Source organism: Phascolarctos cinereus, unplaced genomic scaffold, assembly GCF_003287225.1.
Source record: "Phascolarctos cinereus isolate Bilbo 61053 unplaced genomic scaffold, phaCin_HiC Scaffold_726;HRSCAF=1367, whole genome shotgun sequence".
NCBI classification, from domain to species: domain Eukaryota; kingdom Metazoa; phylum Chordata; class Mammalia; order Diprotodontia; family Phascolarctidae; genus Phascolarctos; species Phascolarctos cinereus.
Genome location: NW_027556098.1, coordinates 164047090 through 164119178, shown reverse-complemented (window position 1 = coordinate 164119178; position 72089 = coordinate 164047090).

The window sequence follows — 72089 nt, the reverse complement described above, 5'->3', positions numbered from 1 at the left end:
GATATTACTAGGGAGCATCAAGTCAAGAAGGAAGTCTGTGGTAGTTTGTCTTGTGATGGCAAATTATTTGTCTAAAGCATAATATGCATATAGAAGGGATGTGTGAGATAGGGCTGGAAAGGTATGGCAATGTCAAATTGAAGAAATTTAAATGACAGGCCAGAGAAATAAAATTTTATTTGGTAGACAACTCTGAGATACTAGAGAAGTTGGAGAAAAGAAGTGGATCAATAATATCTCTGCATAAGGATAACTAAACTGTTATGAAGGATGGTTTGAAACAGGATTTGGAAGAGAGTGTAAGTCAGATGTTCAACTGCGAACGATGAAGATATTAAGATACTAAAAGAGGAAAGCCACATTATTCCACATGAATTCCAGATGCCTTCCTTGACCACTCCAGCTTTAGCTGAGATTTCTCTTCTCTGAACTCTTATAACACATTCAATCTTTATCATGAAATCTAGTAATTAATTCTAGTCATATTCTGTTGTCTTTTATTTTTCTGTTTGTTCTCATATCTGGTTTTCAAACCTCTCTTATCAGACCATAGTCTTGATGGCAGAAACTATGGCTATCCTTTGAAAGTGTATCTTTGGGATAGATCTTATAACTTCCCATCACTAAAGGCATAGTAAATAATAAATCCAGATAGGTCAATTAGTTGGTTAACTGAATTCAGAATTGGAGAATGAATACTAAGGATTGATAGAAATTGAGCTCAGCTATCCAACCAGAGTGTTCAGAATCCAAATTATAAATATGACTATAAATTTAGAGCAAGAAAGAATTTTCAAATGTTATCTAGCCCAGCCCTCTCATTTTGTGTACAAAAACTGAAGCTTAGTGAGGTTAAGTTACTTTCTAAAGGCCACACTGGTAACAGAGTCGTAATCTGAATACAAGTCATTTGATGCCAAGCCAGTACTCTTTCCTCCATACCACTGCTGGTCATACCTTTGCCTGTACTGCTGTAAATAATGCATCTATAGTCCCATAAGCCTTCTCTGAAGTATGCTGGCTGCTATGTCAGGGTGCTTTTTATGTACGTGGTCATCATTCAGCAAGCATGTCTTAATCAGATGCTGTGTTTCAGTGTTGTAAATCTCCTTGAATGCTGAATGCCATAATTACATTTATAGCATCTAGTTTGCACTTTTTCTTTTTGTTAGGATATATTTCCTTCTGAGACTTTAGCAACTGTGTGCCATCCTCCTTTTGAGGAAGGTAAGTGAATTTTCCTTACTAATGGACATATATACATTCATACATACATAGACACAATTAATAATTGACTCCCCTTTCTCCCACTTTAAATTTTCTTTCTCAAAGTTTATCCTTCCTTTACTGAGCCATAGATAGCATTTAAATGAAGCATTCTAAAGGGAAAAAAAATGCTAATAAAAGCCCCTCCATCAGAGAAGTCCTTTGATGCTTATTGGAGAGAACAACCCTAGGTTATCCTGATGGCCAAGATTCTGCAATTTAGAGGAAAGACTCCTGGGGAACACTAGCACCCATGCTAATTGGCTATTACCCAATTAATGTTAAATATTGTGATTGATATCAGCTATTTTAATTGGCTTTTAACCTACTTAGTTACCTTTACTTCCTTTTCTCTTCTCACTTAAAATCAAATGAAAAATAATTTCACCAACAGTTCCCAAGTATATGTTTATTTTGACTCAAATGACCCCAAATTACTTGGAATTGAAGATACGATTATCCATATATTCCTTGTAGCCTTGCCTCAAACACATAGGAAACATTGGAATTCTGTAATACTCATCTCCTTGACAAAATACCGAGTTCAAAGATCCCAAAAAATAGATCTACAAGTAGAGATGAGATAAAGTAACTAGCTTCCCACTAATTACCATTCTGAACTCCTGAAAGATGAGAACATCCCTAACACAAATCAGAAATAGGAATTTTACTGTCTAAAAACAGAAAGCTGCAAAATATTTTTAGAGATGTGACACCACCACTCCAAGATGAATGCAGATTTGGAGGAAAAGCATACTTCTTTCACTCTTTACCTTCCTTGCTGAAGCCTTAGTTAACTTTACAAAATGTCCTTTAAAAAATTACATTTAGACATGCTTGGGTTTTTACATTTTCCCTTCCCTAAGACCACAGTGAGTTACCACACAATCACTGATCTGGAGAGGTCTTTGTCACCAAATAAGGAATTGAAGTGGGTGGAAGAAACTGAACATGTTTCCTCATTTTAATAATACTGTCACTCATACAAAGAACATTCATTCAGATTACATCAGTGAGTGGCCCTTATTCAGGTAGCCACTATGCTAGGCCCATACAAAGACAAAGCTAGTCTCTGCCCTAAAGGAAGTTACAATTTATTGGGGTAAAGGCTGCAGATTAATGGACCAAATAGTTGACACATAGCTAGGTGTTACAATAGTGTTAGACTTGGAGGAAGAAAAGCATGATTTCAAATGCTGCCTCAGATAAAGGGTAAATCACTTAACCTCTCTCAACTTCAGTTTGTTCACCTATAAAATGGGGAAAATTATAGTAACAGCAGTCCCGACTTCATAGGGCTATTTACAAGGATCAAAGAAGATAATGCATATAAAGTGTTATGTCATCCTTAGAGCTTCATACAGGTTAGCTATTATTACTAATCATTGGTAGTAGCAGTAGTTGTAGCAGCAGCAGCAGCAGCAGCAATAGCAATAATGGTAGTAGTACTTAGAATTGAAAGAGACTTTTAAGATGCTATCTTATCCATCTCTTTCATTTTGTAGATAAGGAAATAAAGGCTAAGAAGTTTTATGACTTGCCAAAGATCACAGAGATAGTAAATGAATAATTGGAATTTGAACCAACATCCTTGGATTCTAAATCTAGTAGCCACAAAAATCATTTTAGCACTCCTAAAATAATGACTCAAGATGTGAAGACTTTTTTTCAGTTGCGTGAAGCTTTTTTTTCCTCCTGTCTCTACTTATGTATATACAGCCATTAAATTGATATTTGGCAAAAGCTTATTTGGAAAAAGTTCTGAGTGGTGTGGTTGGAGAGAAACCATATTGTGAAGCTATTCAAGCTGATTGTAGTTGTTGTTGAATGGTTTCAGTTGTGTCTAACTCTTTGGATCCCATTTGGGATTTTCCTGGCAAAGATACTGGAGCAGTCTGCACTTTACTTCTCCAGCTCAGTTTTACAGATGAGGAAACTGAGGTAAACAGGGTTAAGTGGCTTGCCTAGTATCACACAGCTAATGAGTGTCTGAAGTCAGATTTGACCTCAGCTTCCTGATTCTCAGCCCAGTTTTCTATTCACTGCATCACCTAGCTGCCCCAGATAGTAGTACAGATTTATAATATGGAGCATATAATACATTTCTGGTCTAAAGGAAACAGTCACAATGCCTGTACATGGCTGGAGATCACTTTGTGAAGTAACATTTTATTATCTCTAGGCCTTTCCCTCAGGATCTTTCATGCCTTCTGGTGATATTGCTATTCCGCTGGACCTGCTCCCCCACTGGTCTCTTGTAGTGTACTGTCTTTGCCAGATATGTAGTCTCTGCTGGGTGTATGGGTATAAGATAGTGCTCCCTGATGGCTTAGTGTAGCCATTGTTTGACAGTGATCTGCTGGTCTTCTGCTTACTGCCCCAGTATGACTCCTTTAAGAAGACTTGTGCCTGTAGGCGGTGGTATAAATGCTTAATAATCAGTCCCGTACCCCCCACAAACACACACATACTGGCATATACACAAAAAAGAGGTTCCCAAAATATACTTTTAAGTTTAATATTCATTGTTAACATATTCTCCATAAATCTCTTAAGACCGGACAATCAACAAAACAAATCAATCCTTGATTTGTAGCATTTACTGATTTCTGAGGGATAAAGCTCACACTAAATATTTTAACAGTAGGGTCTCTCAAGTGGGAGCCTGATCTAACCTGTTCCAGCACATCACTGCCTCTGGGCATGGGATGGTAGTGCTAAACTCTGCTTCCAACTTCTGGCTTCCACTGGAGTCCTCAGCTGACTGAACTACTTAATCTCTCTCTCTCTCTCTCTCTCTCTCTCTCTCTCTCTCTCTCTCTCTCTCTCTCTCTCTGTCTCTCTCTCTCTCTCTCTCTCTCTCTGTCTCTCTCTCTCTCTCTCTCTCTCTCTCTCTCTCTCTCTCTCTCTTTCTCCCTCCCTCTCTCTCTCTCTCTCTCTCCCTCTCTCTCTCTCTCTCTCTCTCTCTCTCTCTCTCTCTCTCTCTCTCTCTCTCTCTATAAGAAACACAGTAGACTTTGCCATCTCTCTTTTAAAGTCCAGAAGCTTAAGTTATATAGACCTTTCCACCTCTCTTTTAAAGTCCAGAAGCTTAAATTATATTTCTTATAGAAAGGTAAGTTTCCCACAACACACTTGTAATTTTTGTCTGAATTGGTAACATATTCATCTTAATTCCCTTAAGTCTAGACAATCAACAAAATAATGAATCAATCCATAATTTGCACTATTTGTTGTTTTCTGAGGGGTAGAACTTAATACAGTCAGTGATTAGACCAGGGGAAAATATTTAGAATTATTTTTCTCCCCCAAAGAGGGTTTCTTGGTCCTTATAGCTTTAGGTTTGATAGGTGCCTCCTTGGCTAGCCCACAGGAGCCAAGGTCTTTAAAATATAGAATCATCCAATCAGCGACTACAGGCATTATTTGTTTTCACAACTATTTGCTCACTAAAGGAAGAAAGATTGTCCACAATCTCTATCCAATTTAAGATGAATGAATGAATGAAATGAATGAATGGATAGATGAATGAAATATTATTAAAGGCTTACTTTGTCCTAAGCACTGTTCTGGGGATACAAATACAAAATTTGTAATTGAGGAATAAAACACATGGGTAAGTAGTAGTCAGGGAAGAGTGTTTTGATATGGAAAATTATGGGGATGATAAGTCAAACAATAGGACTTCCTATTGGTGTGCACTTGTTCTTGGACCTCTCACTTAACATCTGAATCCAGGACTGTACTCATTCAGCATTATTGTATGGGCTACTTTTCCAACAAAAGGGTTCTCCAGGTTTAAGGATACCAGTTTTCTAAGCACCAAGATACTTTGGTGTCCCCTGCCAGGGCATTGGAGAAGGGAAACTAGTAGGAAGTACCAGTTGGAGGTGTTGCTCTTCCACTCAATCCCTGGTTTCAAATCCTGCCTTTATTTTGTATGTATGGTCAGCATCATTTCAACCAGTGGTGGATTCAGTCAAAGAGCCATGCTTGAGGACATGTGGCCTTGAGGCTGCAGGTTCCCCATCCTTGAACCATGTCTTTTACTCAGAATAAGGCTCTTGCCTTCTTTCATGTAATAGAGCTACTGTCCTGGTATCTCAGCTCAAGTAAATGGATTTTGTATGTAGTACACAACTTCCTTGATGATCCAACAACACTGGTCTTCCTATTGTTCCTCAAACAAGACAGTCAATCTCCTTATTTCATGCATTTTAACTGGCTCCCCTCTCATGCATGGAATATCTCTGTCCTTTTCTCCAGGCTTCTCAGGCTTCCTCTAATTCTAAGCTAAAATTCTGTTTTCTACTGGAAGACTTTCACAATAACCTCTTGATGTTAAGGCATTCCCAGTGTTGGTTATCTCCAATTTATCCTATGTATTATTTTTACATATTGCTCCCCCCATTATATTATAAATTCCTTGAGAGCAAGAACTGTTTTTTGTTTGTTTGTTTGCTTCATTGTTTTGTTTTGTTTGCCTTTCTTTATATCCCTAACACTTAGCGCAATGCCTGGAATATTTTAGGAGCTTAAGAAATCTTTGTTAACTTATTATTGATTTGACTCTTGGCCTGGCTTCTCTTATCCCACCAAACATTCCAGTTGCTAGAGTTCAGCTTTTCAACCCCATTGGCCTCATGTTTTGGCCCCCACTATTTGCTGCTGTATCTCCCTGACACTGCCTGATTATTGCCTGTCTAAACCTTCATCTATTGGTTTATTGTCGGACTCTTTGTAGCTATCTTTACCTCTCCCCATTCTTTTTCCTACTTCCTTTCCTGGAATCAGTTCTGTTCCCTTGTCTTGCAACTCAGTATTTGTCTGGTTTCTGTGTCCTGGCCATCCCAGATCTTTTCTGTTCTGATTCGGTTTATGATCATGCCTATTACACTTATTTTCAGTGTTGTGACACTCAGTCATTAGTTGCTTTGGAAAGTGATCTAATTATTTTCTGCACAATTAGTCCAGGTCCCCAGATAGATCATTGGATCCTTGAGGGTAAGTAAGAACCATGTGCATGCCCTTAGAATGTCTTATTTTCTTAAATCAAAAATTATAGAGGGGCAGCTAGGTGGCACAGTGGATAGAGCACTGGCCCTTTATTCAGGAGGACCTGAGTTCAAATTCAGCCTCAGACCAAACGCTTGACACTTACTAGCTGTGTGACCCTGGGCAAGTCACCTAACCCCATTGCTTAGCTAAAAACAAAACAAAACAAAAATTATAGCTATCACTGGGTTCAGCACATAAACACTTTTAACCTGGGGTCTGTGAAAGTGCTTTTTTTTAAAAAAAACATAATTTGATGATTGTATTTCCTTAGTTTTCTTTGTAACCTTACATATTTTATTTTATGCATTTAAAAACATTCTGATGAAGGTCCTGTGGACTTCAACAAACTGCCAAAAACTTCCATCACACACACACACACACACACACACACACACACACACACACACACACACACAGAGTTTAATGATTGGTACCTAGCAATTGAATAATTTTGTCCAAAGACAAAATGAATACATTTAAAATGCCTATAAACATAGTTCAGAATATTGTATTCAACATGATTGGAAGAAGGAGTGAATAACTGTGGAAAATGATAGCAAACTATAATTTAACAGGTGTATATATTACTTTCTTTTCTGAATCTTCCTTTCTTTTCACTGAGTGTGTGGAAGAGAAGCATTTAGGCATAGAATAAACACTTGGGGAATTTGTTAAACTGAAACCAAATTTGATAATCCCACAGAATGAGTGTGTGTGTGTGTGTGTGTGTGTGTGTGTGTGTGTGTGTTTAAACAACCCAGAGCCAATCTCAGTGATAACAATGTTTAGATGCAAATGCAAAACTGACTAAGCCTTTTAATCTCAATCCCATTTCTAGGAGGAACAATCATATATAAGAATGTAGAACACATTCCTCCTAAATAACCAAACATTACAAATGTGTGACCCAACTCAGCTCACACAATTAACTTTCAGCAACTTATGCTATGACCCTTATGTTAAGGCTATGTTTTGCACTAATTGATACTTGAATCATAGACAAGTTACCAGATATTGTTAAATGAGGGACCGAAGCCAAGAAAAGGCTGAATAACTTACCTGTATTCACACAACTACTGAGCAAGAAGTACACTTCACATCTCATTATCCTCCATCTGAGAGTACATCCTGAAGAACTATGGAATTTCCTTTTGTCTTTAAAAGTAATACCAAAACACTGCTTTCTGAAAATTTCTAGTAGATACCTAGGAATGGGAGTAAACACATTCATTTGACATGTAAACAATAAAAATATCCCCATTTATTTGCATATCTCCCCCATAAACATTTTCCTTGTTTTAAGGAGTAAATATACATTTTGGGGGTATGATTTTCCTTCTGGCAGGCTGACAACGTTAGCTGAACCTTTGAAGCCTTGATGAGAGTAGATAAAGAGGTGTGAATTATGTTTAATTAAGTCCTGGTTAAATGGAATGCAATTAATTTAATTTTAATTAATTTTCACTCATTAAATTTTAATTTATTTTAATTAAATAAATCCTGTGTAAATGGAAAAGAGATTAACTACTGTTCACATGCCTTTGAAGTACTTTTATCAAGAGGCTCAGTTCTGAAGGGAATGGTTGCTTCCAGAATAACCACCAGGGGGCAGTTCTGTTCATTGGTGTAAACATATTATCCTATATTGTTGTAGCAATATCTACCCTTCAAGATTTTACCTTTATACAGTCCACTCTTCCTCAAACATTTTTGAATGAAAATAAAAATATCTGAATCAAAAATACATGACTTGAAATTAAATTGTGGTCCTACTCTGTATGTACTATCAGTATACCTTTGTTCAAAAAATAAACTCTGTTTTATCAATAGGAAAATATAAATTTTAAGATAAATATTTGTTGTAGAAATATTATTATTTTATATTATATCTTTTAGGCAACTAGAATTCTAAGAATCTCCTTGGGAACAGGCATTTTGTTGTGAGAATCAAATGAGTTGATATTTATAACACTTCTATCATCATTCCTGGCACATAGTAGGCCTTAAAATTGAAGGATACATTTGAATACTTCAGTAGTTTAAAAAGTCCTTACTTTCATAAATGAGGCATTCCCTCCACCCAAAACTTCTCCACATAGCAAGTAGATGGGCTTCACGTGCGTGTTGCCATGGCTAAAAAAAAAAAAACAATTAGCTGACTACTTTAGTATGGATGCAGCATGACATAACAGCAACAGTATGGGATTTGGAAGCAGATGTCTAGGGCTCAATTCTCAGCCTTTCGATTTGCTACTGGTGTGATTTTGGGCAAATCACTTAACTCTGCATCTCAGTTCCCACATCTGTGAAATGAGGACATTGGATTGCATAGTGTATGAGGTCCTTTTCAGTTCTAAAACAAGGCTTTTATAAGCCTAGGGCTTCATGTCTGAACTTGTGAAAATAAGCATCTAAGCAATTAGCTGGATCATCTCTTCTATAATAGATCATTTTTGGATCTTTACTTTAAGTCTTTTCTAGCCAAGTAAGACTTACAGAAGCTTGAACTTCATTCGAATAACATAGATGACATTGGCTTACCCATGATAACATAGGTTCAGATAACAGAGTAACCTGCATTCCACAACTGGATTAAGGCCTCTGTGGACATGTGTTTGAATGACAAATAGCAATTATAAGGCACCCTAAATTTTTTTAAATAAACAAATCTGAGTTAATAAAGTTATAGTAAATAATTTAATAATAAATTAGTTAACTACATTAAACTGGATTTCTTACTATCCCCCCTTAAGTTAAAGAGTGAAGAAACTGTTGAAATAATTACCTCACAAACTTTGTTGAGAAGCTTTTATGCAGGCACTGTGCCAGTTTCTTTAAGGAATTATGTATATATGTATGTATTTATATATGTATCTGTACACATATGTATCTCATGCATACATTGTAAATATGTGTGTATCTTTATGGGCATATATTTATTTTGCTTTGTTTTGTTTTGTTTTTTCTTCTAGGGCACTGAGAAATAAGTGGAATGACTTGTAAACAGATGATCACACAGCCAGTTATCTGTCAGAGGCAAGACTTAAAATCACATCTTTCAGGTTCCCAGGCCAGTCTTCTACGCATAAATGAGTAGCGACAGCATGGTGTGTCTCTACTGAAAGAGTTTTGAATCTGGCATTCATGGATAGATTTCAAAGTGTCTGTGAACTTGATTGGGAGAAAAAAATCCATCTTTATTTTCACTAACATTCAAATAAAATATAGCATTTCCTTCTATTAGACTGTAGCCAGCAAATCACAGTAGCATTCAAAGTTTAGATAAGTAGTACTTTTTTAAAAACTAAATTTACATTCCACAAAGATGCTCACTTCATGTCTTATCATTCAAACATTATCCAGTCTGTAACAGAGACTTGAAATGAAGTTTACTCACCTAACAAAATCTGGCTAATCAGATTTAGAAGCCCTAGAAGAAGGGGAGTGGCTTATTCAGGAGAAAAGTTAAATATTAGATATGAGAGTCTCCATTCAGCATAACTGATTTGCAGGGGGGTTGTGAACATCTAATCATCAATTTTTAAAATGTTTGTATTCAAAAATTGTACACATAGAATAACAATGTTATTTTCACCTGTACTACAAGAGATACTATTACCATGCTATTCAGCTTATGTTTTAGCATCCTTATATAAATAATACAAGTGCCATGAAGGAAAAGCAACGACCAGAAAAAACAATATATGCATGGGTTTTCTTTTGAAAGGATAGAAAACAGAATGTAGCTATAACAAAGTTCATTTTCTGCTATTAAACATTCATCATGAACACATAATCAGTGCTGTTCTCTATCTGGAAACCCTATTAAGCTGGAAAATGAATACTCAAAAAATACTGTAATTAAACACCATTTTAATTTACTTTTGAAAGAATAAAGTAGAAGACGTGGTACTGATGTTATAGCACTAATTGTGTCTCCTATCACAATGGTGTAATCATCTTTGAGTAGGGTACATGAATAACCCAGTGCTAGATCTGCATTAATTAAACATATCGCAGATAGCCAAGTACAGAATTGGACTACACTGCATACAACTTGGGCAGCATGAGCAGTCATTGGATGACCAAGGGCAGAAACAACTAAAGTACAGGTGGCTAATGGAATAATCCTGATTTTCCTGCCAGGGTCAATGTCATATTTTTCTACTACAATTCCTCTGAGGTTTTCTGCAGAAATACAGGCCAATATGGGGGATTTTTTTGCTGTGATAGCATTTTAGTATCATTAGGTAGCCCACAAGGTCAGTGTTCTACCAGATGAGGTGGGTGAGTAAATGCTGTGACAAAGGGTAAAGCCAATAAAAGTGAGTCCCCCCCCATTTTACATATAGATGTAGATAGATATATAGATATAGATATAGATATAGATATAGATATAGATATAGATATAGATATAGATATAGATATAGATATAGATATAGATATAGATATAGATATAGATATAGATATAGATATAGATATAGATATAATCTTTGTTTGGAGTTTTGCCGATGGCTTCTCTTTTCATTTCTCACTGCCTGTGGCTTTGCAGTTTCAGCCTCAGAGTTTATACAAGCAGACAAGCTTCAGACAATATAAGACCAAATACATTTTATGTTCTTTGACCCAAGGACAGGAAACTTTTGTGGGCTGAGCTCTTGATGGGGAGATTTCTGACATCCTATTTTTGCCAAGGAGTCTATAAAGTAACATCATTGAGAATGTCAGTTTCCTTGACAAGATAACTTGAAAGCAAAATTGTGCGTACCAGAGTGTGTTTGAGTTCACCTCAGGCTTGGTGAATTGCACAAGAGGCAGCTTAATATGCAGGGTATCCAAGTCAATCAAAAGCAAAAGCAAAGCCAGTCCCCTGCCTTCCATGTTGTTGGCTTGTTTGTTTGTGTGTGGTTTTGTATGTGTGTGTGTGTGTGTGTTCATTTTTCTCTTTTTGGATAGTTCGAATAGTAATTGGGGAATTTCTTGTTCTCCTGTATTTAAGAAACTGAAATTTTCTTGAATCATATTACCTGTCATAATTCTTTGCATCAAATCAAAGTAAGGGTTTATTTTTAAAAAAATCATATTTTCTCATCTATATCCATTTCTAGAAAATGTTATCAAATGCAATTCTATTTAAAGATGTAGCAATTATAATTATAAAGAATTTCTGATTGCTATTTGCTCATTACTACTGAATATTAGATATCCCAAATTATTATCTAGTAACAATAATACATGCCATTCATAGAAAGACAGTATGGCATAGTAGATAAAGACTTGGCCTCAAAATCAGAAAGAGCAAGGTTCAAAACCTTCCTCCATCAGTATACTGTCTGTGTGGCCTTGGCAACTCAGTGTTCTTGGCCAGTGGTGTCAAAAATAAATAGAAATAGGAGCCATTAGACTGTACATAAGGATTCCTGTGGACCATATATTGACTTATTTTTAAAACATAATATTATCTGTGCTTTATTGTATTTTTATTTATTTTGTTAAATATTTTCCTTATACAAGCAGACAAGTTTCAAACAACATGAGATCACATGAGCAGCATGTGGTTCATTGGCTACACATTTGACACCTCTGCTTCATCAGTGCTCTAAGACTATAAATTGTAAAGAACATCGCAAACTACAGTGGTGGGAATGTTTCTTTACCTGGGATTTCCCTGTATCAGGGAACTCATAGGTTGGGTCCCTAATCCTACACAATAATAACCTAGCCAGTTTAAGGTTTGCAAAGTATTTTACCAATATTATTTCATGTGATCCTTACAACTCAAAGGTTGGTGCTCATTTTATAGCTAAGGAAACTGAGGCTTAGAGATGTTAAATAAGTTGCCCAGTCTCCCATAGCTAGTAAGTGGCAGAGGCTAGAACTGAACCTAGGTCTTTGTGACTCCAAGTTCAGAACTGCATAATACAATGCTGCATCTCTAATGTATAATTTTGTATATTGTGTGTATATATGTAACTATGATATATGTTCCATATTTACTTATTTTAAAAAAGATTCAGTATAAAGTAAAATTTTATATGTTAATTTTTCCCAAAATTTGAGATAAGTAGATTTTTTTATACATTATAGTGGAAAGACATGGTGATATAAGAGTACCTGTGCTTGAAGATCATCCCTAATTATTACCTGGTGACTGGGAATTAGTTATTTAATCTTCATGGACATTAATTTCCTCATCTGCAAGAGGAAGAAATTGGGCTAAACTGCCCTCTGGGTTTCCTTCCAACTTTAGGTCTATGTCAATGACATCAGGGATCCTAGATTCAAATGGAAATGGAGAGATTGCACAGGTTTTTGTTTTGTTTGTTTTATTAAGGAATCATGGTTATAAAGCAAGAAAAAGTCAGGTCCCACCTTTATTACATTCGATGAATCATTCAACAAGGATTCATTAAGCTCCTATTAAGTGCCATACACTGTGCTAGGTACTGGGTCTACAAATAAAATGAATGAAGGAACTTCTCAAGGACAACTTTTCTCCTGAGATTTGTCAGTCCTCTTGAGATTTTATAAATTTCTTCATATTTGTATAGATGTGTACCCCTATCCAATTTTTGTGTTTGATGTTAGCACTGCTGGGACCTGTGATTTCATTGGTATAGAGAACTCCCAGTTGAGGAAATACCCTGTCAATGTAGTTCAGTAACTTTTCTGGAATTTATAGTCTTAAGAGAGCAGCCTCTTTGCACACATGTCCACAAACAAAGCAAGGCTTACAGTAGGAGATGGCACATGGGTCAAACCTTGATGGAAACTAGAGATTCTGTGAGGCTCAGTTGAAGAGAGTGTATTTTTGGCATTGTGGGAAAAATCTGTAATGACACTTGTAGATGGAGACAGAAGGTCCTGTTTTGGGACTATCAGGTAGACCAGTTTGGCTTGACCAAAGAAGGAGAAACATATACAACTAAACCTGGAAAATTAGGCTAGATTCAGAGTGGGAATAGCCTTAAATGCCCCCTTGTGGAAGTCATATTGTATCCCTGAGACAAGATAGAGAGCCACTCAAGATTCCTGAGAAGATAAGTATTGTGGTCATTTTTATCTTTAACAAGATAATTTTGTCAGGTTAGTGGAGCACAGATTAGAATAGGAAGGGCTGGTGTCCAATTAGAAGTCACTCATAATAGTCCAGGAGAAAGAAAATTAGAATCTGAACTAATGGCCATGCATGGAAAATGAATGGAGAGAAGGGAAGAGAAATAAGAGATGCTATGGCAGTAGAATCAATGAAACTAGATAAACAACTGGATATGACAGATGAAGTAGAGGGAAGAGTCAAATATGGATTTAATGTTGTGAACTTAAATGGCTCAAAGAGTGGTGTTCTACTCAATATATAAAGGGATGTTTGGAGAAGAAACAGGTTTTATGGGAGGGAGGGACATACATTGGGTTTAAGATGCCTGTGGGAAATGCCAGTGGATATGTTCAATAGGCATTTGATGACGTTAGAATGGATTTTAGGAGAGACTAAGGCTGGCCACATAAATTTGCTATCTGGTCATATTCATCTGCATAGAGATACTAATTGAACCCATGGAAGATCACCAGAGAGAGGATGATGAGAGAGAAGAGAAAAAAAAGATCCCAGGACAGCACCTTGGCAGGTAAGGTACAGGTTAGGAAGCAGGAAGATGAATAATAACCATAACTAGTCTATCACATTATTATTTTTATACATTAATAATGAAATTATCATAATAAATATTTAACCATCCCCATTGTCTATATTTTCCCTCTATCTAGGTGTGTAGTATATTTTATAAGAATGACTCCTATTTATCCATCTACTAATCATCCCATACATGGTTCAACATAATGCTTCCCTGAGTTTCTGAGATGTTTGTGTATCTTCTTAATATAAAATATGATGCAACTTTCCTTTTCTTTGAAGATAAAATTAGCTTGCCCAATTGCCTTTGATGGTAAAGGATAAGCTTCCAGCCACATATCCAATGCCTCTATAGAGTTGTCAAATTGAAGAGGCATTAGACTTGCTGTGCTGGGTTACCAGAAAACACGCAGAACTAGAACAACAGCCAAAAAATTGTAGGGGAATAAGCTTCTACTTGATAAGAAGGGGTAACATATTTCTAATAAATGGTGGGATTTCTAATGCAAAAGTGAAATTGGACCATGAGAGCAGCTAAGTAGTACAATGGTTAGATCAATGGATCTGGAATCAGAAAGACTTGAGAGCAAATCTGAACCCTTCAAATTTGAAATCTGAACTGGGTTCTTTGACCCTGGATAATTTGCTTTTTTTCAGCCTCAGTTTCTTCTATAAAATGGGGATAATAATAGCACATACCTCCCAGGATTGTTGTGAGGATCAAATGAGGTAATATTTGTAAAGCACTTTGTTAATCTTGAAACATGATGGGTCATGCTTCTTCTTCTTCTTCTTCTTCTCTTCTTCTTCTTCTTCTTCTTCTTCTTCTTCTTCTTCTTCTTCTCCTCCTCCTCCTCCTCCTCCTCTTCCTCCTTCTCTTCTTCCTCCTTTTTCTCTTCATTATCAATGATAATTATTATTATTAAAAAAATCTCTACTGCCATAAATGGAGGATTTGGAGTAGATGTGAGAAGTCACTGATCCTACTTCCAGGCCTCTATGTGGAAATGGAAGGAGAAAGGATGTGTCCCTGGTATCACTAATTGGAAGGATGAAGCTGTGTTCCCATATCTAGGGGTGGGGCATGACTTAGAAGAGCAGTGGACGAGTGGTCAGGAAAAACATGGGTTCAAATTATACCACTGATACTGTAAGATCATGAAAAGGTTACAATGTCTCTGAGCCTCAATTTCTTGATTTCTCTAATGGCAATGATACTTCCAGTAATTTTTTGAGTTATGAAAATTAATTGAGGTCATATATATAAAATGCTTTTGTAAAACTTAAAGTGCTATATAAACATCGATCACTATAGTATTACTAGTACAGTAGTATACTTTAGTTCTATTTGGGGCAAGGGAATTACTTGTTAATGTTTATGAGTTGCTTTCTGAGAAAAAAAAATGTTTTCCATGACATATTTTCAAGTTTGATCTGCCTTAACATTTCTCTATTTCTTTATTAATTCCATAAATTATTAATTCTATACAATCAACATAATAAATCGACCTGTGATTTGTAGCATTTTCTTATTTCAGAGAGGCACATGCTCACACTGAAAATTTAGCAATTGTTTTTCATATGTCAGTTCAAGCTGACTGTAGAATACTTCTGGTAGGGATCAGATTGGCTTTTGTAGGACAGCATAGGAAAAAAAACCCTCTGTCAATTAGTCAACTTAGTCAATTTATTAAGGACCTACTATGACCCAGACACTGTGCTAAAACTGGGTATAAAAAAGAAATGAGAAAGCAAAAACAAAGGAAAAACAAATGAACAAAAATCAATTCTTGTTCTCAAGAAGCTCACAGGCTAATGGAGGAGACGAATTATAAACTGTGTTCTAATAAGATATATACATGATAAATTAGGGATAGTCTTAGAGGGAAGGTATTAAGATTGAGGAGGACTGGGAATTATTTCTTGTAGAAAGTGAGACTTTAGCTGAGAATTAAAGGAAGCCAGGGAATGAATTATAACTTCTGAACTTAGAAATATATCCCATTCACGAATTGGGACCTCCCTGTCATGAATGGAAATTAATAAAATTATTTTTCACTCTGAATATGCTTATCTTCTGTTTAGTTAAGATTTCTTTATGCAAAGTAATTTAAACTCAGCATAATAATTTAATTAACATGATATGGCCTGAGTGTCCCTTCTTCTATATACTTACATGCAGTCCTGAGTAAAATAATCTTCACTATCAGAGGGCTGATTCTGAAGAACAAACTAAAAAGGGGAGGTGGGATGTACTTATGTTGACATATGCTTTTGTTTGTGTGGTTTTTATTGACTTAGTTAATGCTTCTTTGACAGTGCCAATAGCATGTGCCTCAGCAGGTCAGTAAAGCTTATTAATTCTCCCACAGGACAGAATATTTTTGATAGTGTTGATGATGTCTTGTCTGGAGCATTTCCTGTTATCCCAGGACAAAAAAAAAGGTCTGGGAATCGCTTAATTGTTATTACTTATATTTCACTTCTAAAGATCGCTAAGCTTTCCAGAAGTTCTGGTCATCCATAGCTAATCATAGAAAGAAATCTTTTCAATTGTTGAGCTGAGTTTGTGAGGCATGCTAACTAAACAATAAATCACAACAATTGCCTAATAATAAGTTACATTTAGACATTTTGTACCTACAAAGCCAATTCCTCACAACTCCTTTGTGAGGTGATGTGTAAAGAAAGGTTGTGTGACATTTTAGTCTCTCATACAGATAAGTAAATTGAGGCTTATTGAGGTTAAATGACTTACCTTTGGTCAAATAATCAGAACACATTACAGCTGGGATAAGAATTCAAGTTTCTCTTACCCAGTCTCCTCATTTTAAAAATGAGGAAAGACAGCAGGAAAGAGTAAGAGACATGCCAGAAGTCCTAACAAATATGGTGAAATACATTTGATAATCAATTTATCAGTAAATAAACATTTATTATATGCCTACTATGTGCCAGGCACTGTGGTAAGTGCTGGGATGCAAAAAAGAAGCAAAAGATGATTTCTCCTCTCAAGGAGCCTACATCCTAATGTATGAGACTGCATGCAAACACATATACAAATAAAGCTATGTATAGGATAAATAGGAAATGGTTAACAGAGGAAAAGAACTGGAATTAAGAGACATTGGAACTTCTAGTAGAAGGTGGGATTTTAGTTGAGACTCAAAGGAGAATAGGGGTCAATAGGCAGAGGGGAGGGGAATGAAACTGAAATATCACTTAAATTGGTCATATAGTTGCATAAAATAGATTTGCAGATATCAAGTTTGTATAATTAAATTTCCTTATTCTTTTTACCAGCATGATGTAAATGAAAGTACACTAGTAGGCAGGGTGTGAAGCCTTTAATCCTAGGTCTGATTTTAACTAGCTGTATGACCTTAGTTAAAGCAATTAACTTCTCTAAGCCTGGAACTTTGGTCCAGCCCTCTTTCCAATATGCTATGCAAGTCACTTTGTTGAGAAAACACATTCTCTTCTAACCCAATGTAAAGAAGTAACTAATTTCCAGCCAAGCATATTGAGGGTAGTCAATAGAGAGTCAACAGAATTTAAATGAATGAGGCAATCACCAAATATTTATCAAAGGCATACTACTTATCAGGTGATGTGCTAGGAAGCGAGGATTCAAAGACAAAATTGAAACAATTCTTTGCCCTCAAAGTGTTTAATTTTGAAGGGGGGGAATATACATGCATACACATGCAAAATGTCTAGATAGCAAGGGCTTTAGGAGTTGAAAGGATCATGAAAGGTTTTGTATAGAAGTTTATGCTTGAACTGAATTTTGATGAAGATAAGGGATTTCACATTATGGGGATGGCTACTGCCAAGTCATCAAAACAAGAGAGGTACTAGACCAATGAGCGCAGGAAGGGGGTGGGGATATATGGTGAGGCTCCACTAGAAGATTGAGGCAGGGTTGTGAAAGGCTTTCAAAGACAAACAGAGGGATTCATATTTTATCCAGAGGTGATAGGAAGCCACTGGAGTTTATGAGTAAGTTAAATGACATGATCAAACTTGAACTCAGAGAAAATTTTGGCAGTGCTTTGAAGGATATTGGAATAGGGAGAGGCCTGAAGCAGTTATGATAGTTGAGGTGAGATAAAATGGTGACTGTGTAAGTAGGGAGAAGAGATCAGACATGAGACATGTTTTGGAGGTAGCAAAAGCTAGATTTGGCTTTTGATTCAATATTTAGGGTGAAGGATATACAGAAAAGTAAAGGTTGGCAAGGACTGAGAAAAAGCCATTATAAATGGAAATTATGAGGTAATTATGAGGAATAGAGGAATAGAGAAAAATCTAAGGAGTGACAGACAGCGGATGAAAGCTAACTGTCATTGGATCTTTGCACATGAATTTGATAAGTCTGATTCTTTTGCTGATTAGAATACACTGCAGATATTACTTGCTTTATGTACTGACAGCTTGGCATAACAAATACAAATATTGTACCTAGAGTCAATAAGACCTGACTTTGTATCCTATATCACTGTGTGATTCTGATCAAACCATCTAATGTCTATGAGCCTCAGTCCACTCATCCTGTGAAATAGAAATCGTAATAGCACCTATCTCACAGGGTTTTTATTTTTTTCCCCATGAAAATCAAATTAGATATTAGATATCTAAAAATCTTTGCAAACTTTAAAGGGCTATGGAAATGTTTACTATTATTCATAGAAGTCATATGCTTTTAAATATACAAATTGGGTCACTTCAAATTTTATTTAAAACAACATAACTGTTTGGTGGGACACTAGAGATAGTTTGAATAGGCAGCTAGATGATGCAGTAAATAGAGTACTAGTCCTAGCTTCAGAAAGACCCCAGTTGAAAGGCAGCCTCAGATACTTACTAGCTGTGTGACCCTGGGCAAGTCACTTAATATCTATTACTCTTAGTTTCTGCAATTGTAAAAAAGAGGATTATAACAGCACCTACCTCACAGGGTTGTTATAAAGATCAATGAGATAATATTTGAAAAGCATTTATTGTAGTACCTCACACATAGCAGGCATTATATAAATGTCCATTCTCTCCTCTTCCCTAACCCCATACCCTCATTTTACCAATGAGAATATTGAGGCCCAGAGATAATCAGTACTTGTTGGAGGTCACACAGATGAAATGAAATCTACTTATGATAGCATTTAGACATTGAATTATTACCTTAAAATTGTTTAATTCTTGCTTGAAAATGCATTTTAATTACCAGGTTTGCATAATTAAAGTGACATATGCCAACTTTTCAACTGGTACTTTGGACAGTAGGTTTTGTCTGCATACTTCCTCTTTAACTAATATCATGACTATGGTTTTCAGCCACATCACTAATCATAATTTTAAAAGATTTGTGTGTGTAAGTTAGAATAGAATATTTTTCTTCTTTAGATTACTAAGAAGAAACTGTAAACCTATCATATCTCAGAAATTGTATTAATTGCTAGGGACACAGGGACAAAAGTGAAACAATCCCTGCCCTCCAGGAGTTTACCTATTTGTTGGGGTGGAGGACACAACATGTACATATGCATGTGAGTGTATAAAATATATACAAAAACAATTTTAATCTTGGGGAGAGAGGTCCTATTGGGTGGGGAGATTGGGAAAGGCTTCATGTGTGAGATAACACTTAATGCATGGGCTCTGTTAATCCGCTCATTAAAAGTTTTCTTTTTTTTAATATTTCTTGAATAGTTTATTTTTTAAATAAATTTATTTTCAGTTTTCAATATTTACTTCCACAAGATTTTGAGTTCAAAATTTTTACCCCATCTCACCTCTCCCTCCACCCCAAGATGGCATGCATTCTGAATATCCCTTCCCCTAGTCTGCTCTCTCTTCTATCTCTTCCCACCTTCTCTTATCCCCTTCCCCTTCTATTTTCCTGCAGGGCAGGACAGACTTCTGTACCCCATTTCCTGTATTTCTTATTTCCCAGTAGCATGTGAAAACATTTTTTAAACATATGTTTTTAAAACTTCAGGTTTCAAATCTTCTCCCTTCCTCCCTCCCCCACCCCACCCTCATTGAAAAGGCAAGCAACTCAATACAGGTTATACATGTGCAGTTATGCAAAACACTTCCTTAGTAGACATGTTATGAAAACCTAACTCTATTTCCCTTAATCCTATCCTGCCCTCCCTTTTATTCTATTCTTTCTTTTGACCCTGTCCCTCCTCAGAAGTATTTGCTTCTCATTACCCTCTTTCCCAATCTTTCCTCCTCTCTATCATCCCTGTGCTCTCTTGTCCCCTTCTCCTTCTATTTTCCCATAGGGTAAGACAGATTTCCTTACCCAATTGAATGTATATGTTATTCCTTCCTTAAGCCAAATCCTTTGAGAATAAGATTCACTCATTCCCTCTTACCTTCCCCTGTTTCCCCTCCACTGTGAGAGACTTTTCTTTTCTGTTTTTTTTTGTGAGATAATTTACCCCATTCTACCTCTCCCTTTCTTCTCCCCAAAATATAATCCTCTCATCCCTTAATTTTATCCTTCAGATATGACCCCTTAATCTTCAACACACCCTGTGCCCTCTATCTATCTATCTATCTATCTATCTATCTATCTATCTATCTATCTATCTATCTATCTATCTATCTATCTATCTATGTATCTATCTAATCTATCTATCTATCTATCTATCTATCTATCTATCTATCTATCTATCTATCTATCTATCTATCTATCATCTACCTATGCATACATATAATTTTTTCCTTCAACTACCCTAATACTGACAAAGTTCTCATGAGTTACAAATATCATCTTTCCATGCAGGAATGTAAACAGTTCAATCTCAATAAGTCCCTTATGATTTCTCTTTCCTGTTTACCTCGTGTTCCACTTGAGTCCTGTATTTGAAAGTCAAATTTTCTATTTAGCTCTGGTCTTTTCATCAAGAATGCTTGAAAGTCCTCTATTTCACTGAATGATAATTTTCCCCCAGAGGGATTATACTCAGTTTTGCCGGGTAGGTGATTCTTGGTTGTAATTCTATCTCCTTTGCCCTCTGGAATATCATATTCCATGCCCTACGGTCCTTTAATGTAGAAGCTGCTAAATCTTGTGTTATCCTGATTGTGTTTCCACAGTACTTGAATTGTTTCTTTCTGGCAGCCTGTAATATTTTCTCCTTGACCTGGGAACTCTGGAATTTGGCTACAATATTCCTAGGAGTTTTCCTTTGGGGATCTCTTTCAGGAGGAGATCTGTGGATTCTTTCAATTTTTATTTTGCCCTCTGGTTCTAAAATATCAGGGCAGTTTTCCTTGATAATTTCTTCAAAGATGATGTCTAGGCTCTTTTTTTGATCATGGCTTTCAGATAGTCCAATAACTTTTAAATTCTGTCTCCTGGATCTATTTTCCAGGTCAGTTGTTTTTCCGATGAGACATTTCACATTGTCTTCTATTTTTTCATTCTTTTGGATTTGTTTTACAATTCTTGATTTCTCATAAAGTCACTATCTTCCAATTGCTCTATTCTAATTTTTAAGGAAGTATTCTCTTCAGTAATCTTTTGGACTTCCTTTTCCATTTGGCCAATTTTTCTTTTTAGGGCATTTTTCCCCTCATTGGCTTTTTGGACCTCTTTTGCCATTTGGGTTAGGCTATTTTATAAGGTGTTATTTTCTTCAGTATTTTTTTTGGGTCTCCTTTAGCATGCTGTTGACTAGTTTTTCATGATTTTCTTGCATCACTCTCATTTCTCTTTCCAGTTTTTCTTCTACTTCCCTTACTTGCTTCTCAAAATCCCTTTTGAGCTCTTCCAAGGCCTGGGACTGATTCATATTTTTCTTGGAGGCTTTGGATGTAGGATCTTTGACTTTGTTGTCTTCTTCTGGTTATATATTTTGATCTTCTTTGTCACCAAAGTAAGATAATATAGTCCGACTCTTTTTGCATTGCTTGCTCATGATCTCGGCCAATTATTTTAGTTTTAAACTCTTTGTTAAGGTAAGAGTCTGCTTCCAATTCAGAAAATGTACTGTCCCAAGCTTCGGGGGTTTAAATAGCTGTTTTCAGAGATACTTTTAGGGACCCGTAAATTTTCAGTTCTTGCAAGGTGATATGATAAGGGGTGAGGTGTTTACTCCTTTCCTGGCCTGTTCTGTGGTCTATTAGTGACCACAAGCACTCTTTTCTGCCCTGGGACTGTGAGGAAGGTTTCCTGTCCACAGCCACTACAAGTTCCACCGTGCCAGTGCTCCTCCTCATCCCGTTACCCCCATTCAGAATTGTGACCCAGATCTAAGCACGGACAAAGCAAGAGATTTCTGCCTCAGCACCAGCAGAGAGATCCCTGCAATCCCCCTCTGATCAGCCACTCAATTCCCCCTGAGTCTGTGGGCCAGAAGCTCAGGAGCAGCTGCCCATGCCAGGACCACACTCTTGGGAAATGAAGCTGAGACCCTGCCTTCCACACTTCAGGAATAGACTTTTCCCACTGACCTTCTAAGTTATCTTTGGCATTAGTGGTTTGAGGAGTCTGGAAACAGCTACAGCTGCCTGCGATTCAGTCCTCTGCCACGTGCTCCCGGTTTGCTGAGGCCTCGGTGCCTACTCCACACTCCGCTCAGCTTTCAGCCCGGTGCAATATACCTTTCTGATCAATCATCCAGGCTGTCTTAGGCTGGAAATTTGTTTCACTCTGTCTTTTTGTGGGTTAAGCTGCCTTAGAATTTGTTTAGAGCCATTTTTATAGGTATTTGGAGGAATTTGGGGGAGAGCTCAAGCAAGTTGCTGCTTTCACTCTGCCATCTTGGCTCTGCCCCCCACCAAAAGTTTTCTGAAAATGTGTTTTAAAATGCTTTGGCCCATCCCCTGTTTAAAATTTATGATGCATATAGTTTTGGAATCTCTGCATTTGTACCAGTTGCCTCAAAAAATCAGAGCTAAATTGACTGAAGCTCATCTGAATTCTCTTTTTTTATTTCAAACCAAACTAATTGAAATCATTGTGGTGTAGTGGGAAGTGCACTAAGCTGGGTCTCAGGAGACTTGTCTGCTGCTACTAGCTAGATGTCTAAGTCTAAACTTAAGCAAATCACATCACCTCTTGCCCTCAGTTTTCTTATTTGAAGATTGAGAGGTTTAGCTATATTCATTATTATCTCCTAGGTCATTTTTAGCTCTAAAGTTTTATGAACTGGTACTTATTTTTTAATCAGAAATTTAGTCTAGTTTTGTTACACTTTGATGTTTACACATTATTTGAAAGATCACATTGCACCTACTCTCTGTTCTGTTAGTCTTGGTTGGAACAGACTTTGCCCTAAAGCAATAAAATCGTGACCTGACTTGATAAACATTATACTATATTAATCCATTAACTTGAATGGTAAATAGAAAGAAATTAATCTACATTACTAGTTACCTATTTGCTGCCAACATTTTTTAAAAGTTTTAAACTTAGAGTTAGAGTTCAATGTTTAGAAGCTAATTAGGTCATAAGTGTTCAGAGATTTTTAATTAAATATTGGTTTCATTAGAATGATAATTAAAATAATGTCTGTTTAAAACCTGAAGTCCAAACTTTAGAGAGTAAATCAATGAAAAGCCTAGAAATTTCTAAACAGATATCAACAAGGTCAGCATAATTTCTGAGTAGCATTGACTGCTTTCTTCATTTGTTTCTTTTGCCCAAGCCTGTGCCTTCATTGGCATGGGGAACTCCTGTAAAAATAGATCAACTGCTTAGATGAAACTTATTGCCTAGGATCTTGAGAGTTAAGTGACTCAACCATGACACATTAACAACTAATAGAGGTTTAAGGCAAGACTTCCAGGTTTCCCAGATGCTTTCTATTCACTCTGCTAGGCCAGAACTCCTACTTTACCATAAACTTCTTTTAAATGCCCTAAAATCCCCTCAAAGCTCATGTGACCACGTTTACTTCCTTTTAACATCTGTTGGATAAGTAGCTTTAGCAAACAAAGCTTAATTTTAAATCTGCAGCCACATATTGGACTACTGGATATCATACTGAAGTCTTCCAAGTTAGAGGAATCAGCTTGTTGCCCAGATTATTGATGATATAAAAACTTGAGACTGATCCAGGAATCTTTAATTATATTTTATTAAGCTATTTTGCTTTTAACATGTTCATTTCATAATATGTCCCTCCTCTTCACCTACCTAATGAATCATCCTTTATAACAATTTTTTTTTTCATGGAAGAAAAACAGAAGTTTAGCAAAACCAAACAAGGATTCAATCATGTCTAACAGTTTATGTAATATTCTATACTCATAGTCCTTCACCTCAGAAAGGAAAGAACAGAGATGTGTTTTCTCAATTTTCCTTGAGGGTTAAGCTTGGTCATTGTAATTAGACAACATTCAGATTTTTTTCCTCAGTTTACATTGCTGTAGTCATTGTTTATATTCTTTTGTTGGTTCTGTTTACTTTATTCTGTATCAGTTCACACAATTCTTTTATGAATTCATATTATTTGTTATTTTATGGCACATTCATATTTCATTACATTCATGTACAAAAATGTGTTTAGCCATTCCTCTACTGATGAGAATCTGGTTTGTTTTTAGTTTCTTGCTACCACAAAAATTGTCACCAATATTTTGTTGCATATGAAACCTTTCTGCTTGCAGCCTTCTAAACTAATTGGGTTCTTTATGTCAAAAAGTTGTTGGTTTTGAGTTGTTTCAGTGATGGCCAACTCTTCATGACACCATTTGGGGTTTTATTGGCAGAGATACTGTACTGGTTTACCATTTCCTTGCTCATTTTATACATGAAGAACTGAGGTAAACAGGGCTAAGTGACTTGCCTAGGGTCACAGAGCTAGTAAGCGTTTGAGACCAAATTTGAACTCAAGAAGATGAGTCTTCCTGATTCCAAGCCTAATGCTCTATCCACTATGCTACCTGAGTTGCCCCTCTGTCAAAAAGTAAAAACATTTAAACATTGATTTTTTTTAGTGTAACTACAAATTGTTTTACCAAAATTTAGGACAAATTTAAAAGTCAGCAAAGTCTGTTAGTGTGCCTGACTTCCTTCAGCTTTTCCAAATAAACTATTCTATTCCCATCCTATATTATCTTAGACAATTTACTGTGTATGAGATGAAACTTTGAATTTGGTTTGGTTTGTATTTTTGTGATTACTAGTTATTTGGAGGAATCTTTCACTTGGCTGTTAAAAGTTTACAATGCTTCTTTTTATGACTGCCCATATCCACTGAGGAATGGGCTTTGCTCTTATATAATTGTGTAAATGCCCTATGTATCCTGAATATCAAAATCTCACTAGAGATATTTAATGTAATTATTTTTTTTCAATTCAATTATTTTTCTTATCATCATAACTATATTACATTTGCACAAAACCTTTTAAATTTAATGTAGGAAAATTAATTTACTGCCTTTTGTGACAGTCTCTAACAGTCTTTTTGCCTAAAAATTTTCACCTCACCATAATTATAAAAGTTACCTTGGTGGAGATACTTTTTTCCAATATAAATTAAATATAATAAATGAATCCAATCACAATTTTATGAATTTTAAAATAGACATAATACCTTTAGATTAACTATAATAGATATACATTATAAGCATTCTGAAGTATGAACTTCCTACTAACATACAAATAAAGATAAATATTTCATCCAACAGCTCTAAAATCATTAAGAATATGATTATATATTTAGAGTTGTAAGAGAACTTCAAGATCATACAGTCAAAACACACTATTTATAAATGAGGAAACTGAGGCCCAGAGAGGGAAAGCAACATGTCCAAACTCATCTAAGTAGTAAGTAGCAAATTTAGGATCAGAAAACTAATCCTCTAACTACAAATAACTCTCATGAAATTCCATCTTATTGTTGATATCTGGATTGAAATTATTGTTTTTAGTGATTTTAAGAACATGAAATAATAGAAGGTAAAATTTTCAAGGAGAAATATTCCATATTAAAAATGAAGAATAAAATGTCTTTCTCTCCTAACAATGTATAGGATAGTAATAAATTTCTTGACCTCACTGCTTAACCAAAAAAATAATATATGCATTGAATATACTCAGGATGAAAAATGCAATTGTTATTTTCTGTTTTAAATAAGTCATGGAAGCAATCTTTTTTGTATTATGAAGACTTTTTCTCTTTCATAAAATTATACCTATAAAGTATGTACACATATAGATATTTGTAGAAACCAGCAAGTTCCTTACACAGTTTATGAACTGGAAAGTTAAGGAAGGGAGGGAAGATATACTCTAATGCTTCTGATATCTCTAGCTCCATTTCCACACCTTGGAATTGATGACAGTGACTCTTAAGTCCCTCTTTCACTTATTAACCTTTTCTTATTCCTTTTGTTAAAAGGAGTTTTTTTTCTTCTTTTCATGCACTTGTCTCCCTGTCTCTTTTTCAAATAAAAAGAGAACTTGATTAGAGTTGCAATGGGGAAGGGGTAGCATAAAGGAGACATTCCAATATCATCTTTGAATCCCCCCAAAACAAACTAACAAAAACTCAGGTCCTATCTTTATTTGTCTCAAGTTGCAAAATAAAAGTCCCTCACCATTTTCATACTGCCAATTTGTATTCTGGATTCCTGTGTTCCATCTTATGTTATTATAACTGATAGAACTTTAGCAAAGGGTTCCAGGTCTAAAATTGTGCTTCATTCACCATCCATAAGTACATAAGTTCTTGAGAAAGCAGACCTTGATCTAGAGAATGGCACATATCTTTCAGTCCTTAGGGTGCTTACAATCATTGAAAATGGCAGAAATACTTGTTTGTGTCTGTATATATCCAGAATCAAATCTTTGGATACTAATAGGGTAATTTGCTTTGCTTCAGAATTCTAAATTAAGAAATGCTAACATCCTTTGGAGCCCTTTAGCAGTGTGTGTGTGTGTGTGTGTGCGCGTGTGCGCGCGTGCGCAAACAACAACTTAGCATCTAGGTTACAAGACCAAGGGATAAGCAGGAGAATTTTAGATGGTGAGCTGGTGACATCTCTTCTTTCCTTACTTCTTACTGAAAACCTGCTTCATGCCATTTACTCTAGCACAGTTTGTGGTACTAACTCCAGGCATAAAAATAACTCTTGAGAATTTGTACGCATTATACTCTGTATAGATTTGACCACTTGTCTTAGCTTTGTGTTGACTGTTTTAGCAACTGAATCACAGATGTTCTCTTTGCAAAGACCTGTGGAAGCAACCTAGCTTTGATATTCATTACCTGAGGTGTGTGAACTTGTATGTCTATGTTTGTATGCACACACACATATAAATATATAACATATACAGATATATGCATTATATCACACATATATGTACATATATTTCTATTTCAATATAATTCATTTCCTATGTATTTTATTTTATACATTTGAAAAAATTCTGAAAAGAGTTAAATAGGACTCATCAGAGTGCCAAAGGATTCCATGACACAAAGATTTACCTAGGTGTTTTCATTGTTATCTACTAAGAACCTTGAATGTCAATTACACTAACTTCAATATTTTAATTTTCCTTTGTCTTTTCTCAAGTTTTGCTATTTCCAGGCATTCATGTTTGTTTCATTTGGGGCCTGGCTCTATAGTTTTCCAACTACGTCAAGAATTTGTGATCTGGAAATAGAACTTCCTCCCGTTGATTGGTAATTCATTTTTTAAACACAATTTCAGAGAATTGCCTGGTGCACTCAGAGATTTACTGACTTACTCATGTTCATACAACTAGCATGTAAGGGCTGGGCTTCCTGATTCCAAATGTGGCCTTCTTTCCTCTATACCAAACTCCCTCCCTTTCATGTTTTTATTAAATCTAATTATTCTAAGTCTTTTCCACTTTTGCATTTTCACTGGAGCCTCAAATTATTTAAGTAATAAGATTCATTGAGAAACCAAACATACTCTTTTGCTTCTGTATACACCCAGAACCAAATCTATGGTTACCAATAGGATAACTGTTTCTTTGCTTCCTCATTCAACAAACATTTGTCAGGGCATGAGGTTTGCAAAAATAGGTGCTAGAACAGTTATAAAGTATAGCTAACTTGTGTCTCCCCTCTCAGAGTTTGCAAACATTTTACCTTTTTTTTATATAGTTAGAATCCTCTGATTGAAATACTGCTGCCTTATGTTGATATAATCACAATCTGATAACTGAACATAACTGACTTAAATGAATGCTCTATGTCTTTTTCCTCTTCTGTACAAAGAGATGAATAATTTTATTTAAAAAAAACCATGCTCATTATATGTCATATGTCATAAAATTTGTTATTAAACACCATATGTAGGACAGAAATGATTCCATCTTTCCTTGGAGAGTTAAATATCTCACAGTAGACTTTTAAATGACCCGTGTCAATAACATATCCACATTAAAGAACTAATATGGAAGATGAAGTGTTTAGTGGCTGCCTTGTTCCTTTATATGCTTATTTAAAAGATACAAAAGAGTCATTCAGTCAACACTGTGTTCATTCTTGCATTACATTTCTGTCTTCATACCCTATTTAGTGTTCTCAATTAATGTATTGTTGTTTGTTTTTAGCTTATGCATCAGGAAGAAATATGCCAGCTCTGTCACAGTAGCAGTTTCTTATTACTTTGTGTTGGGTTGCATTTTCAGCTAAATTTATTATTTTTTTGTGGTTTGTCTTTAGATTAGTTCTCCTTATTTTGCTCAGGCTAGAAGTACAGGAGCTACTCAAGGACTGAATCCCACTATTAATTGGCAGAGGCCCAGGAGTTTTGACCTGCTCCATTTTTGACTTGGGTCAATTATATACTTTAAGAAGGTTTTCTAAGGCAACCTGGTAGCCCACTGCACTCAGAGGTCACCCCATTTTGGTGCTAGACATATTGAAGACACCCGTTAACTTTACCCATGGCAGCTAAGAATTACTGAACTCAAAAAATCCTATATTCTTACACTTCCAGACTTGACTGGTATTACAGACATGTGCTACAGTGACTGGATCTGTAATTTATTTATTTATTTTTTGACAGTTGTATGAGTTGAATGTTGTTTTGAAGACAGTGATCTTGAAGTTGATCTCCAAGGGAATTTGAAATGTCATCCAGTATTAGCTAGACACAGAGCCACACCCAAATACTGGGATAAAATGGCAACCTTCATTATTTTGATGCAGAAAAATGCCCTACACTGGTGGTTGTAATATGTCCTCTAGGCATCATTTGGGTACTAGTTATATAAATTATTTTCAGGGAGTTCAGTATACATTTTATCTGTGTTGCTCCCCTTCTCCTTCATGGGATGCATATTGCTAACCTATTAAGTAAAATCGCTTAAAGATGTAAAATTTTTATGACTTGTTAAATGTTAATGTATGGCTTGTTAAATGTTAAAGTAGTAAATAGCTTCTTGGAGCTCATATGCACTAAATTTCATTTTGTAGCCCTCAGCACTTAAAGAAGCAGTCGGCAAGATATTTGTGAAGCTGAGATTTTTATAATCTCGGCCTTAATTTAAGATTGAGAAAAATAAATTAAGATAATTGAGAGATTATGTCAATTACACGTAAGAAGTGATCACTGTCCTAAGATAGGAGCTTCCTGCTGCTTAGTAAATGATGTGAAATCTACTAAAGAAAAATATTATGTGATGTGTGGGATGTGAATCTGTACATCTGGTACTTAATAGACAAACATTTCTGTGGAAAAAGTAATGACTTTGTATGTTAGAATCAGCATTGTGCTTAATATTCTATATCAGTATTTATGTTGACTTCAAACATGGATTGTTGGTATGAACTCAAGTCCCACCTATAATATTGTATTCTATTATTTAATTGTTAGGACATTTACTTTACTTAATTAACTATACATATATGCATGCGTATATATACATACTATATAATAATATATACACAAATATTATGGAATATTATATATACACAGATACATATCTATATGTATGTATATGAATGTATGTATGTGTATAGAAGATAATCAATTTTTAGTAGATAAAGATATAACAGAGGATACTGAGAAGTGGTCACACAATTAAGAGGAGAACTGCAATAGAGCAGTTGAATACAAACATAAAGAGGAGAGATTATCCAAGAGCAGGGGTGATAGGCAGAGTTAATGCTTTAGAAAGGTCAAGAAGGGAAAGGAATGAGAAGAGATCATTTGACTCAGCAATTAGGCGATCATTGGTGACTCTGGAGAAAACAGTGCTTGCTATTTATTGACCATAAACATATCACTGTATGTCAGTAGAACAAAATGGAAGAGTATGGAATAGCAAAAAAAACCTATATTAAGTATCTATCACGTGCCAAGTTTTGTGTTAAGTGCTAGAAATAGCAAACTTTTGAGGTCATATTCTAAGTAAGTGGATAACACATTTAAGAGAGATCATGTAAAGAGACATAAAACTCAGGAGAAAGATTGAGGTTAGATATTTATATATAAGACTCATGGCATAGAGACAATAATTGAACCTATGGCATATGATGAGATCACAAAGCAAGATACAGAGGGAAAGAGAAGAAGGCCCAGGATAGCGTCTTGATGTGTGCCTATAGTGGGAATGTGAAGATCTGGTAAATGTGGAATGGCTATGCTTCAAATATACACAAGTAAATACTATACAAATATCTAAATACAACATATACAACTATATATACCCAACTATAACTATATATACATATATGCAGATAACTTTATTATATATGCATGCACACACATAAACATGTACTTGACTATATATGCATGTATGTATATACATTTAAATGCATATTCATATGCATATAAATGATGCATATGTATATATTCATATGTAATATACACATACGTATGCACATAAATATATGCACGTTATATATATGCTTGTAGAGCAGCTAAATGGCACGATGGACAGAGTGCCAGGCCTGGAGGCAGGAAAAGTCATCTCCCTGAGTTAAAATCTGGCCTCAGACTCTTATTATTTATATGACCCTGAACAAATCATTTAATCCTATTTGCCTCTTTCTTCATCTATAAAATGAGCTGGAGAAAGAAATGGCAAATCACTTTATTATTTTTGTGAAGAAAACCCCAAACGGGGTCACAAAGAGTTGGACATGAGTGAAAATGACTGACTGAACAATATATGTTTGTGCATGTCTTTATTTCTATGTACACATACACATATGGACACATATATGCATGCATTTATATGTGTGCATGTATGTGTACATGCATGCATCTGTTCAACTTTTCTTCATTATTTCTGCCTACTGCAAAGCTTTCCCTGACTTGCTTCAAGACTCATCTCAAATCTCACCTTCTACAAGAGGTTTTTCCTAGTTGCATTCATGGCTATTAAATTCTCTCTGAGATTGTATTCTATTTATTATACATGGATAAGATATATTTCTGTATTAATATATTTCTATATATCTAGACATCTCTTAGTTGAGTATTATATTAGTGTATCAGTATTTATCCATATATAGATATTATGTAGATAGATAGATAGAAATATAGCTCTATATTTATAGATATAATGTATCTATATATAGATATATCTATTTATAAATAGATATAATGTATCCATATGTAGAAATATATCTAAATCTTTTATCTGATTTTAAATGATATTGATTTCTCTTTTCTCTTAATTTCTCTAGCATTTCTGATTTTTATGAATTATTTGGTATAAACTTCCACTGATTCATTCTGTTATTCAATCTCTACATGAATAACCATGCTTAAGTTTTGTCTTTTTGCTAGATTTTAAGCCCATAGAGTACAGGTGAAATATTTTATTCTTAATATCCCTCAGAAATGGAGTGTAGTGATTACTCAGCTAAGAGTTGCATGAATCAATGAATGAATTTATGAATGAATGAGTGAGTAAGTGAATATTCTGACATTGTTTCGAGTTTGGCTAAAAAATTTTTTGGCCTGTAAATATGTCAGTCAACTCTTCATTTCATTGCCTGTCTAGCCGTCATTTAACTGGGATTTCAACTACAGAACTCCAGTAATGATGGAGGATCCTGGCCTATGAGTTTCATAGTCAAACCTTGAATCAAGTAATTTCCTACTTGCTACCTTGACCAACAATTTTGTTGTAGAATTTATTTTACCATCAAAACACAAATGCAAAATTCCACAGTCAAATCAGAAATAGAAGATTCGTTTTAAAATATATATGTGGTTAGAAAGATAGTTGTCCATTTAACATGGTCTATGTGATTCCTCACATACACGCCTAAGCCATACAAACATATACACATACACATACATTGCTTTTGTTTTTTCTTAGCTTGCAGGCAATCAGGGTTGACACTTGCTCAGGGTAACATAGTTACTGTCTGAGGTCAGAGTTGAACTCAGGTGCTTCAGACTCTAGAACTGGTGCTCTGTCCACTGCACCTTCTAGCTGCCCCATTAATTACTTTTTTAAAAAGTTTTGGATCAGAACTATGATTTCAGTCAATGCAGAGAGGTATAAGTAAGTTCAGGCTAGTCCTTTCTCTGCAATTGTTAGTTGTAGAGAAGAGTCTGGTAGTCTGAGAGGTTAAGTGAGTTGCCCAGGTTTGACAGCTAGAATAAGTCAGAAGTAGGACTTGATCTAAGGTCTTCCTGACTCCAAGGCCAGTTATTGATTTAGGCCAGGCTGGCTCTTGAAAGATTCATATAAACATATGTTTATGTGGATCACTGATATTTTCTCTCCTTTCCTCTCCATTTACCTTCTTCCCCCCACCCCCCCATCCCCATTCTCTTTCCCTGCCTCTCTATTTCTCTAAGCTGTTTGAGAAAACTGGTTCAATGGTAGGGCTATCATAAACGCTCAACTTACTGAGAATTTTCCATTTCATATTGTATGTCATTATATTATGTATTTTACTTGCCTATACCTATAAACTTATAAGGTCAGAATTATAATAAACATCATTACTTCAGTTCCTGTTTTGTATATGGAGCAAGTTCTTTCAAAGGAATTTTAAAGATTTTTTATTAATGGTCTCCCTATGGTTTTGCTCTTACTCTCTAATCCCTTCAAAGATTTCATCCTAGTTTAGATGAAGTAAAAACTCACAATTATGCTCATTAATCTGACTATTTTCCTGTTTTCTTTTTTAAATGTAACTCTAAGGCTAGTTTTTTTTAAGATTGGAAACCATTTATGAATTGCCAGGATTTTCATCATTTGCTTTTCTTTATTGAATTGATGAGCTGTCTTTTACAAAACTGATTAAATTGATTAATGCTTCACTGAACTTATTGGTTGATTTGGTTCTCTGTAAACAACAGTAATTGTATATTGCTCAGTGGAGAAGTCCTAGGCAAATGGTGAAATGCACAAAGTTTGTAGCAAAGCAGAAAATGTGCCAGTCATAAAGAGTTGGGTATGAATTTTACCTGTAAATGTGTCTGCATGAAAGTTACTTATAAAGCTCTCATTTATAAAATGGGGTTGATGATAATACCTATAATCTTATCTCAAGGTTGTTATAAGGGTCAAATTACATGGTACAATTCTTTGCAAATTTGAATATTGCCAAATATCAATCATTATAATTTAGTGTTCCCTATTGTTCCACGGATCTCTCATTCTCTGTTTCTTTCTCTGTCTCTGTGTCTGTGTCTGTCTCTGTGTCTGTCTCTGTCTCTCTCTTTCTCTCTCTCTCTCTCTCTCTCTCTCTCTCTCTCTCTCTCTCTCTACACACACACACACACACACACACACATAATTGTGATTGCTAAGGAAGACATGCTCTTGCCATGAACCTACTTGCCGTGTTTTTTTTTTTTTTATCTACCCACTCTGAGTCCTAGGACTTCTGTTTTCTCCTGCTTTGAAATTTATGGGCTTCCTAAAATGTTATCTCCTGGTTTGGTTGAATAGTCCTTTGTTAGGGAAAAATTTGCCTGTTTAAATTGTAGCCTCCTGGACACAACAGCGAGTGATAGTTGCCAATGCTGGATTTGTGTTTATTAAGACTTGTGTTTTAGTCTCACCTCAGATCCTAGCTATATGACCCCGAGAAAGACCACCTTTTGAAATTTCAGCTTTTTTCCTTATAATTTTGGGATCATAATCATACTTACCTCTTAAGGTTATTATTATTGTCAAATAAGATAATATAAGGAAAATGCAACCTTTAAGGAATTAAAGGATCATTTTTTAAATATTAGCTATTATACTGGAAACTGTAATGATGAGAATTTTACAACAGATTGGAGGGGAACTACTAGTTCATGTGAAGTAGTAGGAGAGAGATTAAGGGTTTATCATGGATTTTCATAGCTCTTCACATCATTGTGTCTACAAAGAGAAATTAGATCATGTTCTCAACCTTATTAACATCATCATTAGTTTGTATTTACTGTAAAGATTGTGGCAAATGGCATCAAGTTATACAATGAACAAATACAGCAAGTGAAGTAGCCACACATTTTTGCCATCATAGTTCTGGAAGAAAGCAAGAATTCTTGACTTCCTTCAAGGCTCAGTTCAGTTAAAACCCTGTTCTTCCTCAAATTACTTATTTGTTTATTTGTTATTTATTTGATTGTATGTTGCATTCCACAGTACAGTACAAACCCCTGCAGGACAGGACTAGTTTTCAATTACAGCCTTGCATCTCTAGCTCCTAGCATAGTGTCTTGCATATAGTAGTTACTTACCAAATACATATTGAATTGGATTAAATTAGTAGTCAGTGATAGTTCTATTTTTCCTTCCTTTCCCCCTTTCTACCCACTCATATAGCTAGCAACATAGCAATAGTTATTGGTTTTTAATATGAAAAATAATATCAATTTCTCTCTGGACCACAAGATGCTGTGAGGACCCATTATCTCCTCCGTATTTCAATATTGTCCCAACTAATGGACTGAATGGTTCTTTAAAACATTTAACTATTTTTCTGAAAGCTACTTAACCTGTTTTTCCATGAGAGAGTTTCCCATTCATGTCTACACTAAACATTTTTCCTTCCGTATAAAAATCTAAACAAAGCATCCCCTTTAAAAGTGAAGTAGCCCCCTCTGACATTTCACATCTATTTCTTGACTTCAATATATGGGAATAATATCACACGCGTAATTATCCAAATTTACTTTAAAAACAAAAGGAAACAAAATAAAAATAGCACCCAGGATACAGTCTTATTTAACTGACCCCACATGCTCTGTATTCCATCAGAGGAATAACTTACCTAAATTTTTAAAAGGAAATTTTACTTAATTTAAGAACCTGGGTATTTTCAATTTGGAATTTCTTTCTGGTGATTGGTGGATTCTTTCTACGGCTATTTTACCCTCTGGTTCTAGGACCCCAGGGCAGTTTTCCTTGATGATTTCCTGAAAGATACTGTCCAGGCTCTTTTTTTTATCATGATTTTCAGGTAGACAAATAATTTTTAAATTGTCTTCTGGACAATTTTCTAGGTCAGTTGTTTTACCAATGAGGTATTTAATGTTTTCATCTATTTTTTTCATTTTTTTGTTTCTGTTTGACGATTCTTGCTCTCTCAGAGTCACAAATTGTTTTCTTCTATTAGATATTTTACCTCCTTCCCCATTTGACCAACTGTATTTTTTAGGGACTTTTTTCTTCAGTATACTTTTTTCCAGTTGGCCAATTGTATTTTTTAAGGACTTGTTTTCTACAATTAATTTTTTGTTCTTCCTTTTCCAAGCTATTGACTCTCTCTTGCATACATCTCATTTCTTTTAACATTTTTAATTCTACCTCTCTCATTTGACTTTTAAAATCCTTCTTGAGCTCTTCTAAGAAGGCTTTTTGGGCTTCAGACCAGTTCATATTCCCTTTTGAGGTTCTAGATGTGGGTTTGTTGACAATGTTGTCCTCTTCAGAATTTCTGCCTTGATCATCACTCTTCCCATAATAAGAATCTATGATATGTTTCTTTTTGCTCATGCTGTTTGCTTATTTCCTGGCCTTTAAAGAGATTGAGCTCTCCTACTGGGGAGCAGAGGGCACTGACCCAAGCTTCTTGTGTTGGGAGCCTAGGGCCTGGTTGCTGGCTCTGTGTGCTGGGGCCTCCAATGCTGGCAGTTGGAGGTTGCAGGGTTCTGGCAGCTTGCCTGGTGTTGAGCTGGAATCAGCAACACTGGAACTCTAGGGGTAGGATTGGGTAGTGTGGCTCCTGGAGATTTCCTGTTCACCCAGGCCTTTCCTTCCTTTTGCTTTCTTTTTTTTTTTAAAATATAAATTTATTTATTTTTAGTTTTCAACATTCACTTCCACAAGTTTTTGAGTTCCAAATTTCTCACCCCTTCCCCCACCCTAAGATGGCATGCATTCTGAATACCCCTTCCCCTAGTCTGCCTTCTCTTCTATCTCTACCTCCTTCTCTTATCCCCTTCCCCTCCTATTTTCCTGTAGAGCAGGATAGACTTCTGTATCGCATTTCCTGTATTTCTTGTTTCCCAGTTGCATGTGAAAACATTTTTTAAAAAACATGTGTTTTTAAAACTTTGAGTTCCAAATTTTCTCCCTTCCTCCCTCCCCACCCACCCTCATTGAAAAGGCAAGCAACTCAATATAGGTTGTACATGTGCAGTTATGCAAAACACTTCCATAGTAGACATGTTGTGAAAAGCTAACTCTATTTCCCTTAATCCTATCCTGCCCCCCCCTTTTATTCTATTCTTTCTTTTGACCCTGTCCTTCCTCAGAAGTATTTGCTTCTGATTACCCTCTTTCCCAATCTGCCCTCCTCTCTATCATCCCTTTGCTCTCTTGTCCCCTTCTCCTTCTATTTTCCTGTAGGGTAAGATAGATTTCCATATCCAATTGAATGTGTATGTTATTCTCTCCTTAAGCCAAATCCTATGAGAATAAGATTCACTCATTCCCTCTCACCTTCCCCTGTTTCCCCTCCACTGTGAGAGCCTTTCCTTTTCTGTTTTTTTTTGTGAGATAATTTACTCCATTCTACCTCTCCTTTTCTTCTCTATCATCCTCTTTCATCCCTTAATTTTATTCTCCAGATATGACCCCTTAATCTTCAACTCACCCTGTGCCCTCTATCTATCTATCTACATATACATACACGTATTTTTTTTCCTTCAACTACCCTAATACTGACAAAGTTCTCATGAGTTACAAATATCATCTTTCCATGCAGGAATGTAAACAGTTCAATCTTAATAAGTCTCTTATGATTTCTCTTTCCTGTTTACCTCTTCATGTTCCACTTGAGTCCTGTATTTGAAAGTCAAATTTTCTATTTAGCTCTGGTCTTTTCATCAGGAATGCTTGAAAGTCCTCTATTTCACTGAATGACCATTTTTTCCCCTGAAGGATTATACTCAGTTTTGCTGGGTAGGTGATTCTTGGTTGTAATCCTATCTCCTTTGCCCTCCGGAATATTATATTCCATGCCCTGTGGTCCTTTAATGTAGAAGCTGCTAAATCTTGTGTTATCCTGATTGTGTTTCCACAGTACTTGAATTGTTTCCTTCTGGCAGCTTGTAATATTTTCTCCTTGACCTGGGAACTCTGGAATTTGGCTACAATATTCCTAGGAGTTTTCCTTTGGGGATCTCTTTCAGGAGGAGATCTGTGGATTCTTTCAATTTCTATTTTGCCCTCTGGTTCTACTATATCAGGGCAGTTTTCCTTGATAATTTCTTGAAAGATGATGTCTAGGCTCTTTTTTTGATCATGGCTTTCAGATAGTCCAATAATTTTTAAATTCTCTCTCCTGGATCTATTTTCCAGGTCAGTTGTTTTTCCAATGAGATATTTCACATTGTTTTCTAATTTTTCATTCTTTTGGATTTGTTTTACAGTGTCTTGATTTCTCATAAAGTCACTAGCTTCCAATTGCTCTATTCTAATTTTTAAGGAAGTATTTTCTTCAGTAATCTTTTGGACTTCCTTTTCCATTTGGCCAATTTTTCTTTTTAGGGCATTTTCTCCTCATTGGCTTTTTGGACCTCTTTTGCCATTTGGGTTAGGCTATTTTTTAAGGTGTTATTTTCTTCAGTATTTTTTTGGGTCTCCTTTAGCAAGCTGTTGACTTGTTTTTCATGATTTTCTTGCATCACTCTCATTTCTTTCCCAGTTTTTCCTCTACTTCCCTTACTTGCTTCTCAAAATCCCTTTTGAGCTCTTCCAAGGCCTGGGACTGATTCATATTTTTCTTGGAGGCTTTGGATGTAGGATCTTTGACTTTGTTGTCTTCTTCTGGTTGTATATTTTGATCTTCTTTTCACCAAAGTAAGATAATATAGTCTGACTCTTTTTGCTGCTTGCTCATGATCCGGCCAATTACTTGAGTTTTAAACTCTTTGTTAAGGTAAGAGTCTGCTTCCAATGTGGAGAGTGTACTGTCCCAAGCTTCGGGGGTTTGTACATCTGATTTCAGAGATACTTGTAGGACCTGTAAATTTTCAGTTCTTCCAAGGTGGTATGATAAGGGGCGAGATGTTTACTTCTTTCCTGGCCTGTGACCACAAGTACTCCTTTCTGTCCTGTACCTGTGAGGAGGGGTTCCTCTCTACAGCCACTACAAGCTCCATCATGCCAATGCTCCTCCTCACCCCAGCATGGCCACCCAGAACTGTGACCCACATCCACACACAGGCAAAGCAAGAGACTCCTGCCTCAGCACTGGCAAAGAGATCCCTGCAATCCCTCTCTGAACAGCCACTGGATTCCCCCTCAGTCTGTGGGCCAGAAGCTTGGGAAGCAGCTGCCCCCCCCCCAGGGCCAGCTCTTGGGGAATGGAGCTGAACCGCCTTCCTCTCTGATCACTGACAGAAACAGACTTTTCCCACTGACCTTCTAAGTTGTCTTTGGCATTAGTGGATTGAGGAGTCTGGAAACCTCCACAGCTGCCTGTGATTCAGTACTCTGAGGCCTGCTCCATGTTTCCTGAGGCCTGCAAGCCCATGCCCACTGGGCTGCACTTCCAGCCTGGCATGATACACCTTTCTGATCAATCATCCAGGTTGTCTTGGGCTGGAAATTTGTTTCACTCTGTGTTTTTGTGGGTTCTGCTGCTTCAGAATTTGTTTAGAGCCATTTTTATGAGTATTTGGAGAGGTTTGGGGGAGAGCTCAAGCAAGTCACTGCTTTCACTGCACCACCTTGGCTCTGTCCCACCCTTCCTTTTGCTTTCTTCAGCTACTTTCATATGGATGTTTTGCTGGATGTTTATCCACCTGGGGACCCTTGGAGCATTGCTTCCCATAGTTTTGCTGAGGAACTGGGAGTTGTTGTAGAATGCCTAGACACCTAGTGGTTTTATGAGGTGGTTGCCACTGGTTCACCTGCCCCCACTGAGGCACTTGGGGGTCCAGGTGTTGGTGTTTTCCTGCTGTACCACCTGGGCTTTAGGATCTCCTTCCTGGTGTGCTGAGGTGGGGCTTTCTACTAGCTTGCTGGACACTTCCTGTTCTGTACTCTCCTCTTTCCCCTAGGTAAGAGGGGCCTTTCCCATTAATTCCTCAAGCTACCTGAACTACTGGACTGCTGTATCCCATCTTTCTTCTGGTTCAGCTGTAGCCAAATTCCAAAATTACCAGGTTAAAGAGAAAATATTGCCAGCAGCCAGAAAGAAACAATTTGAATATCATGGAATCATCCTCAGGATTACACAGGACCTTGCAGCTTCTACATTAAAAGACCATAGGGTGTGGAATATGATATTCCATAAGGCAAAGGAGCTTGGATTACAACTAAGGATCAACTACCGAGTGAAAATGAACATGATCTTTCAGAGGAGGAGATGGATATTCAGCAAGATAGGGGACTTCCATACCTTCCTGATAAAAAGACCAGAGCTCAACAGAAAATTTTTTCTTCAGATACAAGACTCAAGAGAGACATAAAAAGGTAAATGGGAAAGAAAGAAATAACATGTTATTAATAAGGGCAAACTGTTTGCATCCCTACAAGGGAAGATGACACTTGTAATTCTTGAGAACTGTATTGTTATTACACCATAGTAAAGCGGTATACGTAAAGGGGGTGGGTATAAATTGACTTTGATATTATAATGAAAAAAATCTAATCAAGTGGGTTAAATGGATCCAAGTAAGTGGATTAATCTGATCTAACTAAGAGAAAAATGTACTGAGAGAAAAGGAAAGGAGGAGACAAGTAAGGATAAATTACATTACAGGAAAAGGCACAAAAACCTATTGCAGAGGAAGGAAAGAAGGGAGGGAGATGAACATTGTTCGAGCCTTACTTTCATCAGATTTGGCTAAAGAATGGAATAACATAATCATTTAGGTGTAGAAATCTAACCTACCTTATAGGTAGTAGGAGGGAAAAGGGGAAAGAAAAGGGAGGGGGGACAAAAGGGAGGGAAGAAGTAGTTAGGGTAAAGGGGAAGAAAAGAGAGGGGGCTAATAGAAGGGAGGTGGGACTGAGGGAGGTGGTGGTCAAAAGCAAAACATTAGTGAAGAAGGAAAAGGAGAAAGGAGAAAGAAAAGCATAAACAGGGGGAAAAGGATGGAGAGAAAGACCCAGATAGTAATCATAACTGTGAATGAGATACATGAATGTAATGGAATACTATTGTGCCATAAGAAATGATGAACAGGCAGACTTTAGAAAAACCTGGAAAGACTTGTATGGTTTGGTGCTGGGTGAAGTGAGCAGAACCAACAGAATGTTGTGCACAGTAACAGCCACATTGTACAATGACTAATAATGATAGACCTAACCCTTCTCAGTAGTATAAGGATCTAAGACCTCTCCAAAAGCCTCATGATAGAAAATGCTATCCACATTCAAAGAAAGAACTGTGGAGTTTGAATGCAGATCAAAGCATGCTATTTGCTATTTTTTTTTCTTCTGTTGTGTTTTGTTTCCTCTTTCTGGTGGTTCCTCCTATTAGTTCTAATTCTTACTTACAACATCACTAATGTGAAAATGTTTAATAGGAATGTATATGTATAGGCCTATGTCAGATTGTGTGCTGTCTTGAGGAGAGAGGGAGGGAGGGAGGAGGAGAGAAATTGAAAACTCAAAAGTTTGTGGAAGTGATTGTTGATAAATCAAAATATTTAAAATAAAAAAAAATAAGAACCTTTACAAAAGTTTGGAACATATTTTTCCAGAACTTGCCTTTAACATTAAGAATTAGGTATTTTCTCTTATAGTTTATCAGACCTTTTATCACTGATTATGTGTTATTTTGCCAAAACCTTGTGAAGTGTATCAAGGAAAGTGGAATTATGCTAGATATTTTTGAATAGATGAGATATTTAGTTGATTTCATTGAAGTTTGCACAAACTAGTGAGAGCTAATTATTATATTTGCAGTATGAGAATTTATAACTCACAATATGGCAAATTCTACAAAATCTGGGCCTAATTTATCTCTAATTTTTGGTGCCTGGACTTAAGAAAATGATGAGGAAATGTCAATGCAGATAAAACTTATGCTGTATGTGCATTTTCTTCCTGATGTGTTGATTATTAAACATTTACCAGTATACCTTTAGTTAAAACAGAACTCTAATTGTGTCAACATTCTGCAGTCAAGGCTTATATCGGAAAAACAGGGCATCTCACCAAAAAACGCTTGGTTCTATAATCATGGATTATAGAACTCTTCCAGTAAGTGATCTTTCAGATAGACTCTTTCTCACCAGAATCATTATTAGAAGAAACAAACCAAATTGCATTTCCTTCTAACACCATGAAGTAGCATTTTATTTCTAATCCAGAAAGTAATTATTGAATGCCTAAATACATGTAAGCCACTGTGCAAGGCAATGATGAGATAAAGGCAAAATGAGAAAGGAAAAAATAAGGCCTTATGCTCAAAGAGAATAGACATATGTAAAGCATTAACTGTATACTTTGATCATTTGAAGGAACTAGGCATATTTAGCTTGGAGAAGATAAGACTCAGGGGGAACATAATAGCTGTCTTCAAGTATTTGCAATACTGTCACATGGAGGTATAAAACTTGTTCTATTTGACCCAAGAAGGTATGGCTAATAGCAAAGAGTAGAAGTTGCAAAAATTTCCTCATACTTAGTGCAATATAAAAGCAAAATAGCCTTCCTTAAGACATGGTGGTTTTCCCCTCCTTGATGATCTTGTGAACATTCATTTCTGCTATGAGTCAGACTTAGATATCTTAGATCTTAGATTTATTTTTAAACAGTATTTTAAAAATTGTTCTTCATGCGTTTACAAATGTTTATGCATAGATTACTCTCATTCTGTGAGAGGTCTTTTGTAAGAAAGTAAACAGCTATACAAGCCTAACAATAGAGTGACCCATCTGAAAGTGATACAATAATCCACATCTGTGGCATGCCCTTTCCTCTTTTTTTAAAAATTATTTTTGCCAACAGACATTTATTTTCTTTCCTTCCTACCATCCTATCCACTTAAAAAAAGAAAAAAAAATTCCTTATTACAAATGTGCATAGTCATGCAGAAAAAATTCTCTCTTGGCTTTATTCAGTTATATGCACATACACATGCATACATATAAACATGAATGTTTGTATAATTTTACCCCCTAAACCTATCATCTCTATGTCAGGAGAGCCCAGATGTATAGAGCACAGGAAGTGGATAGTGTATTTCACTACCGGTTCTTCAGAATCACAACTAGTCATTGTGTTGATAATAATTCTTTTTTTTAAATTTAGTATTTTATTTCCCCCAGTTACTTATAGAAACAATCATTAACATTAGTTTAAAAAAATGAATTCCAAATTCGCTCTCTCCCTCCCTCTCCTAAACAAACCCCCATTGAGAAGGGAAGAAATTTGATGTTATATATGTGTAGTCACAAAAAACATATTTCCATGTTAGTCATGTTGTGAAAGAAAACACAGACAAAAAAAATAAGAAAAATTAAGATAGTAAAGACAAAGTATACTTTGTCTTGCATTCAGATCTCATTGGTTCTTTTTCTGGAGATGGATAGTAATTTGCTTTGTAAGTCCTTTAGAATTGTCTTTGATCATTGTATTGCTGAGAACAGTTAAGTCATTCACAGTTGATCATTATATAATATTGCTGTTACTTTATGTAATTTTCTCCTGATTCTGCTCATTTCGCTTTGCATCAGTTCATGTAAATCTTTCCAAGTTCTTCTGAAAGCATCCTGCTCATCATTTTTTATAGCACAGTAGTGTTCCATCCAATTATGTACAACTTTTTAAGCCATTCCCTAATTGATGGACATTACCTCAATTTCCATTCTTTTCTACCACTAAAAGGGCTTCTGTAAATATTTGTGTACATAGGAGTTCTTTTCATTTTTGTTTTTTATCTCTTTGGGTACAGACCCACTGGTATTTTTTGATCAAAGGATATCCATGGTTTTGTAGCCTTTTGGGCATAGTTCCAAATTGCTCTCAGGAATGGTTGATTCAGTATACAACTTCACCAACAATGCATTAGTATCTCATTTTTCCCACATCCTTTCCAACATTTGTAATTTTCCTCTTCTGTCATATAAGCCAATATGATAGGTGTAGAGTGGTAGCTCAGAGTTGTTTTAATTTGCATTTTCCTAATCAATGGTGATTTCAAGAATTTTTTCATATGACTAACCACTTTGTCTAAAAACTGCCTGTTTGTATCTTTTGACAAGTTATTAATTGAGAAATGGCCCTAATTTCTATAAATTAAACTCAGTTCTCTCTATATTTGAGAAATGAGGTCATTATCAGAGAAACCTGTAAATTTTTTCAAAGCTATGATTATTGACTGCTTATTTCCCTCCATACCATTTTCCCATTTATCTCTCTCTCCTTGCACCCTGTCCATTCTCAAATGTATTTTGATTCTGACTTTTACTTCTCTCAACATGCCCTCCCTTCTACCAGTTCCCTCTACACCCCCCCAATTTCTCTTATTACATCCTCTTCCCATTTTCCAATATGGTAAAAAAGATTTCTGTATTGAACTGAATAATATGTTATTCCTTAGTTGAATCATTCTGATTAAAGTAACACTCACATGATTCCCCCCCCCTTTACATCTTCCATCTTCCCCTCCTCAGTGAAAGTTCTTTCATGCCTCTTCTACATCAAATAATTTATCCCATTCTACCTTTTGTTTTCTCCTTCCTCTACTGCATTCTTCTTCCTCACCACTTAATTTTATTTTTTTAGATAATTATCCTATCATATTCAACTTATACCCATGCCCTTTGTCTATCTGTACTCCTCCTAACTGCCCTAATAATGAGAAAGATCTTAGGGTTTTCAAGCATCATTTTCCCATATAGGAATGTAAATAGTTTAACCTTATTGAATCCCTTATGATTTCTCTTTCTGGTTTGTGTTTTCATGCTTCTCTTGATTTGAAAGCCAGATTTTCAATTCAGATTTGTTTTTTTTAATCTGGAATTCTTGAAAGTCCTCTATTTCATTGAATATCCATTTTTTTCTGCTGAAGAATTATACTCAGTTTTGATGGGTAGGTGATTCTTGGTTGCACTAACTCTTTTGCCCTCCAGAATATCATATTCTAAACCCTCCATTCCTTTAATGGAGAAGCTGCTAATCTTTTGATATCCTGACTGTGACACCATCGTATTTGAATAATTTCTTTTTGTCTGGTTGCAATATTTCCTACTTGACGTGGGAGCTCTGGAATTGGCTATAATATTCCTTGGAGTTTTCATTTGGTATTTCCTTCAGGAGGTACTTGGTGGATTCTTTCTGTTTCCATTTTACCTTCTAGTTCTAGAATATCAGGGCAGTTTTCCTTGATGATTTCTTGAAAGATGATGAAAAGGTTCTTTTTTGGTCCTGGCTTTCAGGTGGTCCAATAAATCTTAAATTATCTCTCCTGGATCTATTTTCCAGGTCACTCTTTTTTCCAAAGAGATATTTCACATTTTCTTCTGTCTTTTCATTCTTTTGGTTTTGTTTTATTGATTTTTTATTTCTCCTAAAGTTATTAGCTTCCACTCACACAAATCTAATTTTTAAGTGAGCTTTTATACCTCCTTTTCTATTTTGCCAGTTGTACCTTTTTAGGATGTCTCCTTTTCTTCAGTGAATTTTTCTATATATTTTACTGTTTGGCCAATTTTGTTTTTCTAAGGCATTTTTTCTCCTCATTGGATTTTGGTACCTGTTTTTACCATTTGGTCTATTCTGTCTTTAAGGTGTTATTTTCTTCAGTATTTTTTGTGCCTCCTTTACTAAGGTGTTGACTCTTTTTCATGATTACTTGAATCACTCTCATTTCTCTTCACATTTTTTTCTCTACCTCTCTTACTTGATTTTTAAAATTCTTTCTGAGCTCTTCCATGCCTTGAGACTGAGACTTTTGATGTAGCGGTTTTTACTTTGTTTTCTTCTTCTGAGTTTGTTCTTATCTTCCCTGTCACCATAATAACTTTATATAGTCAGGATCTTTTTCTATTTTTTGCTCATTTTTCCACGCTATTTCTTAACTTTTAATTCTATGCTAAAGTGGGCCTCTGCTTCCTGAGTAAAGGGAGTACAGATTTTGTGTAACTGTCTTCAGAGATAATTCTGGGGACCTATAAGTGTTTGGTCCTTCTGAGATTGTGTGATTTAGTGTGTTTACTACTCTCCTGGCCTGTATTTTTGTCTGTGAGCAACCACAAACACTCTGGAGTTGTGACCAGTTTCCCAGCTCTCCTGTGGCCTCAAGTTTTGGTAGGCTAGTGGTCCTCCTTTCCCTGGGACTGAGACCCAGGTCTACAACCCAGATCCAAGTATAGGCAATGTAATAGAATCTTTTCCCTCAAGCCAGCAAAGGGACTCTAGTAATCTCTTTCTGAACAGTTGTCTGATTTCTTTACTGTCTGTAGGCTGAGAGGTATGGAAACCACCATTGCTGCCACTGATTCAATTACCCCATTGCCTACTGCAGGTTTGCTAAAGTGTGAACTGTGCTGGAGTGTACTCCATTCTCACCATGGTGCAGCAGATCTTTCCTGCTAACCATCTAAGTTGTCTTGGGCTGGAAAATTGTTTCATCCCATCCTTTTATTGGTTGTCCTGCTTCCAAATTTGTTTTGAATCATTATTTGAAGTTCAGAGGGGTGTGTGGTAGAGCTCAGGGGAATCCTTGCCTTTTCTCCACCATCTTGGCTCTGCCACTCTACATAATTAAAAGACAAAAAAAAGCTGCTGAGTATTCATGTCCAGAAGCTGTTCTGGGTAATAATTTTTATGTTATGACCACACATGTGCTAATATTTTAGGAGAATTTCTCTTCAAATGCAATCATAAGTCTTTAGCATTTGTTGTTATATAGCCTTTTCCCCACATATAGCCTTTTCTATTTATTTAATCTCTTTTGTGTACAGGCCTAGGAGTGTTATAGTTGAATCAAAGGATATCACTGTTTGGCAACTTAGCGATTTTTGTGTATGATTCCTAATTGCTTTCCTAAATAATTTTACCCATTCACAAGTCTACCAGTATCATTAATGTGTTTTCCCACAGCTTATCCACCATCTATGATTTACCTATATTTTCATTTTGCCAATGTTATATCTGTGAGGTAGCATCACAAAATTGCATTATTTTGCATTTCTCTAGTTAACAGTGACTTGGAAAAAAAAATTGTGAGGCAATTGGGATTAAGTGACTTGCCCAGAATCACATAGCCAGTGAGAGTTATGTGATTGAGGTCAGATTTGAACTCAGGTCCTCCTGAGTTCAGGGCAGATGGTCTATCCACTGTGCCACCTAGCTGCCCCACCTCCCCTGCCAAATTTTTTTAAACTTGGTTGTAAATACCCTGGGTTTTTTTCCTTGAGAATTCTTCATATTCTTAGATCATTTATCAATTGAGGAATTATTTTTAATAGTATGAATTTGCATCAGACTCTCTTTGTTTTAATCTTGGAAAAATCCCTTTCTCTTTTTCAGAGAAACTTGATCCCAGTTAATTTTTCCCTTTTAATCTTAGTTTTATTGGATTTGCTTATGCAAAAACAAATTATCCATTTTATCTTTATGATTTTATTCTCTTCTTTGATAATGAAAATTTCTGCTGTACAAAGATCTGATGGGTTTTTTCCTTCATATTTCTCTAATTTGTTTATTAGGTGACCTTTTATTTTTAGGTCACATATCCATTTGGAGCTTATTTTGGCATAAGGTGTAATGTGTTGGTCTAAATCTATTTTTTCTCTATTGCTATCAGTTTTTCCCATATTCAAGTTCCTGTGAAAATGTAAGGAGCAGAAAGCAAGCACCGACAGGATCAGGAAACATTTATCATTGGAGATTCCACAGGAACAGACTATGAAAAAAAAGTAAGAATTCTAAGAAGCAGATGTGAGAAAGGAGTGTTTTCTGACAGAGATTAGTCAAAAAATGAAGTACCATGTTCAGGCTGTGATATGGAGGCCAGTTCATCTAGAGCAAAAAGTGGGGTAAAATAATCCTGAAGAGAGAATTTAAAGCAAGATTTTAAACAGTTTTCAATACTGAGTTGAATTAAGTTTCCCTCCCTAAAGTAGAGTTTCTAACCTCGGTTCTATGAATCAGTTGATGGACCTGTGGTTAGATTTAAATGTGGTCTGGGAACTTGGATGGGGAACAATTTATATCTTTTTTTTTAACTGTCCTATAACTGAGTTTTAACATTTCCTCTAATATTTTAAAAGATGATTCTGAGGAATCCATATGCTTTCCTAAACTGACAAAAAAGTCCATCATTTCTTTTTTTAATCACATTTTCTAATTTATTATTTATTTATTTTTAACATTCTTTTAAAAAAATTTTTTGAGTTCTAGATTCTCTCCTTTTCACCCCTCCCCCACCAAATGAAAAGGCAAATACTATATCAATCATACATGCAAGAAATCATGTAAAACATCTTTTCATTATAGCCATATCACAAGAAAAAAAAGACAAAAAGAAAAAAAAGAAAGTAGAGAAAATTATGCTTCAATTTTCACTCAGAGATCATCAGTTCTCTCTCTGGAGGTGGATAGCAATTTCTCATCATGACTCCTTTGGAATTATATGGGATCATTGTGACATTGCTGTTACTGTGCACAGTGACCTCTCAGTTCTTCTCATTTCACTTGCATCAGTTTATATAGGTCTTGCCATATCTTTTTCCAAAACCCTCCCCCCTTCTTGTCATTTCTTCTAGGATAATGATCTTCTATTACAATGCTATGTCATAACTTGTTTAGCTATTCTCCAACTGACAAGCATCCCCTCAATTTCCAGTTTCTGCCACCACAAAAAAGATCTTCTATGAATAATTTGTTACGAAGTCCACAATTAAAAAAATTTAATAACCACTATCATAGAGGATACGAGGACCCCTTGAAATTTCTTCATCAAAGAAGTGATATGTTCATGCTTTGGCTTTAGGGAGAATATTTTGGCATATTATAGTGTGGAGATACTATAATCTAGGAGTACTTTTAGGAAACTTGTTCTTGCAACTTTTTTTCCAGAACAGGTATTGTAAGTAGCTGAACTAAGATAGTGTTGATGCAAGTGAAAAGAAGGATATAGTAGTAGCATCAATAAATCAACTGATTGATTGTGAGAGTGAGAGGAGTAAAAGAGAATGAAGACTGAAGAATGACTCCTAGGTTGTAAACCTGGATGACAGAACTTTCTAGAAATAAGAATGTTTATAACCACTTGCTAGCTGTGTGACCCTGGGTAAATCACTTAACACTAATTGCCTCAAAAATTGTCATTTTGTACAAAATATTTATAGCAACTCTTTTAATGATGGCAAATAATTGCAAGTTAAGGGAATGTCCATCAATTGGGGAATAGCTGAACCAAGTTGCTGTATATGATTATGATGGAATACAGTTTTGCTATAAGGTGATGAGCAGGGTGTCCTTGGAAAGCCTGGAAAGACTTGTATGAACTGATGCAAACTGAAATGAGCAGAATCAGGAGAACATTGTATAAAGTAACAGAAATACCCATATAATGATCACCTGTGAATGACTTGGCTATTTTCAGCAATACAATGATCCAAGACAATTTTGAAGGTTTTATGAAGAAAAATGCTATCTGTCTCCAGAGTAAGAATTGATGGAGTATGTGTACAGATCAAAGCATACTTTTTCTTTACTTTCTTGATTTTTTTTTCTTTTTTGGGGATGTGTGTGTCTTTTACAACATGATTAATATGGAAATATGTTTTGCATGACTGCACACATATAACCTACATCAGTAAGTTGCATCAGTAATGAGGAGGGAGGGAGGTAGGACGGAGGGAGAGAATTTAGAGCTCAAAATATGAAAAGTATAAAATTTGTTTTTACAATGTAATTGCAAAAAATAAAATATTAAATCAGAAAAAAAGAGGGATGTTTAGAGAAAGTATTTTTTTCTTTGAGGAGGCAGAGGTGGGAAGGATATAAGTTTCATTTTGGATATGCTGATTTTGGCACACCTAGAGGACATCCAGTTGGAGATGTCCAATAGACAGCTGGTAATGTGAGAGTGTGGAGGGTCCAGGAATGAACACTTAGATATCCTCTAAATTTGAGAGGTATCAGTATTGAGATACTTATTAAAATCATGGGAACTAATGAAATTGGCAAAATAGATTGTAGAAGGAAAAGAAAGGCATCAAGGACTGAGCTACTGAGGACACCAGTGATTAGGATAAGGGGACACAGGTGATAGTCTGAAAAAAAGACTTAGAAGATACAATTAGACTAGTAGCAATACAACCAAGAGAGGGCAATATTATAGAGGGCAAGAGTGATAAACTATATCAAACACTGCAGAGAAGTCAAGAGGTCTCAGAACTGAGAACTGCTCGTTGGATTTGTTATCTAAGAATTCAGTGGTAACCTTGAAAAGAGCAATTCATCATGTAAGTACAAGGAAATGAGAGGTCAAGGATATAATGCCTGGTTCCTTCCTATAAATAGTATGAAAGTAGCCGATATTGCCAGTGGTTGACTGCAGAACCAAATTAGGACAGGGAGACATAGTATATTCACTAACAGGCCAAATTTATTAGGCTCAACTTTTTTCAAAATAATGATTTTAGAAGAATTGATTTTTATTACTTTCAAACAAATACAATCCAATAGTTAGGAACAATGGAATTTTTAGCATGTAGTTAGCAAGAACAATTCATTATGATAGAAGGCAACCAACACTTTACCCCCATCCCTGACATTTAGTAAAGTAGTAGTCCCACTATGTACTCCCTACCCCAGGCTTTTGCCTCCCCCCCCCATTGGCTTTTAAGTGTCCTGAGGCCTCCCCTGCTGATTAAACACATTTATTTATATTGTTTTGGTATTATTTTTACATCATGACCTATGATGGTTGTTTACTGCTGCTTGCTGAGCTCAGGTACCAAAATTGTTAGCCCTGGTTTTGGCTTACTATTTCTTCTCAATAAAATTCGAATACTATTGGTTCTTCCATTGTTTTTCAAAGGTACTAGATATTCATAGATTTTTTTAAAAAGTACTAAGGAACAAAAGACAAAACAAACAAAAACCCTTTTCTCTGTGCCTAAACCTATGAGGTCAAAAAAGTTGCATTCACATCTTACTCCATATTGCGCAACAGGAGTGCCTGAGGGGCCTACTCAAAAGAGCAGAAGCTGTCTCTCTTTATAACCCATAAAATGAACATTATTAATTGTTTCAGTTGCCAGTTCTCTTTGGCATAGGTTCTAGTAATAGGGACACACTAGGAGCCTCTGGTCACATACACTTTTTCATAAGGGGCTAGAGCAGATATACTTTCCTATTGAGACTGATCTCATACACTCACCTCCATGGGAGGTAACTTAGTCCAGAAGATGGAAGGGTTTCCTGTGGAGTCGGCTTCCCCGACCATTCCTGTTACCTTGTATCTTACCCATAGTTTTCCCTACCTTCCTCTGTTCATAACAATATCATTAATTCAAATTCTATAGGAAATATCAATTTCATGGAACCTAAGTTCTGTGCATTTGGCCCTGGCCAATTGCTCTATCTTTCTTGCAAGAATATGATTCTAAATAAAATAATTTCTATTGCTTATCCACTTACTTCACAGTTTCATAGACAATAGTGTCAGCCACCCACTGCTTTTGCAACTGTAAATAAGTTGATTTAGACCTTTGTCATTATATCAGTACACATAAAAAGAAAATAAATGCATGTAAACAGGATTCAACTATGACTACAGATTCCTTTTTCATTTGGAAATGAAATGGTTTGACAGCTCTATCAATAAACAGTGCTCAATACTATCTCAGTGTTCTTGCTTGAGTTTTGGAAAGCTGAGTCTTACAGTAATTGCATATTACATCTACATATACCAAATGAGTTTATAATGATTATTATCATCAAAATGAATAGGAAAATGATTAGCCATGATTAGCCTCTTTATGTGAAGAGTTACCTCCTTATTTTGGCATTCAGTTTGCCATAGTTTGGAAATCAGGTATGGGTTTTAATAATTTTATTTCTCTTTTCCTCAAATTTCAATAGGGCAAGAACAAATGGGTTCCTTAACCTTGTGAATTTATTTAAAAGAGAGAAAATGGTAGCACTGCTTATTAAAATATGCAACCAATTTCCCTAACTAATTTTCAGAAAAGTAGTAGAAAAAAAGTTAAGATATTTTCTTGATTTTAAGCTGAAAATAAGTGACATTGAAATAAGCATGATAAGAATCCATTATTGTGCTTCATAATCTACCCCAATGATTAATTTTCATAGCCTTAGCTGACTTTCTCATGAGAGAATGAAACTTCTTTGTAAATTATATGTTGGTGATCTGCTTAACTATTTGAGTATCTTAATGGGTAGTATTGAAATATAAATTTTGTAATACAGATGTATTAATTTAGCATGTAATACGTGTGTACTCTACCAAAGTAATCTGAAATCAGTGAAGAAACAAGATGATTTTTACACAGCTTGTGGCCAAGATTTCCATAGCTCTACTCTATTGTCAATGACAAATTCCTTCTGGAGGAGGCTTCCCTCAATAGTAATAATAACAACTCACATGGATAAAATGCTCTAAGGTTTAAAAGATACTCTTATTAAAACAGTCCTCTGATGAAAGTAATTGCAAATATCATTATCTCCATTTTATTGATAAGGAATCTAAGGCTTATAGAGGTAAAGTGACTTATTCCAGGTCCTATAACTGCTCTGCATCAGAACTAATATTTGAAAGTAGGACTTTTGAACAAAAAATAATACAGTTTTTTATGCCTTGCTGTCTTCCACCAATATAAGGGGTCTGGGATCTGCAATAGTTGCTTAAATGGATCAACCAGTACAAAATGTAATTGACTTTAGCTAAAAATGCCACACAAATAAAACAAATGCATAGGGATGAATATGCCATTCTCCTGCTTAAGAAGCTTCATTGGCTCCCTATCTGCTATAGAATAATTATTTATAGAGGTCCTATAATATTTAAAAACCTTTCATAATCTAGCTCCATCTATACTTCCAAACTGATTTCATATAATATCCCAACACCTATTTTCCAGGCAGACATTGATACTATACAACATGCTGTCACTTTCCTCCTTTCCTTTGCACAGGAACCCTCTTTTCTAGCCCCTCTCAGAATCAAGGTTCATCTCAAGTGTTATTTCCTCAAGAAGATTCAGTAAGTATTGAGCTGTGGGCTGAAATTGCTTTGTATGTACTTAGTATATGTTTGTTTTGACTTATGTGGACACATGTAGGCACCTTAAGGGGAAACATTTTGTATTTTTGTCTTTGAATCCTTACTGACCAACATAACATGGAGCATATAATAAGTGCTTAACGGATGCTTGAGAGAATTAATGAATGCATACTTATAAGATTATACAGTTATTAACTGAATCTGCAACATGGAGATTATATTATTTGTTCTATCACTTTTGCATTCAATTTTCAGGGACATCTATCTGGTCCCTGGAGGACCAGCCTTCTGCCCTCTCCTAGCCTACCTGCCCTGGAGAATTGCCAGAGGCAGTGGCAGAAACAGTTCCCTAGCAGAGCCAAAATGCCCAGGAGTTCCTTGGGATGGTTTTAAATTATCTTCAGGGCTGAGCAATACTCTGGGGACTTTATCTGAGTAGAATCAATCTTCCTGGTCTCTGTTGTTGAAAAGATGATGGTATCTGTGGTTGTTTCCCCAAAGACAGGAGTTAAATTGACACACCACTGAAGCCAGTCTTAACAGATTCACCTTGGTTACTAAGCACTTACCTGGTGACACACAGCTGCTGGACATACAACGCTGACTTAGGTGAATGTTAATTGTTGAAAGAAACTAAAACCCTTGGAAAAGAATAAAATTTTATGTCATGTTCAAATTTTTAATGCTAGCTCTGGGGCCATAATTTTCCATTTGTTGCCACAAAAGTTGCCCTTATTTAAGAATATTCAGTAGCTGATCCCTTGAGAAAAAAAATATCTCTAAAGTCTTCTTAGTATAAATATCAAGAGATTAAATGTCATCAGCCTTTTTTTCTGGAAGTAGAATGTTTTGTGCATAATGTACTTTCAAACCATTTTTTCCTTAAAAGATTTACTGTTTCAGAGCTATTGGTAGCTGTTATTCCATCATACTACTCTCTTAAAAATACTCTCACATTTATATTTAATTAAAGAAGTAAATGCACTGAAAGTCATCTTAATGGTGAGATAGGTTAGTCCCTAAATAGTGTACATAGCCTCTGGTTTAATCTATGAGGCTTTCTTGTGGTACTCTTACCATTTACACAGAGGTTTCTTCAAGAGAAAGAACATTTAAAACCTTGATAACAAGATATTTACCCTTGTCATTACTCCATCAGTTTTTACTCTCTATTCCCATGTGCCCCAGATTCTTAGATGTGCTAGGAAACTCTTCCACACACCCTGACACTACAGCTCCCTGCTCTAGGAGCCATTGTCTGCTGGGTTTTCCCAGTTTGGAAAGGGAAAAGACTCAATAACATCTCTATTTCTCCAGAACAAAGCTAATCTTCTCCACTGGGAGACTTGGGGAAGTAAAGAACAGAGATGAGAGGGTGGGGGAAAGGAAAAGAAAAGCAGGGGAATGCCAAGGCTTGGAAAATGGGTCAGGAAGTCTGGACCATCTGGGGACCCTTCTTTGTTGCCAAGTTAAGAATTCAATATTTCTCCTTTGTAGAGAATGAAATCTTCAGAGGGACATAGGAAAAGAAAAAAAAATTGGGGCAAAAAAACCCTGATGTCATGTTCACATAGAATTGAATTTCCTTTTCTGGACTTGAAAATTTGAATCTGGTGCTAATGGGCAAAGAATACTGAGTTGTGAGTAAAAAAAGAGTTTGAAAATTATTGCTCAAGGAGCAGCTAGGTTGTACAGTGGTTAGAGCTCTGGCCTTAGAGTCAGGAGGACCTGAGTTCAAATCCAACCTTACACACTTGACACTTAACTGTGTGAACCTGGGCAAGTCACTTAACCCCCATTGCCTCACCAAAAAGGCAAAAAAGAAAAAGAAAAGAAAATTATTGCTCAGCCCCTTTTTCTCAACTTTCTCTCTCATCAGCCTGCCTCAGCAGAGAGTTAGCTATACTTACCTTATCTCAAAATAACCTTATTCACCTGTTTCTTTGATCCCATACTTTCCTAACCTTGCAGGTACTCGTTATCACCGTCCTCTCCTGCTGCTTCAATTTCATGGCAACATAGACTCCTAGATTTAGAGAGAAAGTTGAAGGTCATCTAGTCTTACTTCCTACCCAATTCATAAATTCTTCTGAATACATTTTCCCCCTATTGTGAGATAAAAAGGAGTCAACACTAATATGGAGAGGAATAGTGGAGTGAAGGCCCTTGGGTGAATCCATGAGGGAAAATGCTGGCTTCTAAAATTTTTCTTGATTTTAAGCAAAAAAAGTGACACATTTGCAAAATCTGCTTGCCTCTATCACGGCTAAAAAGTAGAGGGTTAGAGATATGCAATAAAGCTGGATAACATGGAGCATGTCTGGTCCCACAAAAGGGGGTCATTCATTTCCCCTGTGCCCTTTACTTAGAGGGACATATTTGTATCTTCCTTTGGGTTGGAGGGAGGCATCTCTTTAACTATTGTTTTTCTTTTTCAAGCCTTCTTTGCATAGCATACGGTGGTGGTGCTGTGGCTGCTGCCATGGTACTATCTTTATCACAATGCTGAAAGAACTTGTTTTATTCCTTCTCTATTTGACCATCCTAGTTCACTAACAGCTAGCTGCCTTCTCTTTTTCTCTGCAGACTTCCCCTCTTAAACACTGGCTCCTCATCTTCCACCAATGCTGTTGAGCCTGGGGAAACAAAGATTTATTGGGAACATGATTGCTATCATCAAATATTTGAAGGGCTGTCCTTGAAGAAGACATTTTAGATTTGCTTTACTTTTGGAAAGCAATCTATTAAGTTGTAAAGTAGTTGAAAAGTGGATTGGCAAAGACAGTGCCTACTACAGCTAAGTGATTTGCAGAAATCATTCACCACAATCCCTGGCACATACTAGGCACTATATAAATGCTTATTACTTTCCATTTCCCCTTCTCCTTCCCCTAATGATGATTAACAACAATAACAACAACAACAATACCTAGCATTTATATAATTCTAGGAGATTAACAAATTACTTCAGAATTTTTTTCATTTGATACACAATGGATCAAACCACCAACAGTTAGTATTCTCATCACCCTGGGAAACAATACCCTAAAAGAGAAAGGACTAAGTATTTCCATGAACAATAGCTCTAGTGCTAACAACAGGATGAATGGGTTTTACTTCTTCCCATCTCTAAATTAGTACACAATATCACCATTCACTCTTCCATATGGCTTACCTCCTTATACACAAATGACAGATTTTACATTAGATATTTCCCAACCCCTATATGACTTCCCACCATTGAAGGCATTAACAAGCAAACACATTAATGAAAATAAACAGATTTCTAGATGTCTTGAGTAAGACTAATCAATCAATCACTAAGTATTTATTAAGCTCCTTCTATATGTCACCCACTGTTGTTGGCACTTGGAATACAAATGCCATTAAAAGTATCAACCCTCCTGGACTCCTAGTCCTAGTAGAAAATGCCAGTATGTTGTAGAATGAAATAGCTGTAAACCACATAAGTAATTCTGGAAGCCAGCTGCCCACATTTCTACCCTCTAGTTAATGAAGCCTTTTACTATCAGGATATCCTTAAGTGAAGAACCAGACTTATCTGCTAAACTAATTGTTCCCAACCTTTTCAATTTTCCCTTTTAATTTCAAAATGTTTGCAGATTCCCATATGATAGTAGCTGCATTATTAGTAACCATTGATTGAGAAAATACTTGATGATGCAAAACTATTGTGACTTAATTAATTCTTTAAAGTGAATTAGTATTTTATGAATCCCAGCAGCATTTACATGCATTCAATAAACAGTTTATACAAGCAAGGCATATTGTTTAATCAGTGTGCAGAAGGTGTAAATTAAACTAATTCATTCAATGACATAACTGCAGCTTGTGGAGATTGGAATTCTGCTTAAAGGAATGAAATATGGATTTGCAGATTCTTTTAATATTTCTGCAATTCCCAAACTACTCACTCAGGCCCATGGTATGCAGGATGAAAATCACTCTGCCGAAACACACTGAAATGGAACAATGATATCATAAGCCTAAACCAATGCCTAATTATTATACCTGTTCCCTAAAAATAAACACGGCAGGGAGGGCCTTGTTGACTAGGTGAATTTCATACAAGTCTTTGTGTCCCCAAAGCTCCCTGAACACCCAAAATTGTAGCACTCTATTTTATATGGAACAGGGTATTCAGTGTAGGGACATTGTGGAAATCTGGATAGACTCCTGGACCTGGAGCTAGGAAGACCTAGTTCAAATCCCTTGGCTGATACATACTAACTGTGTGACCATGACAAATTCTGTTAACCTTTCTGCGCCTCAGTTTCCTTGTCTAGAGGGCAAGGAATAAATTATGAGTCGTCTATGCCCACTCCTTTTCTAAATCCATGATTCCCAGCATTTACCAGATCTTAGAGGATAACCCCTTCTATATGCTGGCATCCATTGGAATCCTGAACAGTCTGAAGCCAAACACTGAACAAAGTGACATAGATTGATTATATTATGCTTGATCAGACTAAATCAATTGTTGCAAAGATCCAAATAAAACTCTCTGGCATCACAAATAAAGGACAAAACAATAGCTCAAAAACTGGACTCAATTTCCATAGTTACTAAAATACCATTTAACAGTTACAGCAATTGTTCCTAATATTTATGATGCAACATGTTCATTGTCAGCTTGAACCTACATTCCAAGTCTTTTTTTTTTAAATTGGCATTTATGTATGTAACTTTCTTTGAAAATAAGCCTTGGTAAGGACATCTATCATTCACGAAACAGTACTGGCTGATCTTAGTTTGCTACCTCCTTTGCCAGGCCTAAAGTGTTTTTTTTTTTTCCTTGACCAGTTTGTATTGATATCTCTAGTCATTATTTCTGTTACTTAACTTCAGTTCCTAGGTATGACTTTCCTTAAGAGTGCGGTATGAAAGAATATTGGATTTAGAGTAAGATGAAGTGAATTGAGACTGGAATGATTGATATATGCTACCTCTGTGATTTTGTACAGAGAACTTCGTCTCTCTTGCCTTAGTTTCCTGATCTGTAATGTGATGAGTTTTGACTAAATGGTACTTGAGATTTTCCTCTATCTCTAAATCTGCGAAACTTACTAAGCTTGCAAACTTGACTCTGTACTTTCCTTGGTGACTTCATCAGCTCTCTTGGGTTTAATTACTATCTCTACACTCTTGTCAGCTCTATGTAGCTTCTCTCTGTCTCTGTCTCCCTGTCTCTGCCTCTCTCTGTCTCTCTCTCTCTCTCTCTCTCTCTCTCTGTCTCTATGTCTGTCTTTTTCTGTCTCTCTCCCTCTTTCTTTCACTTTCCCAGTCCCATCACCCCACATCCCCAAACCAATTTGAATTGGAAATCCCATAAATATCTTAAACTCAATATGTACAAAGGAGAATTATTTCTGCCTAAAATTTATCTCTCTTTCAAACTTACCTATTACTAATCTGGGCATCACCATCTTTCCTGTCATCCAGGTCCACAACCTTGGTGTCATCCTTGATTACTCATTCTCCCTCGGATTTACTTATCTACTCTCTCTTCTTCCCTCACCAATCAGCTGTTAAATCTTATCATTTCTACTTCTAGAAAAATCTCTTGTATCTGTCCCCTTCTCTCCATCCACAAAGCCAATACTGTAATTCAATTACTCATCACATCTCTCTTGATCTGTTCCAAAGTCTCTGAATTCAGAAGTTTTAACCTTTTTGTGTGTGTGTTATGGGCAACTCTGGCAGTCTGGTTAAATGTATGGACCTCTTCTCAGAATAATGCTTTAAAATAAATAAAAACTCATAGAATTGCAAATAATACAACTATATTTAAGTATAGTTACTAAAATACTGTAAAAAACTCACTAACCCCAGGTGAAGAACCCCTGCTCTAATGGATCTCCCTTTCTCAAGTCTTTTTCCATTCCAGTCCATATTCGACAAATCTACTGATTTTACTAAATTGTGAGTCTGACCATCTTACTCCAGTATTCAAACTTCAGTGACTCCAATAATCTTCATAATCAAGTATAAACTTCATTTTGTCACTGAAAGCTCTTCCCAACATTCCCCATTGACTGTTTTAAGCTCATCTATTAACCTCCTTTATTCATTCTTATCAACCAATCTGACCTTCTTACAATTCCACATACACAATGTTCCACATACACTGTGCTTTTGCACTGGCCATTTTATATTCATTGGATGAATTCCCCTCTCACCCTCCTAGCATCTCCAATTTCATTCAGCGTTTAGCTTAAACACCATCTTCCATATGAAGTTTTTCTTGATGCCCCAACTGCTAGTATTCTCCCTTTCACAGCTCATCTTCTATTTTTCATGTGTTCCTTTTTAGTTTCATGTACACATATTATATGCACCATTAGAATGTAAATTCTATGGTGGCAGGGATTTTCACCTCCATTTTTTTTTGTACCCACTACCTTGCGTAGTTCCTGAAACACAGGTGCTTGATAAATCCATGTTGATTTACTGATTAACTTAAGTGTTTCCATCCCTATCCAACATCTTTTGAGTACCCAACCCACTTATACTTTGATTTCAACTCAGTATTTAACCATCATCCAGTACAATGCCAGAGACACCAAACTGGAGTCAGAAAACCAGGGTCATGCATGCTGTCACTTTATATATACCCCTTTATATTTTGTTTCCCATTAGGATGTAGGGCAGCTAGGTGGCACACTAGATAGAGTACTGGGCCTGGAGTAAGGAAGATCTGAGTTCAAGTCCAGCCTCTGAAACTTACTAGTTGTATGATCTTGGACAAATCACTTAACCCTGTTTGTCTCAATTTTCTCATCTGTAAAATGAGCTGGAGAAGGAAATGACAAACTACTCTGGCATCTTTGCCAAGAAAACCCCAAACGAGGTCACAAAGAATTAGACAAGACTGAAGAAAGCTAAACAACAATAGAATGTAAGCTCCTTCAGAGCAGGATTTATCTTATTTGTTTGTATTTGTATCCCCAATTTAGGTACCTATTTTATAGTAAGTGCTTAATAAATACTCTCTCTATTCATCTGTCTCTCTGTGTATCCAGCTGTGTAACCTTAGATAAGTCACTTCTTTGGGCCTCAGCTTCCTCATCAGTAAAATGGGAAAGCTGGACATGACTTTTATGTCCTATGCCCCTTTAAGCCCTTTAAATTTGGTTATAATCAACCAAATTCCAACATTCTTAACTAGACCTCTTTCTAAATCCCATAGAAGCTAAATAGTTATAACATTAGTTCTTGGATGAGCCATTCAAGCATCCATCCATCCTCTCATGTACCCCTTGTTAATGCCTATTTTACTGTGCTTCTTAAACTGTGGGTCATGACCCCATATGGGGTCACAAAAATTTGGAAACAATAACAAAAATTTCTGAATATACAACGACCAAAAATTAATTAAAAATTAAATGTGTCATGAATTTGAGGTGTTTTTTGCAGCACTTGCCCTTGTTTCATCACACAACTTCACAGCAGCCTTGGTTCTGAAAAAACATCATGTGCACTTTGCACTACGTATGCCATCCCACCATGCAATGCCAATGAATGCTGCCAAAATGTGAAAAGGGGTAGCGAGTGGAAAAAGTTCAAGAAGCCCTTATTTAGAAGATATCTATGCTGTTTTAATAAGCAAATACTAGCATTTTCTCTGGTCAAAACTGAATGATTCTCCCCCTTCCTCTGCATTATCATTACCACACACCTGGTCTGGAGTTTCCTCATTTCATACATAGATTACCAAAGCAATCTTATTTCCATCATCTCTGACCCTAGTCTCCCCCTTCTCTAGTCAATCCTGAATTTTGCTACCAGAGTAAAATTTCCTTAAAACTATTTTTCTTTGCTCAAAATCCTTCCACAGCTCCCTACTTGCCAATATAGTATGTTTAAACTCTTCTATCTAGTTTTCTAACTTTTCTGTTATCCAGGCTTATTTTACCTATCTCTTTCTTAATGTTCCCTCTGCTTCAATCTGACTGGACTTCCAACATTGTTCTCTGAATATATAATGCATATTTTGAGGTTGAAATAAGGTAATGTATCTGAAAATGTTTCAATGTTTTATAAAATAGTATTATGAATCCTCACCAGCATCTTCATTTAATCAAAATCTACCAACATCTATTAGGTCCCTACTATGTATGTGCTAGGCCTACAGATTAGCAATGTAGAACAATAAATAGGAAGCTGGCCTCAGAGGCTTTAAGACTTCAGATCAAGTCCTGATTTGGATTGTGTGACCCCTAACAAGTTCATTACTTCTTAATGCTCCAAGCAACTCTATAAAACTATGAGCTTTGGGTAACTGCCAATCTGTATTGATAGAGTTTCCTCATTAAAAGTTCCCTATAAAAATAAAGTCACAAATCTAGTTAAAAAATGCACTAGGTAGTATGTGAAGATAGAAACTTTAATAGTACCTTTCCTTGTGGAGATGATACTCTGTTAGGTAGGTGTATAGATAGATAGATAGATATAGATTGAGAGATAGAGAGATAGATATAAATATAGATAGATTTGTATAAATACATCTATATATCTATATCTATATAATATATACATGTTATACCAGTCTGTCAACAAATATTTATTAAATACCTACTACATTCCAGTCACTCTACTGTGATTTCATCAATGTAAGTGATTCCTCTATCTATAGCACATAGAGGTTTCTCTATAGACTTATCTAGATAAGAAAGTATCTGACATTAGTTTCCTGTCACCAACAAATGAACAAATGCAATTCCTATAACTTCATATTCAGAATAATTCAACCTGAAGCATGGTTTCATGCGTAGTTTACAAAATCCAACTCCATTGGAGACAGCCAGGTGGCACAGTGGATGGAACATTGGCCCTGTAGTCAGGAAAATCTGAGTTAAAATCTAGTCTCAAACACTAGTTAGCTATGTGACTCTGGACAAATCACTTAGTCTCTGTCTCAGTTTCCTCATCTGTAAAATGGGGGTGATAATAGCACATATCTTCCAGTTTTTAGTGAGGACCAAATGAGAGAAATCCTGTAAAGCACTTTGTAAAAATTATAATACTATGTAAATGATAGGAATAATAATTATTATTCTTATTATTAATAGAGATAGCTTTAATACCTTCATTCATATCATTTACATATGTAAAATGCCCTTTCTTCTTTGCTCCAGGGATCTACATTCTGTCTTCATTATTCCCAACTTAATTCCCATCTCTTTAAATGATTTTTTTCTACTCATTCAGTCTTCATTGATATCCTTCTTCCCTGAGTTCTCAGAGCACTGAATGTACAAATCACCAAATTTAGTACATAATTACATATTGTTTTATAATATTAATTCATTATATACCAAATCTTGCATTCCTATCAGGCTTATAAATTCCTTGAAGGTGGTGATAATGTCAAAAATTCTCTATTTTTATAGGGACTAATGGAGTGTTGAGCTCATAGGGGTTGCTTAGCAGACACTAATTCATTCATTAAAGAGAGAATGTCTTCTCTAGCACATGTGCTACAACTGTAATGATTTCCATTTGAAGAAGTGACGTTTAGACGTGTGTTAATCAAGCATCAGCCTGACAGAAAATGAACCACTGCCTTTTAATGTCAGTCTACTCATAGACACATCAGCGAACAACTTCTTAACATGCTAGTAATAGGTGTTTTTCTTTTAAATTTGTAATAATAATAAAAAGAGGTCTTGGTGGCTAAAAAGGAAGCCACTGGTGCATTAATTATACAATTGAATAAGCAATTAATTCAGAATGTTTGCCCAAATTCACAGAGCTAATAAGTGGCAGAGCCAAGATTTGATGCCATGTCTTTTGTTTCCAACTCTAGTGTTCATTCCACTGTACCACCCCGGTGGAGAGTCATTTGGTCCTTTCCTAACACTTCTACTGGCAAAGAACTTACTATTTCATATTGCTTTTGATTCCTACGTCATATTGTATTTCAAGGATCTGTGATTTCAGAGGTAGGAAAACTTCTTTGATGTAGATCAAAACCCATTCATGACTTGAGAAAATCTAATATTACTGCACGCGACTAAAAACTTGTAGTATTTTACGGTTACCCTACCCTTTATCACTTTTTCCAAACATACTTAGACTATCCCTCATATAAAAGACAATATGTCACTGGACATATATGTAACAACTTTACTTGTTAGAAATTCATTTAATATATCAAACTGAAACCTATTTTCATGTAACTGCCAGGTACTGGTCCCAGTTTTGCCATCAAGTCTGGGTAAAATAATTCTGCTCCTCTCCTAAGGAGGACAATCTTCCAGCTGCTAGATGAAGACTTTTCATATGCCTCAAACTCCCACTTGTCATACATCTTCTTATTTATAAGCTACACATGTCTAGAAAGTTCTTCATGTAGCATGGTTTCTGCAACCTTTACCATACTATTCTCTCTTCTGGATACACCTCAGTTTGCTGATTTCCCCTTTAAAAAGTGGTACCTGGGGGACAGCTAGATGGCTCAGTAGATAGAACTCTGGCCTTGGAGTCAGGAGGACCTGAGTTCAAATCTGACCTCAGACATTTGACACTTACTAGCTGTGTGACTCTGGGTGAGTCACTTAACCCTGATTGCCTCACCAAAAAGGGAAAAACCAAAAACCAAAAATAAAAATAAAAAGTGGTGCCTAGAATCAAACCCAAGGCTCAAGTTGTAAACTAATCACTGTAGAACTATGTAAATTCAGGTCTTCTGCATTTTGTGCTTATGTAATTTATTTTTTTGTTTATGTTCATGTCCACCACATTTCTAGTTACTTACAGACCACATTGAAATTTAAGTATGCCTTTTATATTTCCACATTTTATAACTTTGCCTAGAATCACTAGTTGCCTTCAAAGCTCAACTCCAGTACTACCCTCTAAAAGAGAGCCTTGCTGATCCTTCCAGCTTCTATGGATCCCCCATCCTCAAATTACCATGTATACACAGATATGTGTATCTATTATTTCCCTTAATAGAATGTAAGCTACTTGACAGAAGAGGATTTCTAAGTTTGGCTTATATATCCTATACTCAGAGCCTAGTTCAGTGCCTGATGCATAATAGGACTATTTTATTCCTTTTCCCTAGAGACTAGTAGTCCATGACCTAACATACATTAAACTTAGGAAAATAGACTGATATCACACACACACACACACACACACACACACACACACCACATTGCAGCCATCTACTGACATCATTGCCTGCATAACTTTGGTCGAGCCACACAATCTCCTTGGGCCCCTATTTCCTCAAGCGTAAAATAATGGGGTTGGAATACTTGATTGCTCAGGTCTACATCTAGAACTTGTTTGCCTTGGCAGACAGTATTCACACTGTTGAAATTGCAGATTTTTTGAAGAATCGAAGAATTCATATAGAGAAACAGACCGGAACAACGTAAATAGCTTTCAATTTGCCCTCAGTCTTTACTCTAAACTCCATCTACAGTAGTTACTATCTGTGTGACCTGGGTAAGTCACTTGTACTCTCTGGATCTTAGCTTACTCATCGACAAAATGGGAATTATAATTAATGACATATCAGGGTGGTTGGGCAAAAAATCACTTTGTAGGCCTGAAAATCATTAAGTAAATGTGAGTTACTTTTTTTATAGGTCCATGCAGGCATACATATGTCCATATTATGTGTGAGTGCGTGTGCAATCATTTCTACTTATATCTTATTTGAATTCCTCAGGGCTACATTATCACTTTTGATTATAAGGTCTTCACTTTTTTTTTATTCTTTTCACATATTTACAATTTTTCTGTCACTGTACCTGTTAAATGAATAGTAAAGTGTAAGAAGATAGTCTGGTCTCAAATCTTTTGGAAATTTTTATACAGGAGAATAATACTGGGGGGATGTCACCAGGTGATTTATGTATTTCCTTATTTTGTCAAGAAGTTACAACTAGGGCCCTGTCAATTAGTCATGCAGTCAAGCAATAAGCATTTATTGAGCACTCATTGTCAACTGCACATCTCTCAATCACATAAACTCATGGACCTGGAATGGAGCTTAGAGGTCATTTATTCCAACTTCCTATCCAATTTGAGAATAACATCTATAAAATCTCTGACAGACAGTGTCTTTCTCATTTCAGGGCCTCTCTTTTCTCCCTATCTTGACAGAATCCTAGTTTTTTTTGTGTTATTTTATCTGTTTTACTTTTTCCCTATTGGGAGAGACTTCTACTAAAGCAAATACTTGGAACCATCAGTGGGGTGCCACATCAATTTGGAAAGATCTGAACAAATTATGGTATATGAATGTAATGGAATAAGTAACATGGTGACATAAAAATGATGAAAGGAACAATTACAGAGAAAACTGGGAAGACTTACTTGAATTCAAGGCAGTTAGTTAAGTAGAAGTAACATAATCTGTATTTGTGATATCACACTCAAATATAAACAGAATTTATTAAACCATAAATAAGGAATTCTGCAGGCTGTATATTGACCTACAAAACCACATATTAACTTTTTTCTACATTCTGTTGTAGTTTTATTTATTTTGTTGAACATTTTATCATTACATTTTAATTGGAAAGCTGTTACACACTTCTGATCTATACAACAAGAACAATATGATAAAGAAAAATTATTTTGAAGACTTAAAAACTCCAATAAATGCAACAAAAAGCCACAATTCCATAGACTCTATGATGAAACATATTGCCCACCTGCTGATAGAATAGGGATGGACTAACTATAAAAAATTAGGCATACATTTTTTTAGCAAGACCAACACAGTAATTTGTTTTTCTTTAGTATCCATATTTTTATAAATATTTTTCTTGCTTCTTTTTTTTGTTGTTTTTCTTTACCCAATGGGGTGGGGGAGAGAAAATAAATGCTTATTAATTACAAGAGTAAAATAAAATGAAAGCTATATTTAAAAAGACTGTTCTGGTATTCATTATTCTAATGAAATTATGATATTAGGGTTTTTTGGTTTTATAATTTTCTTCATATCCATTATAGGTCTGAACCCATAGGAACATTTAAACTATAATAAAGAAAATAGTCTCCTTGTCTCTTTATATTGCTGTCTCAATTGGTAATATAAATGTAGCATACTTCCAACTCCACTAGTTCACAGTAGCATTGAGGAGATTTATGATTTAATATTGGTCAAAGACTGAAAAGCACAAAGATGAATAAATAAGCTTTTAAATAAGACCAGCATTAGTCCCAATTATTACATCAAGTCTGAACTGACTATTCTCTGCTCAATGGATGTATACTGTACATGAGTGACTTCTAGGGATCTTTCCACTAATTTTAATTGATACGAGTCTACTCAAGGCCAATTTAAATGATGACTTGCCAAATAATTGGAGACCATTGCATAATGAAAACCACCCTTTTTTTAAAAGACCTTCCTTTTATGTACAGCTGTTAAAAAATACAATAAACGTGGCTTATATATTTTTGACAAACCCAGAACTTCTGGGGGTAGAGCCAAGATGGTGGAATAAAAGAGCACTAAGCTGAACTGTATGAACATTCCTCTACAAATAACTTTAAAATAATGCCTCAAATCAAATTCTACAGTAACAGAGCAAACGAAAACTCACACGGAGTCATTCTTCCAGCCCGAGACAATTTAGGAGGCTGGAATGAGAAATCTGTGACTCGGGGTTTAGACTAATCCTGAGTCCACACGGATTAAACATTGGTGGAATTTGGTGGTGGTGACAGAAGTAGTAGCAGCTTCTGGAGCTCTCAAGCCAGAGATGGTAAGGGAACCTGGCAACTGTTCAGAAAGAAATCTCAGGAGACACCTGTACTAGCACTGGACACAAGAACAGATGCAACTGTATTTCCTGTACCCACTTTTTGGTCATAATTGAAGGGCAGAGCCTAATAATTACTGTCAAGAGGGAGTGAAAGCCCTGAGATATAGTATCATTGCTAGCCCCAAGGATATCTAGGAAAGAGTATCTATCATAATCACATGAGATTAGAGACCTTTTGATTTTCCAGGTCGGTTGTTTTACTGATGAGGTATTTTACATTTTCATCTGTTTTTTCATTATTTTGTTTCTGTTTGACTGATTCTTGTTCTCTCATAGAGTCATTAGTTTCCATTTGTCCAATTCTAGTTTTTAACAGATTGTTTTCCTCTGTTAGTTTTTGTACTTCCTTCTTCAATCGGTCAAATGTGTTTTTTTAAGAACTTATTTTCTTCAGTGTACTTTTTTTCCAATTGGCCAATTGTATTTTTTAAGGACTCTTCTACCTCTCTCATTTGACTCTTAAAATCCTTCTTGAGCTCTTCTAAGAAGGCTTTTTGGCCTTCAGACCTGTTCATATTCCCTTTTGATGTTGCAGATGTGGGTTTGTTGACAACGTTGTCCTCTTCAGAATTTCTGTCTTGATCCTCACTCTTCTCATAATATGAATCTATGGTATGTTTCTTTTTACTCATGGTGTTTATTGCCTGGCCTTTAAAGAGATTGAGCTCTCCTACTGGAGAACAGAGGGCACTGACCCAAGCTTCTTGTGTTGGGGGTCTAGGTCTTGGTCACTGGCTTTGTGTGCTGGGGCCTCTTATGTTGGCAATTGGAGGCTGTAGGGTTTTGGCAGTTTACCTCATATTGGGCTGGAATCAGCAAGGCTGGAACTTTCATGCAATTCTAGGTTGCCTGCTTTTCCTTTCCTTTAGCTTTCTTCAGCTCCTTTTAGATGGGTGCTGCAGGGTGTTTATCTGCCTGGGACCCCTTGCAGTGCTGCCTCCCTTGTTTCTGCTAATGCACTGGGAAATTCCTTTGTGGTAGAGTGCCAAGCACCTGGTGGTTTTCTGAGCTGGTTTCCACCAGTTTCCCTTGCCCTCACTGAGGCAGTCAGAGGTCCAGGTGTTGGTGTTTGCCTGTTCTACCACCTGGGCTTCAGGATCTCTTCCTGGTTGACAGTTGGAGGTTGTAGGGTTCTGACAGCCTACCTGGTGTTGGGTTGGAATCAGCAGGGCTGGGACTTTAGGAAAACTCTAGGTTGTTTTCTTCAGCTCCTTTCAGATGAATGCAGCAGGGTGCTTATCTTCCCGTGGCCCTTTGTAGTGCTTCCCTTATTTTTGCTGAGGCACTGGGAGACCCATTTGCTGGCCTGCTGCACTGCTGCTCCCTGTCTTTCTTCTAGTTCAGTTGTTCCAGGTTTTCTTTTCTGGGGTGATATTTTCTGGGTTTTCAGTGGTTGATAGGGGAGAGTGAGGGCAACTACCTTTTTACTCCACCATCTTTGCTACTGGAAGCAGAAGTCCCTAGACATCATTTTTCAAGACATTATGGGGGAGGGGGCAGCTAGGTGGGGCAGTGGATAGAGTTCAAACCTTGGAGTTAGGAGAATGTGAGCAAATCCGGCCTCAAACTCTTGATACTTATTAGCTGTGTGACTTTGGGCATGTTACTTAACTATGATTGCTTCACCAAAAAGCAAGGGAAAAAAAGAGATATTATCAGGAGAACCATCCTGATATCTTAGAATCTGTGTATAAAATAGAAATTGAAAGAATTCACTTTTCACTGAAAATCTGTATTAGAGGTCCTTTTGTGTGGTTTAGTAAACTCTGTTTATATTTGAGTTTGATATCACTAATACAGAAAGCAAATTTTACCACCTGAAAAAGATTTCAAAATGACAACTCCCAGAAATATTATAGCCAAATTCCAGAATTGCCAGGTCAAAGAGAAAATACTTCAAGCATAAAAACGATAAACCATTCAAATACCATGGGGCCAAAACTAGAATCACACAAGATTTTGCAGCTATTATTTGAAGGAACGGAGGGCTAGGCAGATGATATTTTGGAAAGCAAAAGAGTTGAGATTAAAATCTAGAATAAACTGCCCAGCAAAGTGAGTATAATCCTTCAAAGGAAAAAAAAAATGAATAAAATAAAGGAATTTCAATTTCAGACCAGAGCTGAATAGAAAATTTGATTTTCTAATACAAGACTCAAGAAATACATAAAAAAGGTAAACATGAATGAGAAATCACAAGGGACTCAATAAGGTTAAATTGTTTAGCTTTCTATATGGATAGATGATACATATATCTTTTTGTTTTACAAGTTACATCTTTTTATTTTTGTAAGACTGTGCATTTATTTTAGGTCACCTGTATTTTATGTTTGAAAAATTAAGCTAGAAAAGAGGTAGGTAAATCTCATCTTAAGGCTCCACCTCAGGGCTATTTTATGACTTAGAAGGCATCACAGTAAATTCTCTTCTGCTCCTCCTCCACAAATTGTGATCACCATACAGACATTTTTTCATTAATTTTTGTTTTATTTTTTCTCAATCACATGTAAAAAATTTTTAACATTTGTTTTTAAAAATTGTATTTCCATATTTTTTCTTTAATTCCCTCCCTTACCCTTCCTTAAAAAAGGAAGCAATTTGATATAAACACATGTGCAGTCTTGCAAAACATTTGCATATTATTAATGTTGCAAAAGAAAATGCAGACTGAAAAGAAAAAAAAAGGAATAATAAAGAAAGTTAAAAAAATCAAGCTTCAATTTGCATTTGCATTTCCTCAGGTTATTTACATGGTAGATAGAATTTTTTTAAAAAAACATTATAGTCTGAGAATTGTTTTGGATCAAAGTATTGTTGAGAATGACAGTCATTCACAGTAGATTATCATAAAACATTGCTCTTACTGTGTACAATGTTCTCCTGCTCATTTCACTTCACTTCAGTTCATGTAAGTCTTGCCAGGTTTTTCTGAAAGTATCTTGCTTATCATTTTTTTTTGTAGCACAATGATATTCTATCAAATTTTATACCACAAACTTGTTCAGTCATTCCCCAATTAATCTCAATTGCTAATTCTTTGCCACCACACAAAAAGAGCCTCTATAAATATTTTTGTACATATAGATCTTTTTCCTTCTCCTTTGATCTCTTTGGGGTACAGGCATAGCAGTGTCATGTGGTGTACAGTTTTTAGCTTTTTGAGCCTAATTCCCAATTGCTTTCCAGGATTGTTGGATCAATTTACAATTCTATCAGTGGTACATTAGAATCCCAATTTTCCCACATCCCTTCCATTATTTGTCATTTTTCCTTTTCTGTCATATTAGACAATCTGATAGGTATAAGATGGTGCCTCAGGGTTTGTTTTTTTAACTTATATTTTAATTTGCATTTAGAAATAAAAAATGATATCATAAGTAAATTAGGGGAGAATGAAAAAAAAGTACCTCTCAGATCAATGGATAAGGGAAGCATCTATGACCAAACAAAATATAGAGGGGTTTAGGAAGTAAAATGGATAATTTTGATTACACGAAATTAAGAAGCTTTTGCACAAAGTAATGTAGAAAAAATTATAAGAAAACAGGAAACTAGGAAATAATTTTTGCAGCAAGAATACAAATCATTTCCCAATTGATAAATGGTCAAATGTTAGGAAAAGGCAGGTTTTAGAAGAAGAAATTAAGGCTATCTATAGTCACATAAAAATGCGCTAAATTGCTGCTGATTATATAAATACAAATTAAAACAAGTCTGAGATAGTAACTGACACCTGTGAGATTGGCTAACATGAAAGAAAAATAAAATGACAAATGCTGGAGAGGATGGGAAAAATTGGGACATTAATGCACTGTTGGTAGAATTGCTGGGATTCTCCAACATCCAGGAGAGACATTTGGAACTACTCCCAAAGCTCTATAAAACTGCATACCATTGACATAGCAATATCGCTTCTAGGTCTGTATCTCAAAGCCATCAATGAAAAGGGAAAATTACCTATTTGTACAAAAATATTTATAGCAGCTTTTTTTGTGCTGACAAAGAATTGGGAATTGAGGGAGCACCCATCATTTGGGAAATGGCTAAACAAGTTTAGTATATAATTGTAGTAGAATACTATTATGCTATAAGAAATGAGCAGAATGTTTTCAGAAAATCCTAAGAAGACTTTTAAGAATTCATGCAAAATGAAGTGAACAGAACCAAGAGAACATTGTGCACAGTAACAGCAACATTGTAACAATGATCAACTGTGAAAAGTTGGCCAATATAGTGTTCCAATATAATTCCAAAGGACCTATGATGAAACATGCTATGCACCTCCAGAGAGGACTAATAAACTCTGAATAAAGATGGAAGCATACTTATTAACTTTCTTAATTTTTATTGCTTTCTTTTTATTTTTTTTTGCAATGTTTCTGATGTGGAAATAAGTTTTGCATGACCTCACATGTATAATTGAAATCAATTTATTTGCCTTTTCAAGGAGGAGGAAGGCAAAGCAGAGGGAGATAATTTGGAACTCAAAACTTAAAAAAACCCCATTGTTAAAAATGTACATTTAATTGAGAAATATTTAACAACACAGATAAAAATAATTTAAAAAACTGACCCTTTCCAAATCTTGATTTTTCACACATGGACAGAGGTATAATATCACTCCCTTCTTATTTTTCCCTACCATGACTTCCTGCAGCAGTGACAGCATGAAATATGTCAAATAACTCCCAAAGGAAATGCACTAAAAAAACCCTCAGAAAACCCTGAAGTGTCCTTAAAGCATGTCTGCTTCACTTATTCCAGAAGGGACACATCTTTGTTTATCTCTCCTTAACATTTTAATATTTAATACCTTTATTTCTTGTATAGGAATGGTTATCTTGCTAGTTCTTCTAATTAGAGATTGTCATGGCTCTTTTAAACACATAAAATGACATTCCATCCTGACCAATTAAAAATGAGTATTGATCAGCAATGAAGTGGTTATGAGGTTGATTGTTAAATTGTCCCCTGTTGCCTCATTTCAGGAATCAGCTTTTTTAATTTGAACCTGTGAAACATTGCAATCGAATGGGGAGAGAGAAATGAATACTCTAATCAGTTTTCAGGGTGACATTAGATGATCAAAAAGAAATCCAGAAATGAAGTAATTTGCTCAGAAGTTAACATTTTTTGTCCTGAGTTCTGTTCAATGACTTTTGTGAAGCCTTGCTTCTTCAACTCCATTTCCAAAAAGCAATAAACCAGAAGTTGTTTGTACAAAGCAGATAGAAAATTGATTCACTGGTGCTGGGGATTTTCCAAGTGTAATTCAGTATTTCCAAACTGTTGCATATGTAATAATGGTATTGCTGTTTAAGTAAGCATTTCATTATATGGATTGGGCTCAACTTGAAGAACAAGGACTATATTTTCTAAGCAAAGAAGTGAATTAAAATATTTTCTAGATAATTTCAACGAACAAGGCCTTTATCACAATTGCTCATATTCTTTCACTGAAGTAATTCTCAGGCTCTAGTTTTCAGATAATAGATTTGTCACTTCACTTTAAAATGTAAAGGTAGGGAGAGAACCTAGAATTTCATTTATATAGGGACATTTTAGGTGAAGAAATTCCCTCTACTAATGTAGGTTGGTAATTTGTCTGCAACTTAAAGAGCTGCCTAAAGTCACAGAGCCACTATGTGTCAGAAATGCAACTTGAGCTATAATATTCTTGACTTGAGCCTGACTTTCTAGCCATTTTCTTAAGTTACTTCATTA